Genomic DNA, 58194 nt, shown 5'->3' on the forward strand with positions numbered 1-58194 from the left:
CCTACCGGCCGAGCAGGGAGTCAGCAAGGCCAGCCGACTGGCGCAGCCCAGTCCCGGGCAAAGGCAACACTCCTGGCTGTCGGGGCTCGATCCGCGCGAGGCCACCGAGACGGCGGGCGTCCAAACGGAGAGTAGCCCCCCAGGGAGACAGGACTTTTGCCTTGGGCAGGACTGGGCGGCCTGCAGTCGCCTGCCCTTGCTGGGTCCCGGCACAGTTAGGTGCTCCAGGGAGCCTCTGGCAGCGGCAGCCGGCAGGACCGCGGGCGCCCGCGGTTTCTCAGACTTAGTTTCAGTTTCTGCTGATGGTGCCGCCTGGGCTTTCTCCACGGGCGGCAGAGGCAGCACCACCCAGCGGCGGTCCAGAGCGGCTGTTCTCTGGGCGGCGGTTCGCAGCTCCCTTACACCACCACCTGCCAACCGCGTGTGACACGATGCAGCAGTGCTGGTGGAGCCCAGCTGGTTCGCACATTGCACGTTCCCCTACACCCGTGCTTGCTGCAGGACGGGCGTCGTCATAGTCGAGTAAGGTCTTAGCGCCCAAGGGCGTTTGCAGCGCTGTGAACTCCTGCGAGGCCTTCACTGTGCTCGCTCCGGCCTGGACAGGTGGGCTCAGGGGTGGCAAGGCGCCGCTGGAAGACTTCACAGCTCATGCATCTTTTAACAACGTTTGCATTTTCTTCTGTGCAGAGTCAGTGTCTTCTGAACGGTTTGCCAGCCACACAAAGTCTCTTTCAGGGCGTTTGAGGTTTACATTTACATTTGAAGGTAAATTGTATTCGCATTTACGTAGAAGTCATGAGAATAAAATGACCCCAGCTTATTTCCAACTGTAAGCCATCACCTCCTCTCCGTAATTTCCTCCGTGAATTCACAGCATATATCAATTTAGCTCCACACGCTGTCCCACCACGGTCCTTCCGTCGACCTTTAGTGCATTCCCTTTGCCTATAGCTTTGACTTCATGCTCGTTATCGTGTTCTGTGAGATCGCGTCTGTGGCCCATGTGTACAGTTTATAAGGGTATCTGTGTCTGTGGTAGAAATGCTCACTGTTTCACTCCTTGAGGTTGCTTTCCCCTCGAACCTGTTTCCATCAGAAGGACTGACCTCAGTTGCCTATAAATTAGACGGGTTTCCAGCATTTCATTGCAACTACTGACTTACAGTGGCCTTCACTGTGTTTTCTAGTGAAGTCACTTGTGTCTTATTTTTAACTTGGGACCATGTTCGACATGGATTTGCACCGCCAACTATTCCCTGCTTTATGTAGGCCTCATTTCCTGTATGGTTGGTGGTGGTTCTGTTTCTTAGCTCTTGGTCTGCCCTCTCACTCTGAATTTCTATAACTGCCTGCCTTCTGGACCATTTCTCAGTTTCAGTTCTAGGTACCGTATTTGGTTGACGATTTTCAGTTCCTGTTCTAGGTACTGTTTTTTATTCTTCCATTTGTTACATCCTGTTTGTCATCTCTGGCTTGACTCCACCCAGGGCCAGGAGAGTATACATACTATGGCTGGTGGACTCACTGTAGCCTTTGCCTCCACCAGCAGCAGAAAGGCCTGCGACCTCCTGGGTCCAGGTGTAAGCCATGGAGCAGCCTCTCCTCCATGGTATGAAGACGGCCTGGGATTCCGCACCCAGCCTTCCAGAGTCCCAAGCTCTAGCTCTGCTGACCTCAGGGGACTCTGGGCCCTGGCCACTGCCCTTCTATCCCGTGCTGGGAGAAGCTCCACGTGACAGCGATGACCACCGCGGGGAACTGCTTGCCAGCCCTTGCTGGAGGCTGCACTGGAAGTACCTGCAGGAGGGCGTCTTGCCCACAGCCCGGAGCACCTTACCCCTGAGCCCAGCGCAGCCCACTCCTGCCCCACAGCCTGGGGCCCAGAGGATGCCAGACGCCCGGCTGCCCAGGGACCCTGCTCACCGACGCTGCAGCCGCTTCCCGGGCCAGGCGGTCCCGCCCGGTCTTCCCACCGCTGCACGGGACACCTCGGCCAGCCGGCGCCCCTGGCATCGCGGTGGACGTCCGTTGCCCTCTCGGCGCAGCCGCCGGCTGCGCTCCGCCTGCCTGGAGTGGATTCGTCGCGCCCTGAACTACTTAGCTTGTGGCGGCTACCCTGGGATCGTTGGCGCTCAAGGTTCCTGAGAACCCGGCAGGCGCCTGTGTGGAAAGCTCCCCAGGAACAGATTCTGGGCCCTAAAATAAAAGCGTGTTCAGAAACATTGCGGAGTTTGTTGCCTATTTCTGGGTCACTGTGTCCTGAAGTTCCTCCTTGCAGTTGGGGTCGCCTTTGGGCAGCGCTGCGGCTGCCGTGGTCAGAAGGGGACCATGGAGCGCCGGGGACCAGCGAGGGCGGCGTCTGCGGGGCCCGGTGCGGCCACAGGCGGGATCCCGGCTGGCGGGGCCGCTGCGCTGCGAGGCCGCGGGGAGCGCGGGCGCCGGAACCGGGCGTTGCTGACCGGAGACCGGCTGCAGGTCGCCGTGTTCCGCGGTGGACCGGGCTCCATATGCCCACAAGCCCGGCACAAAAAAAAGGCTTTGCAGTCTCTTCAGCAACGTTTGGAAAGTGTGTTGTAAGCAGGCGAAACGGATTTTTCTTGTAACTGCCGGTGGCAAAGAGAAAAGAAACGGCAGTCAGTGATTCCCTGAGCCTCGTCGCTGACTGCCTGGCTCCGCTTACCTTCCAGTTTCCCTCCTCGCTGACTGTTAGGAGAACAAACCCGAGGGCTGGAGCCCATGTGAGCTTTTTATTGAGCTGGAATCCAGCGCGCCAGAGAGGACGCCGTCGGGCGGGGAACCGCGGGGGAGCTCGGCGCTGCGCACCTGCAGCTTCTCCTCAGGCGAAACCGGGTGAAAGGAGAGCACCAGGCCGCGTCCAGGAGCACGTGCGGTGCACCCCGCTTTCCAGAGCGCGGGCGATTGGCTGAAGAGCGGTGACCACGCCCTTGGGAGAGGGTGACTCGGGTTTCCTTTCTGACTCCCACGGGCTTTTGTACAGAAAAATCGGTTTCACCTACGTTTCCATCCGCCCTAGATGAAATTTTGCTGACGAGGCTTAAATGCTGCTTTGCTGCTGGCCTTGGGGGTATTGGGAGCCCGGTGAGCGTGTGCACGGCGATCTGCAGCCTGTCTCGGCGCCCGCAACTGCCCGTTCCGGCGCCCGGGTCTCCGCGGCCTCGCAGCGCAGCGGCCCCGCCAGCCGGGACTCCCGCCTGTGGCCGGGGCTGGGCTGCCTGCAGGCGCCGCCCTCGCTGGCTCCCGGCACATTTAGGCGCTCCCGGGAGCCTCTGACCGAGCAGCCCGCAGGACCGCCGGCGCCCGCGGCTCCTCAGACTTAGTTTCAGTTGGAGCTGAACGTGCAGCCGCGGGTTTCTCCACCGGGCGGCGGCACCACCCAGCGGCGGTGTTCTGAGGCCGGCGGTTCCTCCCTCCTTGCTCGGTCACCTCCGAAACCCCGGCGAGAGGCTGCGGCAACGCGGGTGGAGCCGAGCTGGTGCGCGCGCTGGGACGGCGCCGGGGAGTCGAGTCCAGCCCCGCCGGCCTCAGCGAGCACGGCTTTTGGAGCTCCCTAAACGCCCGCGCAGCCGTCCCTGGGCTTTCTCGGGCGGAGACTTGGGGTCCCCGCGGCAGCACAGGCGCCGCTAGAAGACCTCAGGGCGAGAAAGCACCCTGCATGTTGTTTTTTCTTTTTTAATTAATTAATTTATTTATACATGCACTGGGTACAACCAGAAGCGCGGGAGGGTGAGAGAATTCACCAGAGCCAGAGCGGGGAGCAGAGCAGGCAGAAGGACCGAAGTACACTGCTGAGGGGAGCAGCGGGCGGCAGGAGAGGTCTGCGCGCCATGTGGGACCCTCGCCAGTGGCAGGGGATCGAACCGGCGCTGCAGAGGCTGCGGGCAGCTTCGCAGTCCAGAGCTCAACCGCTGAGACACCGGGGGAGGCCCGGGCACCCTGCATGTTTTAACAATGTTCCCACTTTCTTCTGTGCAGCCTCAGCGTCTTTGCACGGTTTGCCAGCCATGTGAAAGTTTCTTTAGGGCGTTTAAGTTTACAATTGAAGATAATTTTTATTCACATTTACGCGATTAAAATGACGCCAGCTTATTTCAAGCTATAAGACATCACCTCCTCTCCAGCTGTAGCTAAGGAGTGGATTTCTCCGTAAATTCACGGCACAGCTCACCGTCTTTTCACACACGTTTCGGATCACGATTCATGCACATCCGATCGTTCATTCGCTTTGCCCACCGATCTCCATAGCTTTGACTTCACTTCTTTTTTTTTTTTTAATGGTATTTTTATATATATATATTTTATAGAGGTGTGCTTTATTTATTTATTTGTTTGTTTGTTTGTTTATACAAGCACTGGGTACAGTCAGAAGCGCGGGAGGGTGAGAGAATTCACCAGAGCCAGAGCAGGGAGCAGAGCAGGCAGAAGGACCGAAGTACACTGCTGAGGGGAGCAGCGGGCGGCAGGAGAGGTCTGCGCGCCATGTGGGACCCTCCTCCGGTGGCCGGGGAGCAGCCGGGGATCGAACCGGCGCCGCAGAGGGCGCGGGCAGCTTCGCAACCCAGCGCTCAACCGCTGCGCCACTGGGGAGGCCCCTGACTTCACTTCTTGTTAACGCGTTCTCGGATGTCGCGTCTGTGGCCCGCGGGCACAATTTGCAAATTTGCAGGGTACCTGCAGATGAAGCCCCTTCTGTCGAGGGGGTCTCTCTGCATTATGCTCTGTATTGGTGTCCAAGAACCCAGGACTCATCCTCCACCAGTTTCTGTAAGACCTGAGGACCTTCGCTCAGAAAAGTCTCCTGTAAAGGCCGCCTTTTTCCTCACGGACTCCGTGTCTGCAGTAAGAGGCTGGCGGGCCAGCCACACTTACAGGGAATGGGCCGGGAGTCCCCGCTACAGCCGGTCTCCTGAGATGGCGCACGACTGTTTGCACGCAGGTGTGCAGAGGCCCGCGCTCAGGCCAAACCCGCTGTGAGGGGGCGGGGGGACCTGCGTGCCAGAGCCGCTTCCCGTAGGATTGAGCAATGGCTGAACTGGGGAGCTGGGGATGGCCGCCCGGAGAACAGACAGCTCCGGGCTACCTCTTGGCGGTGGTGCCGGCGCCGCCCGCTCTTGGAGAAACCCGCGGCTGCACGTTCAGCTGCAACTGAAACTAAGTTGGAGAAAGCGCGGGCTCCCGCGGTCCTGCCGGCTGCCGCGGTCAGAGGCTCCCTGGAGCGCCTAACCGTGCCGGGAGCCAGCAGGCGCCGGCCACTGCAGGCAGCCCAGCCCCGGCCAGAGGCAGGAGTCCTGGCTGCTGGGCTCGCTGCGCTGCGAGGCCGTGGAGACCGCGGGCACCGCAACGGAGGGTTGCTGCCCGGGACACAGACTGCGGATCCCCCCGTTACAGGCCGGACCGGGCTCGATATAGCCCCAAGCCCTGCACATAAAAATACTTTAAGCCTCTTCAGCAACGTTTCATCAAAAACGTAGGCGAGGGCCTCCCCGGTGGTGCAGCGGTTGAGCGCTGGGCTGCAAAGCTGCAGCGCCGGTTCGATCCCCGGCTGCTCCCCGGCCACCGGAGGAGGGTCCCACATGGCGCGCAGACCTCTCCTGCCGCCCGCTGCTCCCCCCAGCAGTGTACTTCGGTCCTTCTGCCTGCTCTGCCCCCCGCTCTGGCTCTGGTGAATTCTCTCACCCTCCCGCGCTTCTGACTGTACCCAGCGCTTGTATGAATAAATAAATAAATCTTAAAAAAAAAAAGTAGGGGAAACTGATTTTTCGTGTAAATGCGGTGGAAAAGAGAAACGAAACTGCAGTCAGTGAGTGCCGTGGTCTCAGGAGCCCTCCTCGCCGCCTACTCACCCGATTCCGGATTATCTGGGCTCCACTTACCTTTCAACTTCCCTCCATGATGACTGTTCAGAGAAACAACCCAGTGCTGGAGTCCTTAAGAATATTTTATTGAGCCGGAATCCAACGTGCCAGTGAGGACGACTTTAATCAGGAAATCGCTGGGGAGCTCGGCGCTGCGGGCCTGCAGGTTCTGGTCAGGCAAAGCCGAGTGAAAGGCGCCGACCAGCGTTTCCCAGCACGTTTTGGTGCACTGGGCTTACCAGAGGGCGAGGCGATCGGGTGAAAAGTGATGACCACGCCCCCTTGGCGATGGCGATTAAGGTTTCCTTTCTGATTTCCACGGGGCGTTTGTAAAGAAAAAGCGGTTTGGGGCCTCCCTGGTGGCGAAAAGGGTTAAGATGCAACCTAGGAAGCTGCCCGCAGCCACTGCAGCATGAGTTCGATCCCAGACCAGGGAGCAACCCACATGGCGCAGCAGACCGCTCCTGTCTCACTCGCTGCTCCCCTCAGCGGTGCATTTCAGTAGATCTGCATGTTCTGCTCCCCACTCTGTCTCTGGTGAATCCTCTCACACACACCCCACCTCTGGCCTGCACCCCAGTTCTTGTATGCATAAATAAATAAATCTTTTAAAAAAAGAAAAAGAAAAATCGGTTTCGCCTACGTGTCCATACACCCTGGATGAAATTTTGCTGACGAGGCATAAATGCCGTTTTGCTGCTGAGCGTGGAGTCCGGTCTAGCGTGGAACGCGGCGATCTGCAGCCTGGCTCCGCGTCAGCAACGCTCCGTTCCGGCGCCCGGGTCTCCGCGGCCTCGCAGCGCAGCGGCCCCGCCAGCCGGGACTCCCGCCTGTGGCCGGGGCTGGGCTGCCTGCAGGCGCCGGCTCTCGCTGGCTCCCGGCACATTTAGGCGCTCCCGGGAGCCTCTGACCCGGCAGCCCGCAGGACCGCCGGCGCCCGCGGCTCCTCAGACTTCGTTTCAGTTGCAGCTGAACGTGCAGCCGCGGGTTTCCCCACGGGCGGCGGCAGCACCTCCCAGCGGCGGCCGCGAGCCGGCTGTTCCCCGTCGGCGGTTCTTGCAGGCTTCGCCCACACACCGCGGCGAGCGGCTGCAGCGACGCGGGCCCAGCCCAGCTGGTGCGCACGGGCGCGTCCCCTGGTCCCCTGCGCCGAGAGGACCGCGCCGCGGGGTCGAGCCCAGCCCGGCCGGCCTTCCCGGGAACGGCGTCTGGAGCGCCCTGAACGCCTGCGCGGCCTCCGCCTGCTCTCTCGGGCCGGGACTGCGGGCCTGGCGGGGCCCAGGCGCCGCCCGGAGACTGCAAGGCGAGAAAGCACCGCTCGCTGCATCTTTTAACCACGTTTGCACTTTCTCCTCTGTGGCTTCAGCGTCTGCGAATCGCTCGCCCTGGGAAAGTTTTTTTCAGTGCGTTTTAGTTTTACATTTACATTTGAAGATAATTTTTATTCACATTTAAGAGAGTAAAATGAAGCTAGTTTATTTTACTTTTTGTTTTTTTATTAATATTTTATTTTATATAATTCTTACACCATTTTTCTTTTTTGCACAATGTATGCATTTTCATTTTGGTTATATTCCCCGTACAACTGCCTCCCCCCTTATTTTGACCGTAGTCCTTCCTCTCCTCGCCCCTCCACCCTTGTGTGTCTCTCGTTTATAGTTGCTTGTTGATTTTGATTTTTATTTTGTATTAATTAGTCTTTTTCCTGGTCCCTTATTTAGGTTTTTTAAATTCCTGCTATGAGTGAGACCATCCGGTATTTTTCTTTTTCTTTTTTGTTTTCTTTTCTTTTTTTTTTTAAAGATTTATTTATTTATACATGCACTGGGTACAGTCAGAAGCGCGGGAGGGTGAGAGAATTCACCAGAGCCAGAGCTGGGAGCAGAGCAGGCAGAAGGACCGAAGTACACTGCTGAGGGGAGCAGCGGGCGGCAGGAGGGGTCTGCGCGCCATGTGGGACCCTCCTCTGGTGGCCGGGGAGCAGCCGGGGATCGAAAGGCACTGAGGAGGCTGCGGGCAGCTTAGCAACCCAGCGCTCAACCACTGCGCCACCAGGGAGGCCCTATTTTTCTTTTTCTTTCTGACTTATTTCACTGAGCATGATCCCTTCTAGCTCCCTCCATGTTGCTGCAAACTGCATGTGTTTATCTTTTTTGAATGCTGAGTAATATTCCATGGTATATATGTACCACATCTTCTTGATCCAGTCATCTATTTTTGGGCATTTGGGTTGTTTCCATAGCTTAGCTATTGTAAACAGTGCTGCTATAAACATAGGAGTGCAGGTGCTCTTTGGAATTGATGTTTCTGTGTCCTTTGGGTAAATACCTAGGAGTGGAATTGCTGGATCATATGGAAGCTCTATGTTTAGTAGGTCCAGAAATCTCCACACAGCTCTCCATAGTGGTTGGACCAGTTTGCACTCCCACCAGCAGTGCAGGAGAGTTCCTTTTTCTCCACAACCTCGCCAACATTTGTTGTTGCTAGTTTTTTTAATACCATTTTTTAAATACCATTCTCACTGGTGTGAGATGGTATCTCATGGTAGTTTTGATTTGCATTTCCCTGATTACTAGTGATGTTGAACATTTTTTCATATGCTTGTTGGTCATTTGCATTTCCTCTTTGGAGAAGTTTCTTTTTAGCACTTCTGCCCCATTTTTTGACTGTATTATTTTCTTTGTTTTTGTTGAGTCTCATCAGCATTTTGTAGATTTTTGCGATCAGTTCTTTATCATTAGTGTGTGTGCAAAAATTTTCTCCCAGTCGGTGGGGTTTGAAGCTAGTTTATTTTAAAACATAAGCCATCGGGCCTCCCTGGTGGTGCAGCGGTTGAACGCTGGGTTGCGAAGCTGCCCGCAGCCTCTGCGGCGCCCGGTTCGATCCCTGGCTGCTCCCCGGCCACCGGAGGAGGGTCCCACATGGCGCGCAGACCTCTCCTGCCGCCTGCTGCTCCCCTCAGCAGTGTACTTCGGTCCTTCTGCCTGCTCTGCTCCCCGATCTGGCTCTGGTGAATTCTCTCGACCTCCCGTGGTTCTGACTGTACCCAGTGCATGTATAAACAAAACAAACAAACAAAACAAATAAATAAATAAATAAATAAAACATGCCTCTATAAAAAAAAAAAAAACATAAGCCATCACCTCCTCTCCATCAGTAGATAAGGAGTAAATTTCTCTGTACATCTGCAGCATAGCTCGGCCTCGCCTCACAGACAGTCTGCACCACCGTCATCCGTCGTCCGTTCGCTCATTCCCTTTCCCTGACCCAGCTCCACCGCTCTGACTTCACTTATTGTTCCCGTGTTCTCTGAGACCGCGTCTGTGGCCCGCGGGCACAATTTGCGGGGGTGCATGCTGATGAAGCCCCTTCTGTTCAGGGGGAGTCTTTCTGCATTATGCTCTGTGTTTCTGCCCAAAGAACCAAGGGCTCATCCTCCACAAGTCTCCGTAAGAACTGAAGACCTTCGCTGAGTAAAGTCTTCTGTAAAGTCTGCCATTCTCCTCCAGGGACTCCGGGTATTCAGTAAGAGGCTGTCGGGCCAGCCACACTCATAGGGTCTGGGCACAGAGTTCCCCAGTACAACTGGTCTGTGGAGGCGCCTGACCTATTACACTCAGGGATCTAGTGGAAACGTGCTAGGGGGCAAAGCAGCTGGGCTGGACCTGTGTGCCAGAGCCGCTCCCCACAGGGTTGTGCCATGGCTGAGCTGGGAGGAACAGCCAGCTGAGGAACACTGCTTGGTAGTGCTGCCGCCCCTGCCCTTGGAGAAAGCCATGGCTGCACATTCAGATGCAGCTGAAACTAATTTTGAGGAACCACAGATGTTGGCAGTCCTGTTGGCTTAAGCTGTCAGAAGGCACCCATGGAGGACTGACGAGCCAGCAGCCAGCAAGGGATGGCCAAGGGGAGGCAGCACTGTCCCAGCCACAGCAGGACTTCTGGCTGTCGGCCCATTTGGCTGTGAGGCCACAGTGACCAAGGACACCCAAACGGAGAGTTGCTACCAGGGAGACAGACTGCAGATCACCAGTACACGCGGGACTGGACTCTATATACCCCCAAGCCCTGCACATAAAAAGACTCTAAGCCTGTTCAGCAATGTTTTATCAAGCGTATGTCGAAACCAAGGTGAAACTGATTTTTCTTGTACATGTCAGTGGAAATGAGAAATGAATCTGAGTCAGTGTGTACCGTGGACTCCAGGAGCCTCATCGCGGACTCCACACGATTTCAGATTATCTGCGCTCCACTTACCTTCCAATTTCCCTCCAGGATAACTTAAAAGAAAAAACACTAGAGTGCTGGAGTCCGTAAGAATATTTTATTGAGCCGGAATCGAACTTACCAAGGAGGAGGACTTTAAGCTGGAAACCGCTGGGATGCTCAGAGCTGTGCACCTGCAGATTCGACGACCAGCATTCCCCGATCGCGTTTAGTGCACCCGGCTTTCCAGAGAGTGGGGCGATGGGGTGAAAAGTGATGACCGCCCCCTTTGGCGAAGGTGACTACAGTTTCCTTTCTGATTCCCCTGGTTGTTTGTAAAGAAAAATCAGTTTGGCCTACGTTTCCATGCACTCTCAATGAAATTTTGCTGACGGGGCTTAAATGCTGCTTTGCTGCAGGGCTTGGGGGTATATGGAGCCCAGTCCAGCGTGTAACACGGGGATCTGCAGCCTGTCTCCGTGTCAGCAACGCTGCGTTCCGACTTTGGGGGTCTCCGTGGCCTCGCAGCCCAGCGGGCTCCGACAGCCAGAACTCTTGTCTTTGTCCGGGACCGGGCTGCCTCCGGTCGGCCAGTCCTGCTGGCTCCGGCACCGTTAGCCGCTCCACGGAGGCCTCCGGACTGCGGGTGCCCGCCCCTTCTGTGACCCAGTTTCAGCTGCAGCTCAAAGTGCAGCCCCGGCTTTCCGCGCGCGGCGGCAGCACCGCCCTGTGGTAGCCACGAGGTCGCTGTTTTCTGGGTGGCGGCTGCTGCAGTCACCCCCATAACCTGTGCTTGCGATATAAGGGGCGCCTGAGTCCCGCTGCAGCGGGGAGCGGCGTCCTCCTAGCGGGGAGCAGCGTTCGCCCTGGAGGGGGAGCTGCGTTAGCCAGCGGCTTTGGCGGAGAGCAGGGAGCTGCCATCTCCAGCGGCGGGGAGCCGACTTCGCCCATGGTGGCAGCGCGTTTTGCCCGTGGCTGGCTGCGCGTTCGCTCGGAAACCCGGAGCAGCGTTTGCGCATAGCCGGGAGCAGCGTTCGCCAGTAATGGGGAGCCTAGTTCGCCCAAATCAGGGAGCCACATTTGCGCATAGCAGGGAGTTGCGTTCGCCCACAGCTGGGAGCAATATTTGCCCATGGGGGAGTCGCGTTCGGCAGTAGCAGGGAGCCTGGGTCGTCCATAGTGGGCAGCCCCTTAGCCAGTAGCGGGGAGCCGAGTTCGCGCGTGTTGGCGGCGTCCTTTGGCCGTGGCGGGCTGCGGAGCTCCCTCAGAAACCCTGAGCAGCATTTGTCCATAGAGGGAAGTAGGGTTCGCCCAAATCAGGGAGCCACGTTTGCGCATAGCAGGGAGTTGCCTTCTCCCGTCCTAGGGACCCTGCTCACCAATGCTGCAGCCACGCGCCTGGCCGGGCAGCGGCCTGGCCTAGTCATCGCACCATCGCACTGGAGACCTCGGTCAGCCAGAGCCCTTGGCATCACAGTGGCGCAAAAGCCATGGAGCAGCCTCTTCTTGACCGTGTGAAGGCGGCCTGGGATTCTGCGACCAGCGATCCAGAGTCCCAAACTCTGGCTCTGCCGACCTCTGAAGATTCTGGTGCCTGGCCACTGCCCTTCTACCCCGTGCTGGGAGAAGCGCCCCTGCAGTGGCACTACCTGCAGGAGGACGTCTCGACCACAGCCCAGAGCACCTCGGCACGCGGGAGCGCAGCGCTGCCCACTCCGTCTCCGCAGCCTGGGGCGCAGAAGCAGCCCGAAGCCCAGCGGACCAGGGACCCTGCTCACCCACGCTGCAGCCGCTCGCCTGGCCGGGCGGCCAGGCCCGGTCGTCCCACTGCCGCACTGGGGACCTCGGGCAGCCGGAGCCTTTGGCATCGCAGTAGACGACAGTTGCCCGCTCGGCGACGTCCCCGATCTCGCTCGCTCTGCTTGGAGTGGATTCGTCGAGTCGTGCACACCGTGTTGACCTGTGGCTGCTGCTGCGGGGATCGTCGGTGCTCCCGGTCCTGAGATTCCCGCAGGCGCCTTTGTGCAAAGGTCCCGAAGAGCAGATTCTGGCCCGTAAAATAAAAGGCATTCTTAAGCACATGCGGGGCCTGTTCTTTGGGGCTGCAATCGTTCTTAACCAGGAGCTGTGATCGTTCTTAGCCAGGAGCTGAGATCTTTCTTAGGGGAGCTGCGATCTTTCTTAGGGGAGCTGCGATCGTTCTTAGGGGAGCCATGATCCGTTCTTAGGGGAGCTGTGATCTTTCTTAGGGGAGCTGCGATCATTCTTAGGGGAGCTGCGATCCTTCTTAGGGGAGCTGCGATCGTTCTTAGCCTGGAGCTGCGATAGTTCTTAGGGGAGCTGCGATCTTTCTTAGGGGAGCTGCGATCGTTCTTAGGGGAGCTGCGATCATTCTTAGGGGAGCAGGGATCCTTCTTAGGGGAGCTGCGATCATTCTTAGGGGAGCTGCGATCATTCTTAGGGGAGCTGCGATCGTTCTTAGGGGAGTTGCGATCATTCTTAGGAGAGCAGGGATCCTTCTTAGGGGAGCTGCGATCATTTTTAGGGGAGCTGCAATCATTCTTAGGGGAGCTGCGATTGTTCTTAGGGGAGCTGTGATAGTTCTTAGGGGAGTTGCGATCGATTGTTCTTAGCCTGGAGCTGTGATCGATTGTTCTTAGGGGAGCTGGGATCGTTCTTAGGGGAGCTGTGATCATTCTTAGGGGAGCTGCGTCGTTCTTAGCCTGGAGCTGTGATCGTTCTTAGGGGAGCTGCGATAGTTCTTAGGGGAGCTGCGATCTTTCTTAGGGGAGTTGCGATCGTTCTTAGGGGAGCTGTGATCGATTGTTCTTAGGGGAGCTGCGATCATTCTTAGGGGAGCTGCAATCCGTTCTTAGGGGAGCTGCGATCATTCTTAGCCTGGAGCTGTGATCGTTCTTAGGGGAGCTGCGATCGTTCTTAGGGGAGTTGCGATCATTCTTAGCCTGGAGCTGCGATCTTTCTTAGCGCTGAAATCGTTCTTAGCCAAGAGCTTTGATCGTTCTTAGGGGAGCTGGATTGTTCTTAGGGGAGCTGCGATCGTTCTTAGGGGAGCTGTGATGATCGATCGTTCTTGGGGAGCTGCGATCGTTCCTAGGGGAGCTGCGATCGTTCTTAGCGCTGAGATCGTTCTTAGCCAGGAGCTGTGATCGTTCTTAGCCGGGAGCTGCGATCATTCTTAGCCAGGAGCTTCGATCCTTCTTAGGGGAGCTGGGATCATTCTTAGCCTGGAGCTGAGATCGTTCTTAGCAGGAGCTGTGATCCTTCTTAGGGGAGTTGCGATAGTTCTTAGGGGAGCTGCGATCGTTCTTAGGGGAGCTGCGATCGATGTTCTTAGGGGAGCTGTGATCATTCTTAGCCTGTAGCTGCGATCTTTCTTAGCGCTGAGATCGTTCTTAGCCAGGAGCTTTGATCGTTCTTAGGGGAGCTGGATCGTTCTTAGGGGAGCTGCGATCGTTCTTAGGGGAGCTGCGATCGATCGTTCCTAGGGGAGCTGCGATCGTTCTTAGCGCTGAGATCGTTCTTAGCGCTGAGATCTTTCTTAGCCAGGAGCTGTGATCGTTCTTAGGGGAGCTGCGATCGTTCTTAGCAGGAGCTGTGATCGTTCTTAGCGCTGTGATCGTTCTTAGGGGAGCTGCGATCATTCTGATCATTCTTAGCCTGGAGCTGCGATCGTTCTTAGCAGGAGCTGTGATCGTTCTTTGTGGGGAGCCTATGTCGTCACTAGAGGGGAGCTACTGTTGAGCGGGGAGACGCATTTCTAGATTCTTCTTTCAGCTTCTGTTTCCCAAATTCTATTTGATGCTGTCCAGTTGCGTCACCGCTGGCCTGACTCCACCCACGGCCAGGAGAGTATACATAGTGGGGCTGCTGGGCCCTCTGTACACTTTGCCTCCTCCAGCAGCAGAAAGGCTTGTGTCCTCCCGGGTCCGCTCAAAAGCCATGGAGCAGCCTCTTCTCGACGGTTTGAAGGCGGCCTGGGATTCCGTAGCCAGCGATCCAGAGTCCCAAGCTCTGGCTATGCCGACCTCTGAAGATTCTGGTCGCTGGCCACTGCCCCTCTATCCCGTGCTGGGAGCAGCACCGCGGGACCGCGGTAACCACCACGGGGAACTGCTTGGCAGCCCGTGCTGGAGGCTGCAATGGAAGAACCTGCACGAGGGTGTCATGACCAGAACCCAGAGCACCTCGGCTTGCCAGAGCGCAGCACTGCCCACTCCGTCTCCGCAGCCTGGGGCGCAGAAGCAGCCCGAAGGCGGGCAGCCCAGGGACCCTGCTCACCAATGCTGCAGCCACTCGCCTGGCTGGGTGGCCTGGCCTAGTCATCGCACCATCGCACTGGAGACCTCGGTCAGCCAGAGCCCTTGGCATCACAGTGGCGCAAAAGCCATGGAGCAGCCTCTTCTTGACCGTGTGAAGGCGGCCTGGGATTCTGCGACCAGCGATCCAGAGTCCCAAACTCTGGCTCTGCCGACCTCTGAAGATTCTGGTGCCTGGCCACTGCCCTTCTATCCCGTGCTGGGAGAAGCGCCCCTGCAGTGGCACTACCTGCAGGAGGACGTCTCGACCACAGCCCAGAGCACCTCGGCACGCGGGAGCGCAGCGCTGCCCACTCCGTCTCCGCAGCCTGGGGCGCAGAAGCAGCCCGAAGCCCAGCGGACCAGGGACCCTGCTCACCCACGCTGCAGCCGCTCGCCTGGCCGGGCGGCCAGGCCCGGTCGTCCCACTGCCGCACTGGGGACCTCGGGCAGCCGGAGCCTTTGGCATCGCAGTGGACGACCATTGCCCGCTCGGCGACGTCCCCGATTTCGCTCGGTCTGCTTGGAGTGGATTCGTCGCGTCGTGCACACTGTGTTGACCTGTGGCTGCTGCTGCGGGGATCGTCGGTGCTCCCGGTCCTGAGATTCCCGCAGGCGCCTTTGTGCAAAGGTCCCGAAGAGCAGATTCTGGCCCGTAAAATAAAAGGCATTCTTAAGCACATGCGGGGCCTGTTCTTTGGGGCTGCAATCGTTCTTAACCAGGAGCTGTGATCGTTCTTAGCGGGGAGCTGAGATCATTCTTAGCTGGGAGCTGTGATCGTTCTTAGCGTGGAGCTGTGATTGGTCTTAGCCAGGAGCTCTGATCGTTCTTAGCCGGGAGCTGCGATCATTTTTAGCCTGGAGCTGTGATCGTTCTTAGCCTGGAGCTTCGTTTTTTAGCCATGAGCTGCTGCGATCATTCTTAGCCAGGAGCTTTGATCGTTCTTAGCCAGGAGCTTTGATCGTTCTTAGCCAGGAGCTTTGATCGTTCTTAACCAGGAGCTGTGATCGTTCTTAGCCAGGAGCTGCGATCATTCTTAGCCAGGAGCTCTGATCGTTCTTAGCCGGGAGCTGCGATCATTTTTAGCCTGGAGCTGAGATCGTTCTTAGCCTGGAGCTGCGATCACTCTTAGCCAGGAGGTGGGATCGTTCTTAGCGGGGAGCCTACGTCGTCCTTAGAGGGGAGCTACTGTCACTCAGGGACCCTGCTCACCCACACTGCAGCTGCTCGCCTTGCCGGGAGCCAGGCCCGGTTGTCCCACCACCGCACTGGGGACCTCAGCCAGCTGGAGCCCTTGGCATTGCAGTGGACGACCGTTGCCCACATTCTTAAGCACCTGCGGTGTTCGTAGTCCATTTCTGCCTGGGTCACTGTCTCCTGAAGTTCCTCCTTGCCGCTGGGGTCGCTTATTGCCTGCGCTTTGCTTCTGCGTCGTCGAGAGCCCGCGAAACGAAAATTCATTTTTCCGTCAGGCGCGTGGTTTGTTGGCGCAGCGCTCGCTAGACACGCGGAGACGCGTGCCTCTGCCCACAGCGCCGTGCACTGCATCGTCTGGCACCTGCCGGGGCCAGTTCTTTGGGGCGCTCGGAGACACTGTTTTGTGGGTAGGGTCTCTGACGCTCCGCACACCGTGCAGGCGTTTTCCCTTCTGTCCTGCTGTGTTGCCCAGCAAGCACCGATTCTGTCGCGAAGCGGAGACGTTGTGGCTGCAGGGAGCTGCGGTTTCCCCGCCGTGAGGCAGCACCTAAGCCGCCACCGTCCTTTGCTGGTGCAACAGGTCAGGGCACCTGGAGGCGCCCTCGTTATTTTCCCCAGCATGTGCGTTAGCCGTGTGGACCAAGGCACAACTGCTGTCGCCGACCCCGGGGTCCCATTTTAGCAAAGATTCCTCCAGACGATGTGAGCTTCGAAAGCACTGGGGTTAGTTTCTGTATTTCTAGGCCTTTAATACGCACTTAAGTTAGAAGCGCAGTGAGTGAAATGGACTCTGGGAGTCGCGGCACCGGCTGCTCACCTGCTACCAGATTCAATTTTGCTGACGACGCTTTTAGGCCTTTTATTTTCTGCAGGGCTTTGGGTATATGGAGCCGGGTCTAGCGTAACAAGCGGATCTCCAGTCTGTCTCCGCGTCAGCAGCGCTGATTCCCGATGCCCGCCGTCTTCTGGGCTCCTAGGCGAGCAGGCCCCGACTGTCAGGACTCCTGCCTTTGCCGGGTGGGTGCGGCTGCAGTCGGCCGACCCTTGCTGGCTCTGGCACCATGAGCCGCTCCACGGAGACCTCCTGATTGTGGCAGCCGGCAGGACTGCGGCCCCCCCCCACCCCCGCGCCTTCTGAGACCCAGTTTCAGCTGCAGCTCAAAGTGCAGCCCCGACTTTCCGCGCGCGGCGGCAGCACCACCAAGCTTGCGATATAAGGGGCCCCGGAGTCCCGCTGCGGCGGGGAGCGGCGTCCTCCTAGCGGGGAGCAGCGTTCGCCAGCAGCGGGGAGCCGAGTTCGCCCGCGGTGGCAGCGTGGTTTGCCCGTGGCTGGCTGCGGTTTTCGCTCAGAAAACCAGAACAGCGTTTGCCCATAGCGGGGAGCAGCGCTGGCAGTAATGGGGAGCTTAGCTCGCCCAAATCAGGGAGCTAGGTTTGCGCATAGCGGGGACTTGCGTTTGCCCATCGCAGGGAGAAGTATTCGCCCCTAGCGGGGAGCCGCGTTTGGCCACCAAAGGGAGCAGCGTCTGCCCAAAGCTGGGAGCCGCGATCGCCCTTACCGGGGAGCAGCGTTTTCGCGCTTAGCCCTGAGCCGAGGTCGTCCTCGCCACGGAGCAGCGTTCGCCCAAAACTGGGAGCTTCGTTTGCCAGCCGCTTTCACCGAGAGCGGGGAGCCGCATGCGCCAGTAGTGGGGAGCCTCGTGCGCCAGTAGCGGGGAGCCTATAGAGGGGAGCTACGTTCGTTGGAGCGGGGAGAGCATTTCTAGAGTCTTCTTTCAGCTTCGGTTCCCCAACTTCTATTTGATACGGTCCAGTTGTGTCACCGCTGGCCTGACTCCGCCCAGGGCCAGGAGAGTAGACACACGGGGGCTGCTGGACCCTCTGTACACTTTGCCTCCGCCAGCAGCAGAAAGGCTTGCGTACGACCTCCTGGGTCCGCGTGGAAGTCCTGGAGCAGCCTGTTTTGGGATTCTGCGGTCAGCGGTGCCGAGTCCCAAGCTCTGGCTCCGCCGGCCTGCGAAGAGTCTGGTCGTTGGCCACTTGGCTTCAATCCCGTGCTGGGAGAAGCGCCACGTGACAGCGGTGACCACGACGGGGAACTGCTTGCCAGCCCCTGCGGGAGGCTGCAGTGGAACCACGAGCGAGGGCGTCTTGTCCAGGGTCCAGAGCACCCCGGTACCACAGAGCCCAGGGCAGCCCACCTCGTCTTCGCAGCCTGGGCGCACAAGCAGCCCGAAGCCCGGCGGCCCAGGGGCCCGCCGCACAGGCGCTGCAGCCGCTGCACTGGAGACCTCGGCCAGAGGGCGCCCTTGGCATCGCAGTGGACGTTGGTTCCCGGCTCGGCGATGGCCCCCACGTTCACTCCACCTACCTCGAGTGCGCAGGCGCTCCCTGCTCTGCAAACGTCGTTCCCAGCCACAGCCGGACTCAACTTGGGGCGTTCATACTATCGCACGCACAGGTCTAGGGAAAGTGCTACCTCCAAACCAGCTGGGCTGCTGGAGTGGTCTTGCTGCAGCCGTTCACCGGCGGGGTGGAGGGAAGGTGGGTGTGCGGGGGAGCGGAGTAGGGATGAACGGGGTGGACCGCCACGGGGAAAACGGCCGGCTCGCAGTGGACGCTTGGCGGTGCTTCAGCCGCCCGACGAGAGAGCCGGGGCTGCCCTTACAGCTGCAGCTGAACTGAGTCTGAGAACCCGCGGGCGCCCACAGCCCTGCCTCCTGCCGCGGTCAGGAGACCCCCATGGAGCGCCTAACGGTGCCGGGAGCCAGCAAGGCCCTCTGAGTGCAGGCAGCCCCGCCCCGGTTAAGGCGGGAGCCCTGACTGTCGGGGCCGCTGGCCTGCGAGGACACGGAGACCGCGCCGGGGCGCAGCGCTGCTGACACGAGACAGGCTGCAGACCGCCGTGTTACACGCTCCACCGGGCTCGATACATCCCCAAGCCCTGCAGGAAAAAAGCCTTTAAGCCTCCTGAGCACAGTTCAACCAAGCTATGTCCAAACGCAGGCTGAACTGATTTTTCTTGTCAGTGCCGGTGGAAATGAGAAACGAAACTGGAGGCAGTGACAGCCGGGGCTCCCGGAGCCTCATAGCCGAAAACTCACCCGATTCCCGATTCCAAGGGCTCCACTTACCTTCCAATTTCCCTCGACGATAAGTTAAAAGAACAACAACAACAACAACAGCAAAACCCCAGAGTGCTGGAGTGGATAAAAGCATTTCACTGAGCTGGAAACCATCTTGCCCAGGAGGACCCCCTCAAGCTGGACAGCGCTGGGGAGCTCCGCGGTCGCAACCTGCAGCTTCTCCACGCGCAAAAGGAAGTGGAAGGCGTTTCCGGAGCAAGTTCCCGACGCCGGGGTTTGCAGAGGCGGGGCGACGGGGTGACCAGCGATGACCACGCCCCTTTTGGAGGAGGTGACTATGGTTTCTTTTCGATTTCCACGGGCTTTTGCAAAGAAAAATCGGTTTCTCCTGCATTAACATACACCCTTGATGAAATGTTGCCGAGGAAGCATAAAGCCTTTTCATGTCTCCCCTGCAAGGCCTGGGGGATTTGGAGCCCGGGCCAGCGTGACGCGCCGCTCTGCAGTCGGCCTCCCTGTGCGCAACGCTCGGGTCCGGCGACCGATGCCAGGACGCCTACCTTGCCCGGGACTGGGTGGACTGTCGGCCGGCCCTTGCCGGCTCCTGGCGCCGGTGGGTGCTCCACGGAGGCCTCCTGACCGCGGCAGCCCGGCCGGCAGGACTGCCCGAGCCCGCGGACTCTCAGACTCCGTTTCAGCTGCAGCTCAGAGCGCAGCCCCGGCTTCTCCAAGGCGGCGGCAGCACCGCCTGGCGGTGGGCGCGAGCGGGCCGGCCGCGCGCCGCTCCACAAACCCCCGCCCCGCCCGCCCCCGAACCTCCCTCCGAACCGCAGCCCCCTCCCTCCGAACCCCGCGGGGAGCGGCTGCAGCGCGGCCAGTCGGGTGGAGCTGGTCTGGAAGTAGCACGTCGGCTGGAGCCTCGCGTGCGATTAAACCAGAGCCGGAGTCCGGCTGCCGCGGGAAAGGCATTGGTTTACGCGGAGAGCCGCGCTCTGCGGTAGTCCAGAGCCGCGTTCGTGGTAGCGGGGAGCACGTTTCTCGATTCTTCTTGCAGCTGCTGCATTTATGTTCTCTGTGTTACCGTGCCGTTGTGTCTCCGCTGGCCTGACCCGCCCAGGGCCTGGAGAGTAGACACACTGGGGCGGGAGTACCAGGTACGCTCTGCCTCCGCCAGCAGCTGAAGGGCTTGCGTGCAACCGCCTGGGTGCGCGTGCAAGCCCTGCAGCAGCCTGCTGTGGCCGGTGCGAAGGCGGCCTGGGACTCCAGGGGTGCTGTCCAGAGTCATAAGCTCTGGCTACGTCGGCAGGCGAAGAGTCTGGTCGTTGGCCACTTGGCTTCTATCCCGTGCTGGGAGAAGCGCCACGTGACAGCGGTGACCGCGATGGGGAACTGCTTGCCAGCCCTTGAGGGAGGCTGCAGTGAAGCGCGAGCGAGGGCGTCTTGTCCAGAGACCAGACCACCTCGGTACCACGTAGCCCGGGGCAGGCCACCTCGTCTCCGCAGCCTGGGCGCACAAGCAGCCCGAGGCCCGGCGGCCGAGGGGCCCGCCGCACAGGTGCTACGGCCGCTGCACTGGAGACGTCGGCCAGGGGCGCCCTGGCATCGCAGTGGACGTTGGCTCTTGGCTGGGTGATGGCCCCCATGCTTCCCTCCACCTGCTCTGTGTGCGCAGCCGCTCACGGCTCTTCACATTCATTCCCTCCTACAACTGGACTCAACTTGGGCGTGTTAATAATATTGCATGCACAGGACTTGGGGAAGTGCTACCTCCAAACCAGTTGGGCTGCTGGACTGGTCTTTTGCAGCTGCTCACCGGCAGGGTGGAGGGAAGGTTGGTGTGCCAGGGAGGGAGTTAGGGATGAACGGGGTGGACCGCCACGGGGAAAACGGCCGGCTCGCAGTGGACGCTTGGCGGTGCTTCAGCCGCCCGACGAGAGAGCCGGGGCTGCCCTTACAGCTGCAGCTGAACTGAGTCTGAGAGCCCAGGGGCGCCCACAGCCCTGCCTCCTGCAGCGGTCAGGAGACCCCCATGGAGCGCCTAACGGTGCCGGGAGCCAGCAAGGCCCTCTGAGTGCAGGCAGCCCCGTCCCTGTTAAGGCAGGAGTCCTGACTGTCGGGGCCGCTGGCCTGCGAGGACACGGAGACTGCAGCTCCAGCACGGAGTGTTACCGACACAGAGACAGACTGCAGATCGCCCTTACACGCTCCACCGGCCTGGATACAGCCCCTATGCTTGCAGAAAAAAAAGTCGTAAGGGTATTCTGCAGAGTTCAACCAAGCTGTGTCCAAACATAGGCAAAACTGATTTTTCTTGTGAATGGCAGTGAGTGCCCGGGACTCCTGGAGCCTCAACCAAATACTCACCTGATTTCCAATTATCAGGGCTCTACATACCTTCCCTCAGTCATTATAGGACAGAGAAACAGTGGGGGAACAGCAATTCCTCTCAGAAAACGAGTTTGTAATGATAAAGAGATTGGATAAGTCCTTCCTGGTGGCCTGAGGTGTTTACCATCAGCACTATGAAACTATCAGCTACTGCAGCACAAGTTGGATCCTGATCCGCGCACAGGGAGCTACCCACATGGTGCAGCAGACCTCTCCTGTCTCCCCACTGCTCCCCTCAGCAGTGTATTTCAGTCAGTCTGCCTGTTCTCCTCCCCACTCTGTCTTGGATGAATCCTCTCACTCCAACCCCCTGAACCTCTGGGCTATACCCTAGTTCTTATATGCATAAATAAATAAATCTTTTTTAAAAAGAGAGAGATTGGAGAAACAGGTGGATCAACATGGTGGCGAGGAGACGCTGCGAGTAAGATCTCCCATTAAAAAAAAGTTAGTAGGGAGAAAAAGCGGCAGGTCCCAGTGAGAACTGGGACACGGAAGATAAACGGACGACTCCAGCAAACTACACGAAGAAGAAAGTTGCCATAAAAGAGGACTAGAAGGGAGGAAAGCGCAGAACCCTGCTACCCTCCTTCCCCACCCACAGAGGCGGCACTCTCCGACCAACAGAGAGGAGGAAAACAACAAACTAAAACGACCAACAAGAACAAACTACGCATCAAGCGGGACTGAGAGTGGAAAGGAACTATTTAAGCCACCACATCCCGTGAACGGGAGCTGTGGAGAATCCTGCAGGATTCGCCGCGGAGGTGAGCGAACGGCTCCCCGTGCCATTAGAGAACAACAGAGACTCTGGAGACCTGCACACAGCCCTGGGCCGGCCAGTAAGCTTGCGCGGGAAAAGCGGCGCGCTTGAAAAGCAAACGCGGATAGGCTGCCCAGGTCCCCGCGCCTGCGACCTAAGCTTGCGGGGAGATGTGCTGGGGCCCTCACTGAGGTGAAAGTCCCTCACTGAGTAATCAGGAACCAGGCGCCCAGGCACGAGAGCGGGGTGCAAAAAGCGCCATTTCTGCGGCCATTGAACTGGGCTACAGTCCGCGTCCTGGACCTGAGGGCTTTGGAACTGAGACCTGAGGCACGAAATTCGGGGCATGGGTTCTCCACGACGGTGGGGCACAAGGCAGACACAGCACCCCAAAGCCATTGAGGTTTACCCTACCATTCCTGCTCTGTTCCCTGTCCCACGGGGTGAAAAAAACAGCTCCCCAAGGACATTAGGAGAGATCTCTGGCGCCACCTAGCGACCAGAAAAAAGTCACTAACACCCCATAGAACAGGGACCTTTCTTCAGAAAACACTGCTTGAAAACAGCAGAAGGATCCCAGAGGAGACAGTGGCCAGCTGGGAAGTTAGCCTACACCAGGCCCCTTCCCATCAGCAGTCTGAGCCCACAGGGGGAGCGGGCACACACGGCCGGGGCAGACCGGGAGCGCAGAAGAGTGTGCCTGAGACCGGACACGCAGGGAGTGCGTCCCACATCGCCATTTTAGAACAGGGACATTTCTTCAGTAAAGACTGCCTGAAACCAGCAGAAAGCTCCCTCAGGAGCCAGAGGTGAGTGGGGAAGTTCGCCCATGCCAGGCCCCTTCTGGCCTGCAGTCCAAGCCCAGAGGGGGAGCAGGAACCCACCGCCAGGGCAGACCAGGCGCACAGGGGAGTGTGTCCCCACATCGGCATTTTAGAACAGGGACCTTTCTTCAGTAAAGACTGCTTGAAACCGACAGATGGCTCCCGGAAGAGCCAGAGGGGAGCGGAGAAGTTCACCCAAGATGCCGGCCAGTCCCAGCAACACAGTGTCCCAATGCATATGACAAACTAGAAAACAGACAGTAGGGAGTAGAAGAACCACATGCAACCTAACAACTCCTCAGGAAAAAAGCACACCACAAAAAGAAAACCACCCCCCAGATTGCAACGACAGTAACTTGGAATAACTTCTAAGCCTTCCAGAAAAAAAGAATTTAAAATTGCCATGATTAAAAAAGTGACAGAACTCATAAAGGAAAACAATGATATGAGAAAAATAATCAACGATCAGAAGACTGAAATTGAGTCCCTAAAGGGGGAAGCAAAAGAAACACAGGAGATCAAAGAATTAATGGAGGAACTAAAGAACTCTGGGAAAAGCAATGAAAGCAGAATAGATGAAATGGAAGAACTAATAAGTACTCTTGAAGACACAGAAATAAAAAGAACCAAAACAGAAAAGGAAAGAGAAGTATGAAGGAAAAAGACCGAAGAAAGACTTCGGGAACTATCTGACTCCATGAGGAAAGGAAATATAAGAGTTATAGGAATACCAGAAGGAGAGGAGAGATATGTAGGAACAGAGAAAATATTCAAAGAGATAATTGAAGAAAACTTCCCAAATGTGAAGAAGGAGCTGAAAATTGATATACAAGAAGCAAGAAGAACACCAAACTTCCACAACGAAAGGAAAAATACAGCAAGACACATAATAGTAAAGCTCCCAAGAATCCAGGACAAGGAAAAAATAATGAAGCTGACAAGAGGGAAGAAACAGATAACATTCAAAGGAAAACCAATCAGGCTGACATCAGACTTCTCCGAAGAAACACTACGGGCAAGGAGAGAGTGGAGGGACATAATCAACAGACTCCAAGAAAACAGATGCCAACCAAGAATACTCTATCCCGCAAAGCTCTCCTTCCTCTATGAAGAAAGAATAAGGACCTTCCCAGACAAAGAGAAACTCTGGAATTTCATTACGACTAAACCCCCACTCCAAAAAATACTATAAGGAATCCTAAAGCCAGAACCTCAGAGGGACGAATAACAATGAAAGAAGGCCAAAAAAAAAATAAGTTATTAAAAGAATAAATAAATAAAATCAAAGGAAAGACAAACACAATGGCAAATACAGATGCTAACATATCAATATTAACTCTAAATGTAAATGGACTAAACTCTTTAACAAAAAGACACAGAGTTGCAGCCTGGATTAAGAAACAAAACCCAACCTTTCGCTGTCTCCAGGAAACACATTTAGCTACAAAAGATAAAAATAGACTCAAAGTTAAAGGATGGAAAACAATCCTACAAGCAAATGGACCAAAAAAGAAAGCAGGAACAGCTATACTTATATCAGATAAAACAGATTTCAAACTCAAAAAGATAAAAAGAGACCCCAATGGTCACTACATTATGATCAAGGGGACAATACTTCAAGAAGAAATAACACTCATTAACATATACTCACCAAATGAAGGAGCACCAAAATATATCAGACAACTGTTGTCATCTCTGAAAACAGACATCAGAGAAAACACATACGTAGTGGGAGACTTCAACACACCACTATCAACAATGGATAGATCAACAAGACAAAAAATAAGAAACTAAAGCTCTAAATAAGGACCTAGAGCATTTGGGCTTAACAGACATCTATAGAACACTAAACCCCCAAAAAACGGAGTACACATTTTTCTCAAGCGCACACGGATCATTCTCCAGGATCGATCACATACTGGGGCACAAGACAAACATCAACAGATACACCAAGATTGAAATCATACCAACCATCTTTTCTGACCATGAAGGCATCAAACTAGAAATAAACCATAAAAAGAAGGCAAGGAACTTTCCTACCTCATGGAGATTAAAAAACCACACTACTGGAAGACCACTGGACTAATGAGGAGATCAAAGAAGAAATTAAAAAATTTTTTGAATTGAATGACAAGGAGGACAACAATATCCTAAATGTATGGGATGTAGCAAAAGCAGTAATAAGAGGAAAATATATAGCAATAGAGGCTCACATCAAGAAACAAGAAAGAACTCAAAGAAACAACCTAATCTCGAAGCTCAAAGATCTAGAAAAAGAACAACAAAAAAACTCCAAAACCAGTAGAATGAAAGAAATAATAAAAACCAAAGCAGAAATAAATGAAATTGAAACTAAAAAACAATCCAAAATATCAATGAAACCAAGAGCTGGTTCTTCGAAAAAAAATCAATAAAATAGACAAACCCCTAGCCAGGCTCACAAAGGAAAAAAGGAGAAAGCACAAATAAACAGGATCATAAATGAAAGAGGAGAAATCACAACAGATACAGCAGAAATCAAAAGAATAATCAGTAACTACTATGAACAGTTATATGGAAACAAGTTCAACAATCTAGAGGAGATGGACAAATTCCTACAACTCTACAATCACCCAAAGCTAGATAAAGAAGAAATAGAACACCTAAACAGACCAATTACAATTAGCGAAATTGAAATGGTAATCAAAAACCTCCCCAAAAACAAAAGCCCAGGACCTGATGGATTTACAAATGAATTCTACCAAACATTCAGAGACGAATTAGTGCCTATCCTTCACAAACTCTTCCAAAAAATTGAGAAGGAAGGGACAATACCAAACACGTTCTATGAAGCCAACATTACACTAATACCAAAACTGAACAAGGACAAAACAAAAAAGGAAAACTACAGGCCAATCTCCCTAATGAACACTGATGCAAAAATCCCCAATAAAATTTTAGCTATCAGAATCCAACAATGTATCCATAAGATAATTCACCACGACCAAGTAGGATTCATTCCAGGGACACAAGGATGGTTCAACATCCGAAAATCAATCAACGTTATCCAACACATCAACAAAAAGAAATATAAAAACCATATGATAATATCAATAGATGCTGAAAACTTTCGACAAAGTGCAACACCCATTCATGATAAAAGCCCTTGAAATTCTTGGGATACAAGGAACATACCTCAACATCATAAAGGCCATATATGACAAGCCAACAGCCAGTATCATTCTCAATGGTGAAAAGCTGAAAGCAATTCCATTAAGATCTGGAACAAGACAAGGATGTCCACTCTCACCACTGCTTTTCAATATAATACTGGAAGTCCTAGCCAGAGCAATAAGACAAGAGAAAGACATACAAGGAATCCAAATAGGAAAAGAAGAAGTCAAACTATCACTCTTTGCAGATGATATGATAATATACATAGAGAACCCCAAAAACTCCACAGAAAAACTAATTCAACTCATCAATCAGTTCAGTAAAGTGGCAGGATACAAAATCAACACGCAAAAGTCAGTAGCCTCCCATACACAAACAATAAATCTGAAGAAGAAGAAATTAAAAAAAAAATCCCTTTATTATTGAAACAAAAAAAATCAAATATTTGGGAATAACTCTAACAAAAGAGGTAAGGACCTATACAAAGAAAACTATAAAACACTGTTAAAAGAAATAGAAGAAGACACAAAGAAATGGAAAGACATCCCCTGCTCATGGATTGGAAGAATAAACATTATTAAAATGGCCATCCTACCAAAAGCAATCTACAGATTCAATGCTATTCCAATCAAAATTTCAATGTCATTCTTCAAAGAAATAGAACAATTATTGATGAAATTCATATGGAATCACAAAAAACCCCGAATAGCCAAAGCTCTCCTGAAAAAAAAAGAAGGGAATGGAGGCATCACACTCCCAGACTTCAAACTATACTACAAAGCCATAATCATCAAAACTGCATGGTATTGGAACAAGAACAGACATACAGACCAATGGAATCGAATAGAAAATCCAGAAATAAACCCACAGATTTATGGTCAACTAATCTTTGACAAAGGAGCAAAGACTATGCATTGGAGCAAAGAAAGTTTGTTCAATAAATGGTGCTGGGAAAACTGGGTCGCTACATGCAAAAGAATGAAGCTTGACCACTACCTCACACCATACACAAAAATCAACTCAAAATGGATTAAAGAACTAGACATAAGACCTGAAACCATAAAATACATAGAAGGAAATACAGGCGAAACACTACGTGATATTCACATCAAAGACATCTTTATAGACATGTCACCCAAAGCATTGATAGTGAAGGCAAAGATAAACAGCTGGGACTACATCAAATTGAAGAGCTTCTGCACAGCAAAAGAGACAATAACAAAAATAAAGAGAAACCCCACCAACTGGGAGAACATTTTTGCACCCAACACTAATGATAAAGGACTGATCACAAAAATCTGCAAAGAGCTGATGAGACTCAACAACAACAAAGAAAATAATCCAGTCAAAAAATGGGCAGAAGAGCTAAAAAGAAACTTCTCTGAAGAGGAAATGCAAATGGCCAACAGGCATATGAAAAAATGTTCAACATCACTTGTAATCAGGGAAATGCACATCAAAACTACCATGAGATACCATCTTACACCAGTGAGAATGGCACATATTAAAAAAACTAGCAACAACAAATGTTGGTGAGGGTGTGGAGAAAAAGGAACTCTTCTGCACTGTTGGTGGGAGTGCAAACTGGTCCAACCACTATGGAGAGCTGTGTGGAGATTTCTGGACCTACTAAACATAGAGCTTCCACATGATCCAGCAATTCCACTCCTAGGTATTTACCCAAAGGACACAGAAACATCAATTCCAAAGAGCACCTGCACCCCTATGTTTATAGCAGCACTGTTTACAATAGCTAAGCTATGGAAACAGCCCAAATGCCCAAAAATAGATGACTGGATCAAGAAGATGTGGTACATATACACCATGGAATATTACTCAGCATTCAAAAAAGATAAACACATGCAATTTGCAGCAACATGGATGGCGCTGGAAGGGATCATGCGCAGCAAAATAAGCCAGAAAGAAAAAAAAAAATATCGGATGTCTCACTCATAGCAGGAATCTAGAAAACTTAAATAAGGGACCAGGAAATGAATAACTATAAGAAAGTGAAAATCAAAATCAACAAAAAACTATGAACCAGAGACACTCTTTGGGGGTTGGGGGCGGGAGGGGAGGGATTGGGGTCAAAATGGGGGGTTGCAATTGTATGGGGAATATAAAAATAAAATTTAAAAAAAGTACTGCATTAAATATAAAGTTTACCCTGTCATAGAAACTTCTTTGCAGTATTTTTGTGCTTGAGATAGGAAAGTTTATAAAGATCAAGGTGGTGGATTTTATTCTCACTGATGGGTTACTCTAAAATGTCAAACTAGACCATCTGTTTTTTCAAACAGAAAAGAAAAAAAAAGAGAGAGAGAGAGAGATTAGAGAGAATGAGACAGATGGGGGAGGCATTTTCCCAGTTGGGCCTAGGGCAGCTGGAAGGCCGTTCCCCCATGTTTTGGGGCCTGCCAAAGAGTAGCCTTGGCCTGAGCCCCTCAGTCCGTGTAGGACAGCCAAGCAGTCGCCGAACACCAACTCCTCTCAGAAAACAGAGCTGGTAATGTTAAAAGAGATTGTGGAGAGAGTAAGACAGAGAGGCATGAGGCGTTCACCCGGTTGGGCCTAGGGCAGCTGGAAGGCCGTTCCCCCACGTTTTGGGGCCCGTCAAAGAGTAGCCTTGGCCTGAGCCCCTCAGTCCGTGTAGGACAGCCAAGGAGTCGCCGAACACCAACTCCTCTCAGAAAACAGAGCTGGTAATGATAAAGAGATTAGGGAGAGAATGAGACAGAGAAGCATGAGGCGTTCACCCAGGCAGGCCTAGGGAGAGAGCTCATAAGAGTACGAAGACAGAGAAACTAGAGAAATCTTACCAATGCCATGAAAAAGCCCCATGTGGGGTGCCATATGATGTGGTTTTTGGAGTTTGGAGTGCAGAGTCCTTGGGTTCACTCTGGGGAAGATTTCCCCTGAGTTTCCCTTTCAGTGCACACAGTGAGTTCCCAGGCAAGTTTCTCCACGAGACAGAGATGTTAGTTATGTTTAAAGAACAGGCTTATCTAGGTATTTACCCAAAGGACACAGAAACATCAATTCCAAAGAACACCTGCACCCCTATGTTTATAGCAGCACTATTTACAATAGCTAAGCTGTGGAAACAACCCAAATGCCCAAAAATAGATGACTGGATCAAGAAGATGTGGTACATATATACCATGGAATATTACTCAGCATTCAAAAGATAAACACATGCAATTTGCAGCAACATGGATGGCGCTGGAAGGGATCATGCTCAGCGAAATAAGCCAAAAGAAAAAGAAAAATACCGGATGGTCTCACTCATAGCAGGAATCTAGAATACTTAAATAAGGGACCAGGAAAATGAATAACTATAAGAAAGTGAAAATCAAAATCAACAAAAACTATGAACCAGAGACACTTTTTGGGGGGTGGGGGGGCGGGAGGGGAGGGATTGGGGTCAGAATGGGGGGATTGCAATTGTATGGGGAATATAAAAATAAAATTTATTAATTAAAAAAAAAAAGAGCAATGGGCTCTTCTTAATTAAGACCCCACTCTTTCTGTTGAATCCTCTCACCCCCAACCCCCGCAACTCTGGCCTGTACCCCAGTTCTTGTATGCATAAATAAATAAATCTTTAAAAAAAGAAAAAAAAAAATAAAATAAAAAATAAATCAAAGTAGGAAAAATGGAAGTAAAACAGGAGGCAGATACTTGTCACAGTATAGGAAGCCAAACTATGACCAAATCATAGTTTAAATATAATTTTGTTGGGAGAAAATTTAATGAATATGTGGAAGTGGAAGAAACGCAGAAACCATTGCTATTTCCATTTTAAATGAGGATGATAGTTCTGCACCGCCAGCTGTTTATAGTTCACTGAATGAAGTTCTAGTTGATAGGAGATAATTACCACATCCCTACAGGAGGTGGAGTGTATCTCCTTCTGCTGACACGCCTGATGAATGGCCATGGGAGTCTGAGACCAAGACAGCATGCCAAGATCAGTTTGGTTTTTAATGATCTCTTTAAACACTTGATTTTCTCTTTTCTCCTAGTTAAGTGCAGGAAAATGTGTACCTTAAAATATACAGAATCAAGTCATTGGCTATTATTTTGCTTTGGTAAGACACTTGAATCTTAAAAGGACAGCAGAGTGATTATACACCAAAAGCACACTCTCGATAGTGTTAGAAAAGGGTGGGCACAGAGGAAGCTCCACCATCTTTTCAACTTCACACATTTAAATGTTAAAGAATTCTGTTTACTAAATCATTGTTCTCCCCTGAAGACTATGCTACCTTTCAGTTCCTTTAGTTAATGATGCATCCAATCCAGTCATTTCAGCTCTTTCATCTATTGGGAAAAAAAAAATATATAAAAAAATTAAAAAAAATAAAGAACAGGCTTATTAGGAAAAGGGGACAGAAGAATAAAAGACATTTGCATAGACACAAGCGGGCAGAAAGCACAGGTTTGCGGAGAGAGGCCTGCATGGTTGCAGGCGGGCGACCTTGAAGAGAGCTGCCTCTGATGAGGGAGGGCAGTGAGGAGAAGTCCCAGCGTGGTGTGGGTCATGGGCAGGCAGGAAAGCTGCTGCCCCGCAGAGGGACAGAGTGGTGAAAAGAAGCACCTGCATAGTCACAGGTGGGCAGACGGACTGCTGCCCTGTGCCAGTGCAGAGACTGCACTGATATAGTCTTTCTCTCTTTGGGAGGGGCTCACTCCTTTGTGGACTGGCCTGTTTGTTTCTGATTTTGGATAACAATGAGAAACCAGGATTGGAGATGCCAAGATGGGCCCAATCTCTGTATCTTTACCCTCAGATCTATGCTCTGGCAACTCCCTATAGCAGTCTGATACCTGCTTCGGCGTTATGTCTTGTGATACTGCACTGGTGCCTAAGGATCTTGATTTCTACAGCTGGGTTACTGGTCATGTTAATCCCCTCTACCCCCATCTCCTTGCGTGGGTCAGGTTTTAGTCTTGTGATGCCTCCTTTAGGTTTTCTATTCTTTCCTCCTCCAGTCCCACCGCTGTAATGGAGACCTGGGCCAGGGGGCCCCCATGGCATCCCTGGAACGTCGTTTCCCACTTGGCTATGCCCCTGGCTTCGCCCTGGCTGCTTGGCATGCGCAGGCCCTCAGCTGCTCTTCAAACATTTATTACACTAGGGTTTTCCAGAGGCTGGGCGATTGGGTGAAAAGTGAGGACCACGCCTCTTTTGAAGAAGGTGACTGCAGTTTCTTTTCTGATTTCCCCAGGCGTTTGCAAAGAAAAATTGGTTTCACCTCGTTTCGATATACCCTTGATGAAATTTTGCTGACGAGGCTTAAAGCCGTTCTGTTTTTTTCCTGCTGGCCTTGGGGGTATATGGAGCCCAGGCCACCGTGTAACAGGGAGATCTGCAGCCTGTCTCGGTGTCAGCAACACTCCGTTGCGGTGCCCGCGGTCTCCATGGCCTCGCAGCCCAGCGGGCCCCGACAGCCAGGACTCCTGCGTGCGGCCGGACTGGGCTGCCTGCCGTCGGCCGGCCCTCGCTGGCTGCCGGCGCCGGCGCCGTTAGGTGCTCCACGAAGGCCTCCTGACCGCGGCAGCCAAGCTGGCAGGACGACCGGCGCCCGCGGCCTCTCAGGCTGCTTTTCAGCTGCAGCCCAGAGCGCAGCCCCGTCTGTCTCCACGCGCGGCGCCAGCACCGCCTGGTGGTGGCCGCGAGCTGGCCGTTTTGCAGGCGGTGGTCCGCTTCCCCGCTCCTCTCCGACCCGCAGCCCCCAACCCCGCGGGGAGCGGCTGCAGCAAGGCCGTCGAGCAGAGCTGGTTTGGCTGGAACACCTTCCGCGGGACCCGTGCGCGCGTGCGATACAACGGCCGCGGGAGTCCGGCTGCAGCGGGGAAGGGCGTTCGTTTCAGCAGAGAGCCGCGTCCGTCGCAGCGGGGAGACGCGTTTCTCCACTCCTCTCCAGCTACTGTTTCTATTCTTCTTTTTGTTACCGTCCCGTGGTGTCACCGCTGGCCTGACTGCGCCCAGGGCCAGGAGAGTAGACACGCCGGGCTGCTGGACCCGCTGCGGGCTTTGCCTCCTCCAGCAGCAGCAAGCCTGTGGTGGTCACACCGCTGCGCTGGAGCCCTCGGCCGCGGGCGCCCTTGGCACGGCGGGGGACCTCGGGTCCCGCTCCGCGAAGACGCGGGAATCACGCCCGCTGCTCGGAGCGCACAGGCGCGCGCTGCTCTGGACACGCCGCTCCCCGCTACAGCCGGACTCCACTCGGGCGGCGCCCGCTGTGTCCACGCACAGGTCGAGGGAACGTGCTACCTCCAGACCAGCTCGGCTGCAGCGGCCTTGCTGCAGCCGCTCACCGCGGGGGTGGTGGCTGGGGTGCGGGGCTGGGGTGCGGGCAGACGGGCGCCCGACAGCCGGGGCCGCACTTACCGCTGCAGCTGAAACTGAGTCTGAAGGGCGCGGGCGCCAGCAGTCCTGCCCGCTTGGCTCCAGGAGGCCTCCGTGGGGCGCCTAACGGTGCGCGGAGCAGCAAGGGCGGCGCCTGCAGGGGCCCAGCCCCGGCCGTCGGGCAGGAGTCCCGGCCGTCGGGCCGCTCGCCTGCGAGGCCACCGAGACCGCGGGCGCCGGAACGCAGCGCGGCCGACTCCGAGACAGGCTGCCGATCCGTGTTACACCCCAAGCCCTGCAGAAAAACAGCCTTTCAGCCTCGTCTGCACAGTTTCATCGGGAGTATGTCCAAACGTAGGCGACACTGACCTTTCTTGTAAATGCCGGTGGAAACGAGAAACGAAACTGGAGTCGCGAGCGCCGTGGACTCCGGGGGCCGCGTCTCCGGCTACTCACCCGATTCCCGATTATCTGGGCTCCACTTACCTCCCCATTTCCCTCGACGACAACTGTTTAAAGAACAAACCTGGAGTGCTGGAGTGGGTAAGAGTATTTCGTGGAGCTGGACACCCCCCTGCCCAGGAGGACGACTCCAAGCTGGAACCCGCTGGGGAGCCCCGCGGCCTGAACCCGCGGCTTCTCGTCGAGCAAAAGTGCGCGAAAGGAGCTGCCCGAGGACATTTATTACAGTGGGGTTTCCGGGGGGCGGGGCGATCGGGGAAACGCGATGAGCACCCCCTCTTGAAGGAAGTGGTTGCAGTTTCATTTCTGATTTGCGTGGGCGTTTCGAAGAAAACTCGGTTTCGCCTAAGATTCGACACCCCCTCCATGAAATTTTGCTGACGAGGCTTAAATGCTGCTTTGCTGCTGGACCTGGGTCTACGGAGCCCGGCGGGGCGTGCACAGGGCGAGCTGCAGCCTGTCTCCGCCTCAGCAGCGCTGGGTCGGCGCCCGCGCTCTCCGCGGCCTCGCAGCCCAGCGGCCCCGGCTGCCAGTGGCCGGGACCGGGCTGCCTGCAGGCGCCGCCCTCGCGGGCTCCCGGCACCGCTAGGCGCTCCATGGAGGCGTCCGGACCGCAGCAGCCCAGCTGTCAGGGCTGCCAGTTTCAGGGGCGCTGCAGCCCCGGCCACCCAGCGGCGGCCGCGAGCTGGCCGGGGCTGCCGTGCGCTTCCCGCGGCGCCTCCAGTCCGCAGCCCGCGGGGCGCGGCTGCAGCGAGGCCAGTGCAGCGGCGCTGGTTTGGACTTAGCTCGTTCCGCTCGACCCGTGCTGCAGAGGGAGCGTGGAGCGCCCTCGCCCGTGGCCAGGAGCCGCTTCTTCTGCGCGGGGATCGGTGTTGGGAGCGTACTGAGCGCCTGTGCTGCCGCCACTGCGCTTTCTCAGGCTGGAAGTCCTCGTGAGCCGAGTACAGAAGCCGCTGGACGACTTCACAGCGAGAAAGCACCACTCACTGCACTTTTTTTTTTTAAAGATTTATTTATGCATACAAGAGCTGGGGTACAGGCCAGAGATGCGGGGGGTGAGAGGATTCACCAGAGACAGAGTGGGGAGCAGAGCAGGCAGGCTACCTGAAATGCACTGCTGAGGGGAGCAGCGGGAGAGACAGGAGAGGTCTGCTGCACCATGTGGGTAGCTCCCTGGCCAGCGATCGAACTCGTGCTGCAGTCGCTGCGGACTGCTTCATAGATTGCGTCTTAACCCTTGCACAACCAGGGAGACCCTCACTGCACCTTTTCACAAGGTTTGCACTTTCTTCTGTGTAGCATTAGTGTCTCTGAACGGCTTGCCTTTTGAAAGTTGCTTTCAGTGCGTTTTAAGTTTGTATTTATATTTGAAATGAATTGTATTTATATTTACCTAGAAGTCACATGAGCAAAAGTGACGCTAGCTTATCTCAAAATATGAACGATCACCTCCTTTCTAACTGTAGGTTAGGAGTGATATCTTCCAGTAAATTCGCGGCATATTCCAATTTAGTAACATACAGGGTCCACTGCTGTTCATCCATTGTCCATTCATCATTTGCTTTCTCTTACCCATTGCTCCATATTTTTCACTTTTAATGTAAATTTTAGTCACCTGATATACCTGTTCTTCAAATGTAAAAACATGGGACTAATATGTGTTTTTTTTAAGGACTCCCTGCAAATTCAGCCTCCACTGTCATTAGGCTTTCTTGGAGGTATCAGCCTTATCTGGGAGGACAAGGAAACTTTCACACCCAGGACAGATTAGACCCCAAAGGGAAAACAGTTCTTTCTAATGAGCAGGGTGGCAGTCACCATGTCACTGGGACTTGCTATAATGGAATCAGGTTTGTTGTGGCTCTAAATCCCAAGTGAGAATAAATCATAATAGTTACCCAACAATGACAACAGTGAATTACTCAGGAGAAGATTTTATATTCTTTTTTAAAAAAAATTATTTTATATAACTCTTACATCATTTTCCATTTTTGCACAATGTATGCATTTTCATTTTGGTTATACTCTCCTTACAGTTGCACCCCCCCTTATTTTGACCCCAGTCCTTCCTCTCCTCCCCCCTCCCCCCCAACTTTATATTCTTGATCAAAGTAATATTGCCTTACCTCCTGGCTGTATAGTACTTCATCCCACCCACCACCCATATTCATAATCCTCCACATTACATCTGCCCTCTTCCCCTGCACACCACCCTCTCCTCTGAGTGGAAGTACCGAGGGAAGATTAAACTCATTCCCTTAGGCTGAACACTGATGTTTTAGGATTCAGAAATCTCCAGGTTAAAACATACTTGTCCTGAATGTGGACTTACTCTGGCTGAGAAATTCTTTTTTTTTTTTTAAAGATTTATTTATTTATACAAGAACTGGGGTACAGTCAGAGGCATGGGAGGGTGAGAGAATCCACCAGAGACAAAGCAGGGAGCAGAACAGGCAGAAGGACCAAAGACACTGCTGAGGGGAGCAGCAGGAGAAGCAGGAGAGGTCTGCCATGCCATGTGGGATTCTCCCTGACCGGCGGGGAAAAGAACTGGCACTACAGAGGCTGTGGACAGCTTCACAGCATGGCGCTCAACCTGCTGCGCCACCTGGGAGGCCCTGGCTGAGAAATTCTGTAGGTGGACTTCTCCAACATTTCTAAGTATAAAATCTGACATTGGGACTATAAGGACTAGTACAAGGGTGAATTTGCATGTGTATCTCAGTATAATCTTGCTGTATCGAGGAATTTAAGGAGTAGAAATTACAGAATCTTGAAGTAGAGGCATGACCAGCACGGAGCACTGGTCTTCCTACATCAGGGAAAGGCTTTCAGTCCTTGCTGTGCTGCTTGGGAAAGAAAGCGCCTGCCCAGCTCTTCTGTCAAAGGGCTTAACTTTCAGGGTGGGTCCCACCGCCTTGCTGACACCAGGAAGCATCTGGAAGGAGAGCTTCTGCCTAGAAGCTGTTGATTCAGAGCAATAAGAGAAGTGCTGCTCAGGAGACATGGCCAACTGAGGGAAAGCAGAAGTGCTGCCACCGAGAAAATGTAGTTGCAGAAAATGAGCTCTGTAGAGACAAGAATGTGGCCTGGCCATAAAAGCAGGAGTGGTCACCGATAGTGTTGACAACAACAAAGATCCTGTTTAGCACAGAAAGATAACAAGGACCTTGTCAAACTTCTGCAAATCTTTGTGGACAGGAGAGGGTTACCGAACCCTCTCATCAAAGTACATTTGGCAAGTTACAGAGCTAGTGTGAGCTTTGGGCAGTTTGGAGCGACAAGCATGTGGGGCTTCGTTAAGGGCTGCTCATTAAGATTCCGTGTGGGACAAGAGTCTGCCTACTGGAAATCCCCCTCCCTGTGTTAGAGCCACCCAGGCAGCTTCCTGTCTCCACTGCAAATGTGTGGTCACTGGTCACAGTGGGGCAGACACCCCTAGACTCGGGGCCAGGAGGAGAGCTGGGGCTGCGGGCTGCCTGCCTGCCCCAGATGTTGGGGCCCAGTCCCAGTGACCAGTGTGACTTGCCCTCTGCTGGCCTCCTAGGGGCCTGTGTATACAGGAGCCTCTAAGCCAGAATGTTCATGTCCAAGGGTCCAGCCCTTCTTCTCCAATAGTACAGGCAAGACACAGAGAAAAGAGATTAGCACCTGCTGCTTATGTATATTCAGCAAGAAACATTGACAAGTCAAGGGAGGTACAAGTACAAGACCCCAAGGTTGAGATGTGTTCCTGTCATAAGATCCATCAAGGAGGCCGGTGCCATGAAGGTCTCAGCAGAGATGTGAGGGCTCCTGAGCTTCGGAGGCTGAGGGCTGAGTGGCGGGCATGGCAGAGGTGCTGACAGCATCCTCAGGACCTGAGGTGGCTACCTTCGGGCTGGGGGCCTTGCAGGTTGGAGGAGGGCTTCTGATTGCAGCCATGTAGGCTCCAGGTGTTGACTCCTAGAACCTGGTGACCCGGCTGAGGCAAATCATGCCAGCGTGTGGTTGGGGGTCCTGGGCTTTGGCTCCAGGGCTGATTTCTTAGCATAAATGTAAATGGGTTGAAACCCACGTGGTCTAGAATGGGGTTCGTGAGAGAGCTGGTGTGGGTCCAGTAGGAAAGGTGGCAGAAAGGACCTAAATCCCTCTGAGCTTGAGGCTCCCCTGGTTCTTGTTCTCTGAGGCTCCTCTGGGGACTTCTGGGCCTGGTGCAGAGGGAAGGCAGAGTTCTGCTGCATTGCTTCAGTGCCTGAGAGGGGAATGTTGACTGGGAGCCTTTCCTGGTGAATTTATACCCTGCAGAGTTCTTAATCTGTAACCTATCAGGTTAGGGTGAGCACTTTTTTCAAGTGCAATTGAAGGGTGGGGCTCAAAGATATTAAAGAAATCCAACCCCCTTGGAGCCCCTTCTCTAGAGTGGAGTGGATTTTGCTGATAGAAAGGATGAAAAATAGGGCCTCCCAGGTGGTGCATCGGTCTAGCGCTGGATTGTGAAGCTGCCCTCAGCCTCTGCAGCGCCTGTTTGATCCCCGTGGGGGAGAGGGGGGAGGGGGAAGGGTAGGAGAGGGGGGAGGGGGAGGAGAGGGGGAGTGGAGGAGGAGGGGGGAGGGGGGTCCCCGCATGGCTCGCAGACCTCTCCTGCCGCCCCGCTGTTCCCCTCAGCAGTGTACTTTGGTCCTTCTGCCTGCTCTGCTCCCTGCTCTGGCTCTGGTGAATTCTCTCACCCTCCCGCGCTTCTGACTGTACCCAGTGCTTGTATAAATAAATAAATAAATCTTTAAAAAAAAAGGATGAAAAATAATGCAGTTTGTTTTTTCTTGTTCAGAGGCTACAACTGGAGGGGCTTAGTTAAACCCAACTATTTGGAGGTCACCTTTTGTAGGCGTCTTACTGAGAGTGTGATACTTTCCGGCATCCTGATGCCACTGGTCTCAAAGGCCCCTCTGCTAGGATGGCACTGTAACAGGGTGGTCCCCAGGAAAGGGGGAGGTTCCAGGTCCCTGCCCCACCCAAGGAAGGGTGGAGCTGAGCAGGAAGAGGGGAAGCTGCAGAAGAGACTGAGGAAGGAAGCAGGATGGAGCCAGGAGACTGGAGGAGGCGCATGGAGCCTAGAGACACGTGAAGAAACTGCGCTTGTCTTTTGGTCGTGGACTGGGTGACACAGACGTGGGTGAGACCCATGGGGAGGCTGACAATGGCAGCTTTTATCTTGATGTTGATTTTGCCTCTTTCCTTCCGGGCTTGTCTGGTTGTTTCTGACCCTTTTCCTGTGGGTCCCCACAGGAAGATGCTTTAGACTTGTGGCAGGCTTTTGGGGCCTTGTTCTGGCATCCCATATGGATGGACTTTACCCACGAGGGGACGGGTAACTTTGGGTGCTTTAATTTGAAACTAGACTCTTGCCTTACTGTATGTTTCTAGTTTATTAAAGTTCCTTCCCATTAAAGTCCTCATATGTTTTGTGTTGATGCAGCGGATGGCAGAACCCATTTAGAATAGGCAGGTTTGTGGGTCTGGGGTGCCCCTCTCCTGTCCTAAACAGCACCATCACACTGGCCTAGAGGAGTGTGAAATCTCACTGCTGCTCAGGCTCAGAGGGCACAGTCAGATTTTGCCCTTGGCCAATTCCAGTGAACATGCTTTGGAGCTGCAGATAGTGTATGAGAGGGAGGGGTCAAGCCTTGGGGCAGAGGTGTAGTCGTTGGCTTCAAGATTGTGCCATTGAAGGCAGTGGGTACTGTTACAGCTGTGGCTGCTTTTTGCCCTGGTCTAGCTGTAAACAGCCAGGAATTTAACCCTGCACCACCACGGGTTCCTGACTCACAAACCCAGAAAGGATAATGTAGACAGATTCTCAGATAAATTAGCAGAGAGAAGCAAATCTTTATTTAGAATGGAAAGAGGAAACCAAACAAAAGGGAAGCCTCTAAGGCAGGGTGGGGTGGGAGCGGGAAGGATGTTGCAGTGGCTCAAGCTTTTTCTCTATTCTAAAATCTCATCATCCTGCTGTGTGACTGGCTCTCCCCATGTCTCTACTCCTCCCTGAAGGCTATGCCTATTTTTGCAGTTATTTCAGTTTCCTCCTACCTCCTCTTTCCAAGGTCTTACATTCTCAAGTTTTACTGCCCTTGTTTATTTAGCCCTAGACTTTCTGACTTCATCTCTGGAGTATGTTTTGCTGAGCACCTCTTAGAATTTACTATCCTTATCTCTGATGCCTCTTTAATGCTTGCTCCTGAAGTCCCTGCCTGCACTGTCCCTGAAGATGCCTACTTAACCCAGCTTGCCCTGGGGCTCACCATCAGGTCCTTCAGTGACACTCAGCTGCTTTGCTCACTTCTCCATTCTCATATTTTCATCTGTGGGTGGAGATAAACTTTTTTTTTTTTTAAAGATTTATTTATTTATGCATACAAGAGCTGGGGTACAGGCCAGAGATGCGGGGGTGGGGGGCAAATGAGAGGATTCACCAGAGACAGAGTGGGGAACAGAACAGGCAGATTGACCAAAGTACACTGCTGAGGGGAGCAGCGGGAAAGTCAGGAGAGGTCTGCTGCCCCATGCGCATTGCTCCCTGGCTGCCCAGGGATTGAACTGGTGCTGCAGGGGCTGTGGATTGCTTCAGAGTGTGGTGCTTAACCCTTTGCGCCACCAGGGAGGCCCAACAAACTAAACATTTTCAAGGTAGCCTTTAACATTCAATTGAATAACCAAGAGAAAGTAACTACCATATCAAATGTTGTTCCTCCACAACGCATTACCCGTGTACCCCTAAGGAGTATGTTCCCCATTTTGGCCATCACTGGACCAAAGAATAGAGAGTCTTGTCCTTCATCAGCTGGAAACAATTTATTTCAGGGTATGTCTGTCCTATCCTAAATGGTATTTTTAAAAAATATTAATAGCCCACAGTTCTAATAGTTACTGCTCTTATCTGTCATTTAATGGGGAGATGAAAACTTCAAAAAATCTGCACAGAATTCTTGAATGAGTTCTTATTTCTATAATTTAAAAAAGATCATACAGAAACCCACATAGAATGCAATCCCATCTTGGAGTTTAATGTCAGGGAGACAACTACTCTAATTTCCATAGTTAAGATGGGAAAGGTAGATGGCACCATCCTTGTTTTCAGTCATTTTGCAGAAACTATGGCTCTACAGACATATTTCCAATCAAGTGTCCTAAAGAAATACATTTGGGACATTTAAACTTTAGAAGTACATTTAAACTTTTCTAAATAAATACTTAACTGACTCCTAGAAATGTGATTGAGTTATATAAATTATATTGTCTAGGCTGAACGTGTACACTCTTTTTTCAGCTTTAAAATCAGTTTAAAACTGGGATAGACAGTTTGCTAGTGTTGTTGGGGAAAAAGCCTGAACAAATTGGGTGAGGACCCACCGTCAGGCAACCCATTTCATACCAGGGTTGCCCTTTAACAGTATTAGATTTAAGGAAGGAGGAGGGAGAGGGATCAGAGGGAGGAGCAGAGTGGCCTGAGGTGAGCACAGGGGACAAGGGTGCATTGGTGAAGGAAATTCTATGGGGACTATACCTGAGGGGGTGAGGGGAAGCAAATATTGTTTAAAAATGAACAATGATGTAAAAAAAAATTAAAAAAACAGTATTAGAATTAGTGACCTAGGAACAGAATTGTCAGCAGTCTTGTGTACTTGTTTAAGAAATCCATTCTAGGTGCACAGACTGTTATGTTAAATCCTCTCAAGTTAAAAAATGTAGAGTTCAGTCACTTAAACTTATTAAAACTTTTTTACTTGCCAAAAGACTAATTCATGGCACATAAACACATGAATCTCAACCCTAGTTACTCCATTAATATAAAAAAGTTTTTCTAAATTGTTTTTAAGGTAACTTTGGTTTACGTAATTTTAGTTTTGGTTTACATAGTTTACATAGTTTTAGTTGTATGTGATCTTCCCTGTAGGTGTTGTTCCCACACTGCACCCACCAAACCAGCCACAGTCCACCTGCTAGTGGTCTGCAGCAGAGTCTCAAGTCCTCTTCTCCAGCTTAATACTTTTGTTCAGAATAATAGAGACAGAAAGGCACTTTCTAGCTTATGCATTCTCCTTCTTGTCCCTCTTTTAATTCTTTCTACTATTGAAAGAGAACAAGATATTTTACAAAGGCCTATAAAAAACATTTATTGTTAGTAAATGAAGAGATTTTATAAGTGAAAGGTATCGAGAAATAGGTGAATAAATAAAAGCTCCCAGATAGAAACTTCAGTGCTCCTAAGACTCGGTGTTCAAAGCTCAGGAGTTCACCCAAGGTGGAGGAGGAGGACTTCATTCTGGAAGTCCCCACAGCCATGAATCTCAATCCCTAGCTGGGCATCTCAGTAGCTGGGCTGATCTGACCAGGAGAGGTTGTGGGCGTTGGGCCTGGGTGGGTGGTCGTTGGGCCTGGTTATCTGTAGCGTCCTACTCTCCTGGGGCAAGCTCAGGCTCCTTCTGGTTCCTTGTCGCTGGCTACCAGGCCGCAGGTTCAAGTCTGGTTCCAACATGCTTTTGGTTCGAGAAATTGTCTATGTCGAGGGCAGATCCAGCTCAACAACCCACACGGATAGCAAAGCAGTTTCCAGTTGAAATTCCAACTGTCCCGCCAAGGCTCCCCCAACTTGGGGTAGAAAGGGAGTGACCCTAAATATTTTGAGCTCAGAGACAAAGGTGGTTGGGGTCCCAGCACCATCTCTGCAGAATCCCAAGCCTGCTTCACACAGGGGGAAAAAAGCTGTTTCATGATTTCAGCCCCTAGATCAGCAGAAACGGAGTGTTTGAGGCGAAAGACTGAGCAGTTGCTTGGGTGTGGGGATAGATACTGTTTGGGCGCTGGGGTGGACCCAAACTAGAATGCATTAGGTAGAGTGGCGACATCACTTTTTGAGATAAACTGCTTCTGAAGGCGGAGTCTGATGTTAAGCCAAAAGTTTAATCATGGCAGATGCAATTACATAAAATTGAATTGGTATTAGTGATTAACTGGATTAAGGTTTAAAAGAAAGAGGACATGGGATTCCTAGTTATGAAAAGTCAGATACTTTGTTTCCTTTATAGTTATGATTGCTGATGCTCACTTCCACAAGGCAAGGGTCCTTTGCTTGAAAGGAAGACTTAGATCATTGCACCAAATCAAAGCACAGATTGTGCTGGCACCAACATGGAAACCTGGGTCTCCATGAGGTGTTAGTGGGGAGGGTTGCCTGGAGAGAAGATGGCAGCTGAAGTAGTTTGGCTGATGCTCCAGTCTTGAGTTGGACTTTCAAATTCTTGTTTTGGTCCTCTACTTTTGAATTCCTAAATTATAAAGACTAAAGGGAGAGTGGGGGGAGGCATTAGTTATTGAATGGTGAAATGGTTTGTGTTCCAATTCTGGTTTCATCCTTGACTAAATAGATGTGAGATTACACATTAAAAAATAATCTCTGGGGCCTCCCCGGTGGCGCAGAGGTTGAGCGCTGGGCTGCGAAGCTGCCCGCAGCCTCTGCAGCGCCAGTTCGATCCCCAGCTGCTCCCCAGCCACCGAGGAGGGTCCACATGGCCCGCAGACCTCTCTTGCCGCCCGCTGCTCCCCTCAGCAGTGTACTTGGGTCCTTCTGCCTGCTCGGCTCCCCACTCTGGCTCTGGTGAATTCTCTCACCCTCCGCGCTTCTGACTGTACCCAGTGCTTGTATAAATAAATAAATAAATCTTAAAAAAAAAATCTAATTGCATGGTAAATATTTAAAAAAAAAAAATATCTCTGAGGGCCTCCCTGGTGGCGCAGGCGGTTGAGTGCCGCACTGTGAAGCTGTCCACAGCAATGCAGGTTCGATCCCGGCTGGCGGAGAAGAAACCCACATGGCGCAGCAGACCTCTCCAGTTTCACCCGCTGCTCCCTCAGCAGTGTATTTCGTCAGTCTGCCTGTTCTGTTCCCCACTCTGTCTCAGGTGAATCCTCTCACCCTCCCGCGCATCTGGCCTGTACCCTGGTTCTTGTATAAATAAATCAATCTTAAAAAAAATCTCTTTGCTCCCTCTCTGACTTTGGTGAATTCTCTCACCCTCCTGAGCTTCTGACTGTACCAGTGCTTGTATAAATAAATAAATAAATAAATAAAAATAAATCTTTAAAAAAAATCTCTCTGAAGTGAGGACAAAATTACTCACTTCAAAATGTAGCTTTGAGGATTTAAAAGGAATAGTATAGGTGACAGTTCCTCACACATAACACAATTAATAACCTTTGTAAAGGTATAAAATCATTACTTGAGCTACTCTATAATGGTAGGAGCATTACCCCAAAGAACAAATGCAAAAGTGTTTTTTAAAAAATGTCCTGGGGCCTCCCTGGTGGCACAAGGGGTAGAGACACAGCACTATAAAGCTATCCACAGCCACTGCAACACGAGTTCGATCCCCGGCCAGGGAGGTGACCCACATGGGGCCGCAGACCTCTCCTGCCTCGTCTGCTGCTCCCCTCAGCAGTGTATTTCAGTTGATCTACCTTGTTCTGTTCCCCACTCTGTCTCTGGTGAATCCTCTCACTCCCCATCTCTGGCCTGCAACTCAGCCCTTATATACATAAATAAATAATCTTTAAAAATAAAATAAAAAATAAAAATGTCCCTACTATCAGTAGGTTTTTACTTTCTTTTATGAGATCTACAGTAATACTGTGACAAGTGCAGCATCTTAGCTGACTACCCTATACTCATGTTCAATGATCCTTTTACCCTCAGTGTTATGAACTCTGCATCAGCCTTCCTAAAAACCAGCATATAGTGAAAGCCTGTCTTTTGCCAGGTCTTATGTAAGAAACAACAAGTACAAACTCAGCTAAGGTCAATTTCTCCTCTCTTGCCGCAGGCAGGAACATAATTCAGCAGCCCCAGAGCTCCTGCTGAAAAGTGGCCAGGCCTTCAGGATTCCTCCACCTGACCAAACCGCCTTCCAACTGGCTGCTGCCAGGATCAGCCAAGACATCCTCACAATCTCCCACCCAGGAGATCTGAGACCAGAGCCAGGCCAGTCGGGCCCAAGCTCCAGTGTTTACCTGACAGCTGGGTGGTGCCAAGAGAAGCCTGACCTGCATTGGCCAGTGGGTAAGGAAGCCTGCATTGGCCAGTGGGTAAGGAAGCACCCAACAGACAGACGTGCACAGCCAGATGTGCACCTCTGAGCAATTCCCACATTCTGCCCTCCTTCACTGCTCACCAACTCACCACTCTTCATATCTACCCCCTCCAATTCCCCACCCTACCTTGGGGGTGGGGTGCCAGAATTCTGCTACAGCTTCCAGACTCCCTGCTTTCTTTTGAAGGGTTGGGAAGGTGGGTGGTGTCCTGGGCCAGAGGTTCTGCACTTTGAATGGGGCATGAGAGAGCCTTAGTGGCTGGGTCATTCCCTTCAAGTGCCCTTATTCTTCTATGCTTTAATAAAGTTTTCGAATTCAGCCACCCCCATTTGGTTGGCAATAACCAGAAGATTTGTCTTCACTAATTTTATAGGTTATGAAGGAATGCTTCAACCATAATGTAACCCCACTCTCAAATACAGTTATTATATTAATTTATTTGTTGACTTGATAAGCAGGAGAGGAAAACCTCCATTAGGGGAAATGTGAGTCCTTTGCCCCACTTTTTCTCTTCCAGGTTAAACCTGACATGCATTTGAAAGTACAGCTTGCATTTCAAATTTGAAATGTACTTAAAATGAGACTAAGCATCTCAACTGCTCAGCTTTATGAGCTAGTGACAAGAAACAAAAGATAGTCACACTAAAACCGAGCAAGCAGATAATAGAGGTTAAAGAAACTAAGTTTAAAACTAACACAACGGGGTAAACTAAAAACAGATTGGTGTTTTCACCACACATGGTAACTACATGAAATGATGGTGCATTAACGGCCTTGGTTGTGGTGATCATTTCACCATGTATGCAGTATAGTAAGGCATCACGTGGAACATTTTTAAGAATAAATAATTGGGGGGGCCTCCTGGTGGCACAAGGAATTAAGCACAGCAAGATGAAGCTGTCCGCAGCCACTACAGTCAGAGTTCGATCCCCAGCCAGGGAGCAACCCACATGGCGCTGCAGACCTCTCCTGTCTCGTCTGCTGCTCCCTCAGTACTGTATTTCAGTCAGTCTGCCTGTTTTGCTCCCTATTCTGTCTCTGGTGGATCTTCTCATCCCCACACCTCTGGCCTGTGCCCCAGCTATTGTATGCATTAATAAATAAATGTTTTTAAAAAAGAATAAATAATGGGGAGCGTGGAAGGGAGTTTGGCCCAGAGAAAGAGCAGCTTTCTTCAGATGGGAGAAGCGGTCTCCACCCTTTCTGCTTCCCTCCTATCACCCAATACTTTCCAACAAAACAAGTTGGAAATCTTCTATCTCACAAAACACACAACCATGTCAGAATAACAATTCAACACCCATAAACCAATTACTGAAATTATTATAATTTGGAGCATTGAAAAATCTTAGATCTACCCCAACAGATATAAATAGTAAATCATGTCTTTAAAAGTCACTTGAAACACTTTATCTGTGTGAAATACTTTATCTGTGTGATACCAATTTATTCCACACTTAGAGTCATTTCTGTTAATTTCGTTTCAATTTTTAGGAATTCATTCCATACTCATAAAACAATTTTTAAAGTATTTAAAAAATTTCTCAAGTCAAGCCATATCTACAAATTATAGTCAGATGTTTAATTTCCATCCAAGTGTTCTCCCCTCTGTGCGTATAGATAGGTCAACCTTATACACACACACACACACACACACACACACACACACACGCACGCACGCAGAGAGAGATGGAGAGAGAGGCTATAGTCTCCTTTCCCTGCTTCTTTTCACATGCATCCTTCAGGACTCCATGAGGGAATTGAGGGAATTCTCACTATATGTTCTCAGAGTAAAGGACATAATTTGTTATGGAAAATTGAGATTTCTCCCCGCTCTCCATACCTGTCTTATTGATTTAGAGGGAGAAAGCTAGAGGGATAACCCAAGGGCAGATGGTCAGGGTTGGAGGTGAGAAAGGGATTCCCTGCAGGAATCATTCCTTAATCTTGATCAGAAAAATGCACTTCTAGTTTTCTGTTTTCCTACCATTTAACATAAAAAGATAAAGACTCTTGACTGCCCGCTGCTTATTCTTGATTTAAGGTTTGTAAAAAAGATGATTTAGAGTATAAGAAAAAATATTTTAAACATGGTTAGGGTAGCAGGTCGTGATAATTCATAAGGTCTCACCCTAGAGATCATTGAGCCTAAAATGTCTTTGCTAACATTTAAAAATAGTTTTCACTGACAAAAGTGACACTTGATTTTCCAGCATCACTGAAAACCCAGAGTCTACTCAGAAATTTGAAAATGCAGCCCTCACCAGGGGCCTGAAGACAGTGATTCTCTCTCATTCTTGGCACTCAGCAAAAAGCAGAGCCGAGCTGTGTGTACTTGGCTCTCAGCCACTTCCCTGTGCCTTCTCCCCACTCAAAACACTTCTCTTCTTACCTCCCAGGCATGGATTTCCCTTCTCTCTCCACTGGCAGGCCGGTGTTGCTACACAGCCAACTCGAGGGTCAGATTTAATGGAAAACAGAAAAGACTCCTCGCCTTCCCCAAGCTGGGGCTTGGAGTCTCTAGGTGTGGTCAACAGGAGCATGGGCCTCACCTGGGAGCTTGTTAGAAACGCAGATCTCAGGCTTCACCAAGTCAGAATCTCATTTTAGAGTCATCAGCAGGTGATTCATGTTCGTATTAGAATTTGAGAGATACTCGGTAAGGCTGGGCTTGTTCTGAGAGTTTGGAAACCTGCTCCACCTAACCGGGTCCAGCGCTGGCTGCTCTGCTGGGCCCAGGCGAGGCTGTGGCCGGACTGCCACGAGATTCCAAGCCAGAGTCACCCGGGGAAGGGGACATCTCTGGCAACGGTGGCCCCGTCTCCTCCTCTCTCTCCTCCACTCATCTTTAAAAGTGATGAAAGACACCTTTTTGTTCTTGGGAATTACTGTGAACTGCTTAGTAAATGATTTTTACACACAACTTAATATCATTTTATACTTGGACAAACTTAGCGGTGGGATCTAGAGGTAGATGGCAAGGTCCTTATGGGTGGATAAAAAATTTTCTTTAAGCTGATGAGACTCAACAAAACAAAGAAAATAATCCAGTCAAAAAATGGGCAGAAGAGCTAAAAAGAAACTTCTCCAAAGAGGAAATGCAAATGGCCAACAGGCATATGAAAAAATGTTCAACATCCCTTATCATTAGGGAAATGCAAATCAAAACCACACTGAGATACCATCTTACACCAGTAAGAATGGCACATATCAAAAAAACAAGCAACAACAAATGTTGGTGAGGATGTGGTGAAAAAGGAACTCTCCTGCACTGTTGGTGGGAGTGCAATTGGTCCAACCACTTCGGAAAGCTCTCTGGAGGTTCCTTAGTCTACTAAAAATGGAGCTACCACAAGATCCAGCAATTCCACTCCTAGGTATTTACCCAAAGGACACAGAAACATTAATTCCAAAGAGCACCTGCACCCCTATGTTTATAGCAGCACTGTTTACAATAGCTAAGCTTTGGAAACAACCCAAATGCCCAAAAATAGATGACTGGATCAAGAAGATGTGGTACATATACACCATGGAATATTACTCAGCATTCAAAAAAGATAAACACATGCAATTTGCAGCAACATGGATGGAGCTGGATGGGATCATGCTCAGCGAAATAAGCCAGAAAGAAAAAGAAAAATGCCAGATGGTCTCACTCATAGCAGGAATTTAGAAAACCTAAACAAGGGACCAGGAAAAAGAATAACTATAATAAAGAAAAAATCAAAATCAACAAGCAACTATAAACCAGAGACACACTACAGGAGTGCGGGCAATGAGAGGAGGGATTAGGGTCAAAATAAGGGGGGTGCAATTGATTGGGGAATATAACCAAAATGAAAATGCATACATTGTGCAAAAATGAAAAATGATGTAAGAATTATATAAAATAAAATATATTAGGGTGCCGGTGGCGGCAGCTGGGTTGCAAGGCTGCCCGCGGCCTCTGCGGTGCGGGTTCGATCCCCGGCTGCTCCCCGGCCACCGGAGGAGGGTCCCGCATGGCGCTCAGACCTGTCCTGCCGCCCGCTGCTCCCCTCAGCAGTGTACTTCGGTCCTTCTGCCTGCTCTGCTCCCCGCTCTGGCTCTGGTGGGTTCTCTCACCCTCCCGCGCTTCTGACTGTACCCAGTGCTTGTATGTATGTATGTATAAATCAATCAATCAGTCAATCAATAAGTAAATCTTTAAAAAAAAAATAAGGGATAATTGGTTTAAAAATAAAATATATTAAACAAACAAATTTTCTTTAGCATGAATGAATATTGAACCTTTTTTTACTTCTTTTGAAATGATCATAATGGAAAAAAATTAATGCATGGAACTATGTTGATTTATCCTTAGAATTTACCCAATTTGGTCTTGAGATGTATCTATATCTATATAGATATATTATATATAATTTTGATTTCCTAATATTTAGTCTAGAATATTTGCATTACTGTTCATAAAAGTTTGGTGACTGACTTTCCTTTTTTTTTTTTTTTAAAGATTCATTTATTTATTTATAGAAGCACTGGGTACAGTCAGAAGCACAGGAGGGTGAGAGAATTCACCAGAGCCAGAGCGGGGAGCAGAGCAGGCAGAAGGACCGAAGTACACTGCTGAGGGGAGCAGCGGCGGCAGGAGAGGTCTGCGCGCCATGTGGGACCCTCCTCCGGTGTCCGGGGAGCAGGCGGGGATTGAACCGGTGCTCCAGAGGCTGCAGGCAGCTTTGTAACAGCGCTCACCGCTGCGCCACGGGGAGGCCCCTGACTTTCCTTTTTTGATATAAAAACCAGAAAAGGATATTGTAGAGTTATCCTGGCCTCACAAAACAAGTTGGGAAATTGTTATCTTTTTCTCCATTTTCTAGAAGAGTTAGTTCAAGTGTAGGATTATTTCTTCCTTGAAAAGCTTACTGACTTGTGACCTCCCTTGTGGCCCAGGGGTTAAGTCTCAATGCTACCACCGTGATGGACCCATGGCAAAGCAGGGGCCCATACTTGCGGATGGTCCTGTGGCAAAGCAGTCTGAGTTCAATCAGGGCCAGGGAGGTGACCCACATGGTGCAGCAGACCTCTCCTGTCTTGCCTGCTGCTCCCCTCAGCAGTGTATTTCAGTAGATCCGCCTGTGCTGCTCCCCACTCTGTCTCTGGTGAATCCTCTCACAGCCCTCCCCCAGTCCCCTGCCCCGTACCTCTGGCCTATGCCCCAGGTCTTCTATGCAAAAATAAATAAAATAAAAACCTTACAATAAAGGCATGATTCTTAAGGAAAAAAAAAAAAAAGCTTACTGACTTTCAAGCACGGTAATATTTAAGGCAATTACTCCTGGCCAACAACAAGGCTTGGATCCCAGCCCACAGATCTGACCATATTGGAGCGATGATTTTCCACATGACCAATTCTGTGATGTCAAGAAATATCAAGACCAATGATCTTTTAATATACTTTGTGACTTCGCATCATTGTACAGTGAATTCAAATGTTTTAAACTCATTTTTTTCCTCTAACATCAGAGAGTCACAATATAATCTTGCTGATATAAAGAAACAAGTTTGGGCCTCCCTGGTGGTGCAAGGGGTTAGGCACAGCACTATGAAGCATTCCGCAGCCTCTGCAGCACGAGTTCGATCTCTGGCCGGCCAGGGAGCAACCCACATAGCCCAGCAGACCTCTCCTGTCTTGCCCGCTGCTCCCCTCAGCAGTGTATTTCAGTCAGTCTGCCTGTTCTGTTCCCCACTCTGTCTCTGGTGAATCCTCTCACCTCCCGCATCTCTGGTCTGTACCCCAGCTCTTGTATGTATAAATAAATAAATCTTGGGAAAAAATAAACAAGTTTATTATAACACATTGTAAGTTGGAAATTTTATTCAAAATCAGTGTTCACTATTTTCTTGCATACTTTGTGATTTTATCATAATCATAATATTAAAAAGTAATGACTTTAGAAGCCCAGCCCTTCTACAAGGGCTCCCCCAAATTCTCTTCATGTTCATCTTCTATGTGCACAGTGATGTGAAAACATTGAGAAATGCTGTTTGAAATTATAGCATAACTTAGTTACTCTCTATATTACATATTTTTCAAAATGTCCTCATAGCTAATCTGACTTAGGAAAACCAATTTTTGATATTTTAAGAGACTCACCCATTTTAGTTTCATGAACACACTGATGTATGATAAGCCAACCAGTCCTTTGGCACACACACCTCCCTGGGAGAGAGGATCTCCTCAAGGACTACACCCTTCGGGCCTTGTTGGTGGTGCAGGGGTTAAAGTCAGAGCTATCAAGCTATCAACAGCCATTGCAGTATGAATTTGATCCCTGGCCAGGGAGCTACCCACGCGGCACAGCAGACCTCTCCTGTCTCACCTGCTGCTCCCTTCAGCAGTGTATTTCAGTTGATCTGCATGTTCTTCTCCCTACTCTCTCTGGTGAATCCTCTCACCCCCTGTACCTCTGGCCTACACCCCAGTTCTTATATGCATAAAATAAAAGAGAAAAAGAAAAAAAAGGACTACACTCTTCAGTCCTTGGTCTTCCTGGAAGAACTGTTCCGTCATCAATTTTCAGCCTTAGCCTCAACTCAGCTGTGTGAGCAGCGGTTCTCATTTCCCTTGTATCCGCCATCAGGGGCTACGGCCCAAGCTTCCAGGCCCCACTTCTCCGGCAGTGTAAGCTGGCTTCTCTGATTCCGTTTTTAATTTTTTAAAAAGATTTATTTTGTTTTTAATTTTTGACTACAAATGTCTTTTATTGTTTCATCCCAGTACCTCCTCATAAAAGATGAACCATTGTGGGAGATACCAGGGACAGTCATGTGCTCTTTCTGATCCCCTAAGTCGGCCTCGTGGAGCTCTGGTGTTCTTGTCCAGCTCTCTGACTAGACCGAGTGTGGAAGGAGAACAGGAGTGGGGCCTCATACAGTTTTGAATTGACAAAATGACTGTGGCGGCAGGAATGGACACAGTGCAGGTTTTCTAGGATCCCATGCAGACAGGGTAAAGGAGGAGTCAGAGTCCTCAGTGGCAGGCCTCCCAGCCCCCAGCAAGTCTTCCCTCTATCTGGGCTCTCCGGCCTTCTCTGCTTCTCTTGGCTTCTCTTCTTCTCGGCTTCTCTTTTGGCTTCTGCTGGCATCCCCATGACACCGCCCTTAAAAGCCCAGTCTCAGCCCAGGAGAATCCCATCTACCTATGCCCACACCCTACTCCAGGTGCCCGCCATCAGGCATGCATTCAGGACCGCAGGGATCCATCATCTATCCTGATGGTGGGAGGGCAGAAAAGCCTGACATTTTTCCTTACCCTACAATGACCCCATTCAACACAGAAAAAAATGCACAAGTAACTTAATCTGTATGCTAGATTGAAGGAAATGATTTGTTTCCACCAATGTTTCCGGAGGCAGAGGCTCAAACCTTAACTATGGGTTTAAGAATTAAGATGTGACTTCATGGTATGTTTGATTGACAGGAAAAATTGACCTTTCACAGAATGAACACACCAAAACTCTTTGCCACCCTGCCCAAGACCATCCCAGAGGCTTCTGCCTCTTCCTGGGTTGGTCCTGTCGGCTCCTCCACAGCACCACAGCGCTCATCCTTCTGTTCCTGCAGCTCCCACCCACCCCAGGCCTACAGCCTGCAGCCTGGGGTGCAGTTTAATGGTGGGGTGACAGACTGGAACAAATATATTTTATTGAGTACAAATTATATCTCTGTCTGTAATTTCAACAGCACTTCGATCACGTGTCCTTCCGTGTGCTGAAACTTGGAGCTACAAGGACGAGACATCAAAGCGATGATAAGCCAGTGGTAAGGAAAACACAGACAAAGGTAATCACAGGAGAGCGAGCTAAGTGTGAAGACGAGGATTTTAAGTAGATGTTGGCTAAGATGGTGAAAAGGAGCCCAACTTCAGGAAGAACCCTCAAGAAAGATGCTCAGAGCACATGAATTAATTACGATCAATTAATTAGTAACTCTCTCACCAGTGGATTCTTCAGGGAAAATGGCTGAGCATTTCTAGGAAGTTCCTTTGTGAGGTGGAGTTGGCCTGGCTGCCTCTCCTGTGCGTGTGTGCTTGACCACGGGGTGGCAGCAGATCTCAGGGAAGTTTTACTAAAAACACCAGGACAGACATTTTCCTCTTTCTGTTGTCCGCTCTACCCACCTCCCCCATGTCCGTCCCCACCTCCATCACTCTCCCCCTCTCCCGACATGTTCCTCTGTCCAATGCAGGGAAGTAAGAGGAAAGTCCTGAATTCTGTCCTTCTCACACTCTTAACACATGCACTTTATACTACGAGTAGGCAAGTAGCCTAGTTTGTGGGGTCCAGAATACTGGAAGGTCCTTGGTGTCTGGGGGAGAAGAATTTCATGAAGCACCAGAATAAAGCCAGCAACAAAGTTTATTAGGAAGCAACAGGACAGAGTAAATACTAGGAGAGGCAGTGGACAGTCTCAGCAAAGTGGGACGCTGCCCCAGACCAGAAAGTAATAGTAGGGTCTTCAAGGTTTTCCTTTCTGGGAAGGGAGGGTCTGACTTCATTATACCTACCTTGCCTCCACCATGCCTCCTGATTCAGGGCTAATTAGGATTAAGCTCCTTTCCTCTTTTCCTCTTGGGGGAAACTATAATTAATATTCTTCCCAGGCCTCCCAGATTTTATCTGGTCCTTGAAACAAAGCCACAAGCCCAGCTGCACTGTGGGAGTGCAGACAGACTGGCTCCTCAGCGTGGGGGTGGGGTGTGGAGGGCCCATTTCTACTCCTGACAAGTTCACCAAATACAAGTGTACAGAGCAGTTTTTCATTTTTGACACCAATGATTTCAACTGTGGGTTATTTCAAGTGAAATCTCACCATAAATGTTCATTCCTCTTTCCTAATCTTTCTTATTAAGAGTTAAATGCTGAATTCACATTTTTTATGGTGAAGTCAGCTTCCTTTTTTTTTCATCCTTCAGATCGAACATCCAGATTTTCAAGTTCTTGGCTTTAGTCCTAACACAAAATTTAGGAGTTTTATTTCCCTTCCAATCCTCCCTTTAAAAAAAACCATCCCAAAGAGTTCTTTTTTGCATTTTTATTTATTTATTTATTTATTTTAAGAGGCATGTATTATTTATTTGTTTGTTTATACAAGCACTGGGTACAGTCAGAGGTGCGGGAGGGTGAGAGAATTCACCAGAGCCAGAGCGGGGAGCAGAGCAGGCAGAAGGACCGAAGTACACTGCTGAGGGGAGCAGCGGGCAGCAGGAGAGGTCTGCGCGCCATGTGGGACCCTCCTCCGGTGGCCGGGGAGCAGCCGGGGATCGAACCGGCGCTGCAGAGGCTGCTGGCAGCTTCGCAACCCAGCGCTCAACCGCTGCACCACCGGGGAGGCCCCTTTTTTGCATTTTGGATAGTTAGATTTAGCATTATAGTAATGAAGGAAACAACCCAACAATGTGTGGATGTACTTGGTCACCAGAGCAGCAGCTGGAAACCAGCATGAAACTTGCCAGGAAGGCTGGGTCCAGCTTGCTTGAGTAGCTTTTGTTCTGTTTTGTTAACTCTCTGGCTGTGGGCAAAGGGTCAGTTGCTGTAATTTTGACATTGAATTCTTTCAGGGTTAATTTTTTTTTCTCTTCCTTTTCTTCCTCTTTTTTTAAAAAAGATTATTCATGCATACAAGAGCTGGGGTACAGGCCAGAGATGTGGGAGTGAGAGGATTCACCAGAGACAGAGTGGGGAACAGAACAGGCAGACGGACTGAAATACACTGCTAAGGGGGGGCAGCAAGTGAGTCAGGAGAGGTCTGCTGCACCATGTGGACTGTTCCCTGGCAGGCCTGGGATTGAACTCATGCTGCAGAGGCTGCCGATTACTTCATAGTGCGGTGCTGAACCCCTTGCGCCACCAGGAAGGCCCTCCTTCCTCTTTTTTAAGAAAACATTTATATCATCATTATTGTGTGAGGCTTATCTGGCCCTTACTGTCCCGCACCGGGGCATCTGCTTTCAAGTAAGGTCACCTCCGCTCACCTCACCAGCCAGGCACCTTCTGACCTCCCAGTGACCTTGAGTCCTCCCGAGTCAGGTCAGCAGGCCAAATGCTTGCTAAAGCAGCCAAGGTTTGGGCTCCCCTTCTCTGGCTCCCCACCTGCTAGAATTTCCAAAGAGCGTAAGCTCATTGGTTTCTCTTCCTATTTTTCTCAACCGCGGAAGGATCTTTTTTGCTCAGCTCTCTGGACCTTCAGCTTTCTGGACCTTTAGCTTTCTGGGGCAACCTGAAGTTCATGCCTGACAACAACTTGATGATTGAAAACAGCAGGCAGCACCAGCGTGTGTGGTGTGGGAGGCACACTCCATCCTCAAAGTAACCTGCACAGATGATCACTTTAATTCATGGATGATAAGGCTGAAAGTCTAGGAAGTTCAGTTGCTTGTGGAAGATTAGAGTCTGCACTTGTGCCCAGGCCTGCCTGACTCCAGACCTTGGGATTTGAGCATGAGGACACAGGTACTTATGCAGCGTGATGGAAGAGAATGAGACCCTGATTCGAGTCTGGGCTGTGCCATCACAGCTGTGCCATCACTAGCATGTGACTTCCAGACCCTCCAAACACTAGTGTCTTCTCTACAAGGTGTGGGGTTCAGTCACATCTCAGGCCCGCTGTTAATTCAAGAGTTCTGTGTCCCTGCTTCTAGGCAAAGGGAGGAAGGAAGAATTGTATCAGAAAATGCCTGGGCAGGGGCCTCCCTGCAGCACTATGACGCTGTCCACAGCCACTGCAGCATGAGTTTGATCCCTGGCCAGAGAGGTGACCCACATGGCACAGCAGACCTCTCCTGTCTCACCCACTGCTCCCCTCAGCAGTGCATTTCGTCAGTCTGCCTGTTCTGTTCCCCACTCTGTCTCTGGTGAGTCCTCTCACCCACCCCCCACCTCTGGCCTGTACCCCAGTTCTTGTGTGCATAAATAAACAAATCTTTAAAAGAAAGAAAAAAAGAAAATGCCTGGCAAAGATGAAGCAGTGGAGGGAGGCTGTTTCCCTGCTCCTTGGAGGCATGGTTCAGGCAGGCCTAGTCTCTGATAATCTGCACGCTCCTACAAGTCTGACTGTATCTTCGTGGATCATTGCCCTGTTGGGTCTGTTGGTGGAGTGAGAGCTGCCCCCCTTTCCTGTGCTGAAGGCCCTGCTCTGAGCTCCTGCAAACCTGCCCTTCCAGCCCACCCCTTCCCATGTTCTGCTCTCCTCCCCTTTAATTTACTGGCCTTGACCTGAGGCCCCACAGCCTGTGTCTCTCCCAGGTTACCTGGCAATGTTGGGGGTGGGGCATAGGTGGGGAAGGAAGAAAAAGATGGAGCTCTGGACTCTAACTCAGGGGATTCTCCTACCTAGCACTGGGAGAAGATCCTTGGCATCTGGGAACAGGAGTTTCTGTGCCAGCAGAGTCCTCTTTCCCCTCCCCTCCCAGTGCTCCTGGCTTTGTAGCCTAAACTTTTCCAGGGCAGTGAGAGGGGCTTCCTATACCTGAGCCCTTCTGCACCCATCTACACAACTCCTCCAGTAGTGCTTTCTCCTACAGCCTGTGTCTCATGCCCCTGCTCGCTGAAAACCCCAGCCCAGCAAGATGTTTTCATCTTGGGCTTGCGTTTTTAGAGAGCAGGGGCATGAGACACAGGCTGTAGGAGAAAGTTCTGCTGGGGGAATTGTGTAGGTGGGTGCATTTGGTGAAGGCCTGTTAGAGTCCTTGATGTTTTAATAGCAGCCGTAGGTGGGTCACCTCCCTCCACTTATTCCTCATCAGCCTGTCTTGTCAGCTTGTTGCTCAGAAGTTTGGGTCACCCAGTTACCCAGCTAGCAAAAGGCAGAGACAATAGTTAAACCCTATTTTTGCAGCTTTAAGATTTTGAAACACCGCCTTCCCAAGACTATTTACCACACCTGCTTTCCTACCTAAAATTCACAACAGACATTCTGGTCAGATTCAGCGAGCAGAGGGGCTGCTGATACAATTGCAAGGCGTGATGGTCCTGTGCAAACCGGGATGTGCCCCTGTGACCTCTTGTGCCATCACGTGATGCACCTGGGAGATATCAAGTAGCTGTTAGGAAGGAAGCCACGTGATAAGCCAAGCGGGATGCTCTGTTTGCTGTGCTGGGTTGTTTTCCTGTGTGTGTGGGCAGTGAGAGGTCTCAGATTATGGAGTGTCTCCAGAATTTCCCTGCTTTCCCTTCAGGGCTTTTATGTAGAATACTAGTATATGTGATTGCCAGCGTGCCAAGCACACTTTCTTTTCCTTCATCTGCCCAAAAAGAAAGTCTCCCGGGCCTCCCCGGTGGCGCAGCGGTTGGGCACTGGGTTGCGAAGCTGCCCGCAGCCTCTGCAGCGTGGGTTCGATCCCCGGCTGCTCCCCGACCACCAGAGGAGGGTCCCGCAGGAGGGTCCCGCATGGCACGCAGACCTCTCCTGCTGCCCGCTGCTCCCCTCAGCAGTGTACTTCGGTCCTTCTGCCTGCTCTGCTCCCCGCTCTGGCTCTGGTGAATTCTCTCACCCTCCCGCGCTTCTGGCTGTGCCCAGTGCTTGTATAAATAAATAAATAAATCTTAAAAAATAAAAAAAAAGACTTTAAAAAAAAAAAGTCTCCCTCCCCCCCAGGTTAGTCTTAGTTTTCCTATTTGCCTTACCCAGCAGATTCAGTCACCTTTGCACTTCCACTAACACAGCACCATGTGGTTGTCTGTTCATCTGTCTCTCCCCTTTAAAAATTGCTTTTGTAAAGGAAGAGAACTAATCCAAAAGGAAACTAATCGCTGGAGTTTCTGGCAGGAAGGTGTTTTCTGATTCCTCTAAAATCACACCCGGGTTTATTCTGTGGCATCTGTTGGGGAGGGAGTAAAGTGAGTACTGGGTGGAAGGAGAAGGGGGAAGAGCCCCTGAGCTCCCCAGGGGCCAGGTGGTAATCTGGGGGTGCTGGGTCCAGCCCACCCCCCACTCAGTTTTTCTTTCCATTACGCATGAGTTAGCAGCCCTGCTTGATGGATCTTACGTGATGTCTTGGTGATCTGCTCCCTCTGCTCGCTTTCCCTGGACCAACTCCTGCTTTCTGATTTCCACAGAACCAACACCCGTGCCACCAGCTTCCTATTTTCAGCTGGACCCCTGCGGGGGGTGGGGTGGGGGCAACTGCTTTGGTTTCTGTGGCCTCAGGAAGAGGAAGCACAGGAAGAGCAACGGGGACTCCCAGAGGAAGTGGACGCCGTGCCAAGTCCAGGAGCTTCGATGCTGGCTTCAGCTCTTTTCCCTAGGGAAGGGCGTGGACACCCTATATTCAGAGTCTGGATTTTAAGTGTTTGGGAATGGGATAGATGAAAGGGCATGGTAGAAAAAGGGACTCATCAGGCAATAGGATCTGGTAAAAGGAGGTCACAGCATTATGATTAGGGAACATGCCCCAAACCCAAAGAAAAGGGTAAAGAAGGGGACGTCTGTGCCGGCACACTGCTCTACACAGGTTCCTCAAGTCGCCTGAGAGGTTTTCATTTTACATCAAGTCACTCATTTTTGATTTTTTGACCTTCCAATGCCTGAAATACTAAATTTTCTGTCATTTTTGCTGCTTATTCATTTCTGGGTACATTTTAACATGGCCAGGGAGAAAGGCTGTGAACACATCACGCAGCCTTTACATACAGACACTTACTCTTAATAAACCACTGATCCCAGGGAAGGCAGTTCCCAGGATGCCAGGGGGTGGGGGCTTGCTGGTTCTCTGACCCCCTGTGAGTGCCCCTGCCCACCAAGAGTAGACAAGAAAATTGATGCCAAATACTGTAGCTCAATCTCAAATTGAAATTCCACTTGGATTATGTGGAAAAGCTTAAATAAATTCTTTTTTTTTTTAAGATTTATTTATTTGTGCATATAAGAGCCGTGGTATAGGTCAGAGGTACAGGGTGGTGGTGTGGTGAGAGGATTCACCAGAGACAGAGTGGGGGGCAGAACAGGCAGTTCTACTGAAATAACTGCTGAGGGGAGCAGCTGGCAAGACAGGAGAGGTTTGCTGTGCCCTGTGGGTCAGCTCCCTGGCCTGGGGCCGAACTCATGCTGCAGTGGCTGTTGATAGCTTCATAGTGCTGAGACTTAACCCCTTGCACCACCAGGGAGGCCCTGAAATAAATTCTTTTTTTTTTTTTTTTAAGATTTATTTATTTATTCATTTATTTAATTATACAAGCACTGGGTACAGTCAGAAGCACGGGAGGGTGAGAGAATTCACCAGAGCCAGAGCCGGAAGCAGAGCAGGCAGAAGGACCGAAGCACACTGCTGAGGGGAGCAGCGGGCGGCAGGAGAGGCCTGCGCACCATACGGGACCCTCCTCTGGTGGCCGGGGAGCAGCCGGGGATCGAACCAGCGCTGCAGAGGCTGCGGGCAGCTTCGCAACCCAGCGCTCAACCGCTGCGCCACCGA

At 51.3% G+C, this 58194-nt stretch overlaps 1 protein-coding gene and 1 long non-coding RNA gene across 2 annotated transcripts; one reads left to right on the forward strand and one right to left on the reverse strand.

Annotated features, from left to right (window-relative positions):
- The first annotated feature begins 1587 nt into the window (after positions 1–1587).
- Positions 1588–2145, forward strand: LOC119260452 (annexin-2 receptor-like). The gene has a single exon (XM_037529369.1). The coding sequence runs from the start codon at positions 1588–1590 to the stop codon at positions 2143–2145; it is 558 nt and encodes a 185-aa protein (XP_037385266.1).
- A 6505-nt stretch (positions 2146–8650) lies between these two features.
- On the reverse strand, positions 8651–19179 carry LOC129144726 (uncharacterized). Its single transcript, XR_008549222.1, has 3 exons — positions 18728–19179; positions 10222–10404; positions 8651–8913 (listed from the first exon to the last, which is right to left on the reverse strand). It is a non-coding gene; the product is annotated as an uncharacterized LOC129144726 (long non-coding RNA).
- Positions 19180–58194: the final 39015 nt, after the last annotated feature.

Source organism: Talpa occidentalis, unplaced genomic scaffold (genome assembly GCF_014898055.3).
Source record: "Talpa occidentalis isolate TD23 unplaced genomic scaffold, MPIMG_talOcc4v2.1 talOcc4.6, whole genome shotgun sequence".
Taxonomy (NCBI): Eukaryota; Metazoa; Chordata; class Mammalia; order Eulipotyphla; family Talpidae; genus Talpa; species Talpa occidentalis.

Excerpts from the sequence above, each read along its gene's own strand:
- LOC119260452 (XM_037529369.1), top strand. The coding sequence starts at position 1,588 with ATGGAGCAGCCTCTCCTCCATGGTATGAAGACGGCCTGGGATTCCGCA.